The sequence below is a fragment of the Corylus avellana genome, chromosome 2 (genome assembly GCF_965113065.1).
Source record: "Corylus avellana chromosome 2, dhCorAvel1.hap1.2, whole genome shotgun sequence".
In the NCBI taxonomy this organism is placed as follows: Eukaryota; Viridiplantae; Streptophyta; class Magnoliopsida; order Fagales; family Betulaceae; genus Corylus; species Corylus avellana.
This window is the reverse complement of record NC_142491.1, coordinates 41,886,706-41,958,794: the sequence shown is the minus strand read 5'-3', so window position 1 is coordinate 41,958,794 and position 72,089 is coordinate 41,886,706. Positions and strand designations below refer to the sequence as shown.

The following is a 72,089-nucleotide window of genomic DNA, read 5'->3' as shown; positions in this document are numbered from 1 at the left end:
AGCTCCTCCATTGTGAATGCTCTAATGCGCTTTGCTATAGTAAAAACTACAAATTCAGAATTATTGTTGATAAAATAGATATCATATTATAAACTTGATATGCATAAGATCTCCAGCAGCCTTAATTATTTTAGTTCATCAAAAAGCACAATTTTTTTTATTTTACTTAACATTTTTTCAATACAAATTTTGACAAAATTTCTATTACATTTTCTACGTTTTTTAAATATTATTTTTCATTGTTTTCATTTTTATTGTTTCCTTAACACCATCATGATCTCTATACGAAATTTGAAAAGATCTTTTTAAGAGGAGAACCGTTGCTTCTACTCGTTTCGATACTGATCCAGAGCTCGACCAATCTATGGTCTCTTCATGCAAACACAGTTTTCTTTGGCATTGGACCCTAACCTTAACAAAAGCTTTTCCATTTTAGCTAGCCATCTCTCTCTCTCTCTCTCTACACTCTGCAATGGTGCACAATTAAATGTTAAATTAATAATTATGTGATTAAATTTACCTCTTCTTATCAGCTTAAGTTATTGGGACAACTGATAATTTAACTTGGTATCAGTGCATGTTAAACTATCAGTTATCCCAAAAACTTAAGCTGATAGGAAAATGTAAATTTAATCTCTTAATCATTAGTTTAACACCCAACACTCTGCAATGATGCTTCTAGAATTTACATTAATGGTCTTTCTTTTTGAAGAGAATGAATAAAATATCCATCTAGTATACTACATGGAGTAATTTTTTCGAAAATTCATTGTACTCATTTTTTTTTCTTCTTTAAAATTGATGTGGCTTTCTAAATTACAATTAGATTAAAATTTAATCATGATATATCACAAATTCAATGATAATTTTAAAAATCACATCAATTTTGAGGGATACAAAAAAGACATAAGGTGATCATATATAGCTTTACTCTATGAGAAAATAGTGTTATTTTTTTATCAATGTATTGATAAATCATCAACGCCATATAAAATATGTTATAGACTTGCACTGTACGCATCACTTATACAGTGATTATGCGCACTTACATAAAAAAATAAATAAATAAAAGTAATTATATATGCGTAATGGCCCTAATGGGTGAGTAGTTGGTGTGTTGTTATATATCAAGGGTTAGTGGGTTTTAATTAACGAAAAAAAAGGGTTAGTGGTTTTTTTTTAAAAGAAGGGTTAGTGGGGTACTTGATGCTTTTTAGAGTAGCTGGTGTGGAAAAGTTAGTGTACGTGTAAAAATTACTTGTGAGTACAACGGATTTTTATGCAATAGCACAAAATCACAAAATTCAAAAATATAAAATATAAAATCTATATGATGGCCTAGTGTAAAAAACCTGACTAGGAAAAAGGTTTTAGCTAAAAAAAAATTATTTTTTATTCTTATTATCCCTTTTTTATCTACTCATTCCCACTATCTTATTTAAGAAAAAAAAAATCTTTTCTAAAGCACCTACGTCTTAAAATTATGTGTAGAGTTATTTTTTAGCTCAACAATTTTTAGGCTAAAGTAGCTAGCAAGGGTACGAAAATGAATTGATGAAGATTCACAATGGAGGAATACATCACTTGTACAAGAAATCTTTAATCCAGATGAGGCAGCAAAAATATGTAGCATGGTTTTGAGTCCTAATGTACAAATTGATAGCTTGATATTTATGGATTGGAACCTCACATGGACTATTCTCGGTGAGGAGTGGAGAAGGCAAGAGCATTGAGCATGAAAGGAAAATGTTCTAAGGCATTCCATCTCAGTGGGATATGAAAGCAACTTTGGAGAATGAGAGTCCCCGAGGTACTTGTAAAATAATTTCTATGGCGAATTTGCAACAACTTATTACCATCAAAGAAATGTTAGAAGATAAAATCTAATCAAGTCAAGTATATCCAAGCAAGGCAACAATCCCATGATTTACTCCTCTATGTTTCATGGGATTGCATATTACTCTCCATCACAACCCATGATTCATGCCATGATATATGGGACGTGTGCCCTTTATATGCCTATATATTGTTCTCTCTTGTAACATTTAAATCACTGAATAAAGATATAGTCCTTTGTGTTCTCTTCCTCTTCTCTTTACAAACTTTCTTCTGTTAGGGTGTGTTTGGGAGTGTGTTTTTAAAGAAATAATCTGCAATTTTAAACCAAATTGCAATTTTAGAGTGTTTGGGATTACAATTTTAAAAACGCAAATTTAAAATCGAGAAAAAATCTGCGATTTTCATAAGCTGTTTAGAGGGTACTTATTCGAGAAAAAAAAAATGCGAATCTAAACCAAAATCACGATTTTTATTAAAAAGATATTTGGCGCAATATTTACCTATTTTTGAGCATGAATGAAAAAAATACCAAGAATACTCACCTAAACCCTTCTTTTCCCTTCTTTTTCTTCATCCACTCTCTGCCTCTTCATCCTTTCTCTGTCCCTTTGCTCTTTCTCGTGTCTGTTGTCCATCCTCTCTCCGCCCCTCTACCAGGTAAGAATCTTACCTTAATATTTTCTTTCTCCATATAACTCTTTTTTATATGCGTTTATGTTCTTCGACTTTCAAAATTTTATTTAGATTGCCCTGCACAGTAACCATTTGTGATGGATTTTTATTTTAGTTTTTAATGGATAGTGCACCGTAACAATTTATGCTGTTTTTTTTTTTTCATATATTTTTTATTATATGTCTGTTTGGAATATGTTTCAAGAAAAAAAAAAAAACACAAAAAAAAAAAAAGCATATAGAAACAAGTAATATAGCAATATATAATTTCGTAAGTAGAAAACTCAAAGTTAATGTCAAATTATAAGTCATACTTTTGTTTGTAGAAGTGTTAAAAATGGAGGCTTATAAACAATATTAGTTATTTTACTGTTATAAAGAAATGTCCTTATTGGTAATTTGGCCATAAAATGCAATTATATGTTAATATTATCCAAACACTCAATTGATAAAAAAAAAAAAAAAATACTTTTTAATATGTTTTACCAAACGCCTACGTGATTTTAAAAAGTAGCGATCTTAAAAGCTCAATTTTTAAAATCGCACTTATTGAAATCGTACTCCCAAACGGACCCTTAGTGTATATTTTCACAAGAAAATCCATGCCGGAAGAGGATTGTTGACGACCCCATGTGCCCCATTTGCAGTCTCTGGCCAGTTAATAGGTCATATATATCCTATGGAGTTGCTGCTCGGCTACAGCAGTGTGGATGGAATGTAATAGAAAAATTCAGAAGCTTTCCATTTCAGAGAATGACTTCTCGATCGTGTCACCCAGAACACTGCACAGTGCGGCACATGAATCTCTGGAGGCTTTCCAACATGCTACGATGGATTCTAAACGTCAGGAACGGCAGTCCACGAATCCTAAGAGTTAGAAATGGAAGAAGCCTCCACAAGGAGTGGACAAAGTCAATTAGGATGCAGACATTGATGCGCGAAACAAGAAGACGGGGGTGGGAGTGATTGTATATATGGGATGCGGAAGGTTTTGCATGTTTTGGCCTCAATGTGCATCATGGTGCCTTTTAGTACCAATCCAACAATAGCGGAAACCGTGGCTGCCTGGACGGCTGTAGTCTTTTGCAAAAACCTAGGTCCCAACAGGATTTTTTGGAGGGCAATGCGCCTAAAATTGTGAACATTTTGCGTCAAGAAGGATCTTGCTAGAGTTGGTATGGACAATTATTGAAGATATCCAAGTCATCCCAAACAGCCTACATATTGGAAAGTCGGGCATGTTGGGCAGGAGGCAAATAAAGCGGCTCATTGCCTCGCGAAACTCGCTCTTGGCTAGTCTTTAGACCATGTATGAATAGAGGATAGCCCCATGTGTATTCAGAATATTGTACTTATTGACACCACTAACCCTTTTTGGTCTAAAGACTTGCGGGTTGAACTTTTTATATAAGAAAGTCTCATTAAAAATAAAATAAAATAAAAATTTGCTAGCCGGATAAGCTTTGACTAATCGATGTAAATGCTTTGACAAGAATGTCTTAACCTTGTCATGATCTCTTCTCATAAATCTAATTCCTGACAAGAACGTCCCGATCTTCAAAAAATGGGGGTATTTTTTAGTCAAATACCCTAACAAGCCCCTCCCTTTTTAAAAAAATTAAAAATTTCTGGTGAGCCAAAGGGAGCCGTGAGTAATCTGGTGAGTCTAGTTTAGGTTTTTTTTTTTTTTTTTTTTTTTTTTGGTTCTTTTAAAACTTTCATAATTAAATGTAAATTTGTTTTTTTATAAATTTTAGAATGGGTATGTTAAAGACATTTAGTCTGTTTGCCATTTGAGTTAATTAAGGCAAAACCCTAACAATAGGGGTGAAATTAAAAAAAGTTGAAAAATAAAGGGAAATTACACTTTATCTTCCTAAAGTTTTGGGCGATTTTTAATTCGACCTCCAATGTTTTAATTTTTGCAATGCACCCCCTCAAACTTGCAAATTTTTTTCAATTCGACCAATATTATTCTAAAGTTCTCCTAATGGTGGAGGAGGGATGTGGGTAGCAGCACGAGGAGGACAGCACATATGACTTTTGAAATTTTTGTTATGCCTTCAATAATTTTCTCATGTTTAACTAGCTCATAAATATAACCTCAAAAACATATTTCCAGCTAGCCTTTATAAATGTCGAAGGAAAAACATTTCATTTCAGTGAACCTTTTTGGTGAGATTATTATTATTATTGAAAGAAAATTGCAAAGCCCTCCTACATGAAGTGTATAAAATAGAGTAGTAAACACGAATGACTACTACAATGTAAAAAGCAAATCAAATCTATCAGATTTGTTGAGACAAAATTAGGAACATTTACAATAACTCAATCCAAAAGAGATCTAAAATCGACTGATATTTTAATTATGCATGTGTGTTTTAATAAGAATTGGGTTTTCTCTTTTTCATTAGGATTATGTTTTCCCCTTTCTATTAGGATTAGGTATTTTTTTTCCAATTAGGATTTGTTTTCATTTTCCTTGTAAATTAGAAGGTGCCTAACCTATATTAAAGTTAGGCATCTAGTTTTTGTTATTTTTCAATTCAATTTTCAAGTATTAATTAAATTTAAGTATTTCAGAATTATTTCTCTGTTTGCTTTATTTGGGACAATTAGGGTCTTTCTCTTCCCTATTTGTTATTTTCTCTCTTCTTGAATTTCCTTTTCAATCTTCAATCCTTGGGTATGTACTTCCAATAATAACCCTAAACCTCAATGCAAAAGACAATAGTTTGGGAATAATATGTCTCATCTCCTTCTATTCAAACTCAACATCTTTAACGAAAAAAAAAAAACACACACACACACAAGATAAATAAAGATAGAATTCAACTTCTCCTAAACAAACCTAAAGTTATCTTCTAAGATACCTTAAGGCTTTTAACCCTAATGAAAGATAAAGCACTAAACAATAGAGAAATAAGATAACTCTAAACACACTTTCGCTAAGGTTGAGTCTCTAGAGGAACCGGATGAATGAATAATGATAATATGCGCTTCTTAGTTTCACGGTCTACAACACCATGTCCATCCCCGTACTGGTACATGCATTGAGCCATCCTCCCAAGGTTCATTGCGATCTCAATAAATGTTCGAGAGAAGGGAGAACTCGCAGATCCAGCTTCTTCATTCATCTTCTTCCACGTGGTGCTAATTAAAGACCTTATGTACTCACGGGCATCTTCTTCAGTTGCACCAGTTTCATTCATGTAACACTGGATTGATTTTGGAACATCTCCTCTCTCTAACTCATCCTGTGTTTTAAAACACAAACACACACATATTAATACGAGGATGTTAGGCAATCTTCTTGTAAAGTAATTCAAAAACATTCTTGATGAAACTCTTAGGTATATACTTTGGTTTGCATACCTTAGATGTTCCAAGATCATCTGCGAGTCGTAAAATCATTGATGACCAACGAATTATGTTGGGGTACTCTTCCAAGCAATCCAAAGCTTCCTTTGTTACAGGATTTGTGACAAAAAAATAAGCATGCCCTAATATAACTGGTCCAGATATGGAAATACATGCATTTTGAATGTATTCTTCAAAGCTTGGTGTATATCTGATGTGGTACCACTTTGCCTCCAACAAATAAGATTTACATAAATCTGCCCACTGAAACATTTATAGTGGAACAATGAATTTGTGGAATTATATATAACCCATCACATATTTATGAAAGAAAAAAAATGTTAAAGATAAATAAGGATGATTTTAAGTCCAGTCCATGCCATTTTTCTAAGGTACCGAATGATGTGGAATCCTTGTTCCTTAAGGGTGTCAAATGCCATTTCATTAATTGAATTGTGGAGAGCAAAGAAACATATCTTCATATAATCTGGGAGCTGATCCATTGCATTGGTATCCCATCTGGAATAACAAAGAATTAATAAGTTTCTTTATCTTAAATAGCGATATATGAAGCATTTGAGGTGTACTGCTATTAATACGAACCTCTCAACAGCATCGGTGAAGAGCTCGAGTTCATCCAAAGTGCCATATACATCATAAACATCATCTATTGTTGTTATTAGTGCATTGGCCTTTGTTAACATTTTCCTGCAATATCCAAACCGAGTTTGAAATATAACTCCCACTGTCCATAAGAAATTCTCCACCAGCCTATCCCTCGCAAAGCTCAACTTTTCGCCAAGGCCAGTGCTCCTCCACCACCTTCATGTGAAACAATTTAAAAGGTGATGTTCCAAAACAATTTTTTTTAAAGAAAAAAAAAAAATGAGAGAAAAAACTAAAAACCAAAGAGGATGCTGAGAGATGAATATTTAAGAATACTTAGTAGTATTAGAAAAAAAAAAAAATTAGAAAAAAAAAAAGAATACTTAGTAGCATTTCTTTATTTACAACTACACAAATTGGACTACATAATATTTTATTTTTGACTATGTATTTATGATTACTTAATCTTTTTTTTTTTTTGGCTAAATTATGAAGATTAAAAATTTGCTTAAAATAGTATTCCAATAAAGGGTTTAAAATCGTGAAGTGTCGTACCTAAAAGAAAAAAGAGTACCAAAAAAAAAAAAAAAAAAAAAAAAGAAAGAAAGAAACTCACATTGTCAAAGAAAATGTCTTGATATATATATCGAAAAGGCTCAAACGTATTCGTGCCAAATAAAGGATTGTGTCTTTGTCACACTTCCAATTGCTAAGGTGCTAAAGTTTCAAATTTTTGCAATGTTCCACTACTATTAGGATTTTTCGTTAAATATTGTCAAAATACCACTATATAAATATATATTGCAAAGATTCAAGCGTAGGTATTTTTGTAAATTTCATTAAATCCTTACCAACATCCCTAAATCTTTGCAAATTTTTATTTTATTTTTTAATTTTGTAATAAAAAAAATATGGATATTTTGAAAATTTTGACAAGATTTAACGAAAAAGTAATGGAGGGGGACATTGCAATAGTGTCCAAACGCATGAAAGTTTAAAGGGATTTTGTGAAGTTTCTCATTACCTTTTTTGCACTAACACCTTCAAACTTTAAAAAGTGACATCAAAGCCTCCCATACTACCATTGCATGTCAAATTATACACTTTTACATTTTTCTTCCCAAAATACCTTTAAAGTTATTCAAAAAAAAATCATTTGACAAAAATTAAAATTATTAAAAAAAAAAAAAAAAACTAAAAACATAAAAAAATAAATAAATAAATAAATAAATTGGTGCCATTTCCATGTTAGCCCCTTAAATTTATATATATATATATATATTTTTTTTTTTTCAAATGGTTGTTTTTATATATTTTTAATTTTATTTTTGTTAGTAAAATCAAGGGTATTTTGCAAAGAAAAATACAAAAGTATCGAATTTGACACACAATGATAGTACGTGGGGTCTTAATCACTTTTTAAAGTTTGGAGGGCTAAATTATACTTTTTCCTTTTGTTAAGATATTATTTTTTTTAATGCAGATATGAGATAAAAGAATCGGAATGTGCAAATCAACTGCAAATCAACTCATAAAGGTAGGAACATATTTTCTTTGGTTTAAATTTAATTTAATTTTTATAATATGAAAGTATAATTGTTTTTTCCCATTTATAATATGTTTTAAGATGTAATTTTGTGCGCAGTGTACATGTATTTGATTTCGCGGCTTTGGCAACTTAAGATTTCTTATGAAGAATTTAAGATAAAAACTCACCCATGTATAGTGCAAGCTATAGCTAGGCTAGTTAAGAATAAGAATAAACATGCATTCTACCTTGACACTTCTTTTAGATCTTCTTGGTGGGCTGCTTGGACAATGTTGAAATCCAATTTTGCAAGATCAAGCAAGATAGGGTTCATGTCTTGTCTCCTTCTGTATGCATCAATGAACCACAACGCTTCCAACCTTAACATCCTCCAATGAAGAGGAAGCTCCAGGGCATGGTTCACTACAGCAGTAAGATTTTGATCTTTGTTTTGCTTGACGTACTCTAAGAGTTGCTTGGTAGCAAAATCTCTTGCTTCCTCTAATATACTTTCGCCTTCTACCGAATGGAATGAGGCTTCATACAAGCATAGCATTCCCTTGATATCAGCACATAGGCATGCCTTGAAGCTCCCCATTTCATTCTTGAAACTATTAAAAATCTCTGCAATCAACAAAGCCCGCCAGTCAATAACTAAAAGTAATATATGGGTTAAATATTAAGCCTCCTCAGAAATGGATTACTATAATTATGTTGTTTACCTTGAGGCACACTATATCCATGCTGTCTTAGCAATCTAAATTCAAGAGATGTGGCGTATATATTATCCTTGTTGCACATTTTGCCACCATAGTTAGCATTGTATATACCTTCCAAGGTCCTCCGTATTTCGACATCAAAGTGGTAAGATATTCCAAGTCTTTGCAATATATCAATAAGCTCAAGATTTTCTAAAGGATCCACGACTTTATGAAACATCATCCTCACTTCTCCCTTCAGCTTATCAACTTGTCCGGTGAATGACTCCCCCTGCCAATTCAATTTTCTCATTAGTTGGGAACTACTAACTAAGACTAAATATAAAAAAATAAAAAACTTAAAAAAATAAATAAATAAAAAGATATATATATATATATATATATATATATATATATATATATATATATATATATATATATATATATTAGAATGCTTTGATAGCATGTTGGAATAATGGAGAGATATAGAAGAGCGGAAGCACACAATGGATTGTATTGTATTGATATTGATATGATAATGAATACAGATGCCTCTATTTATAGAGAGGCAAGTAACCTAATAGACTAAGAAAATGTAAACCTAGTAGACTAATAATATCTAAGGAAGTAAATAACAAGTAAATAATCCTAACATAATATTCTTAACATCCCCCCTCAAACTTAATATGTAAATTTGAGTTTGGGTAAAAGAAAAGGGAAAGAAAAATGAATTCGCCGAAAAAGCTGCTTGTGCCGACAGAGTTGCCGGAGTAACGCCATAAAAGTTACTAGTTCAATAGTGGATTTTGCACTGAATTGAGCCATGCATTTAAGCTAGAGCTTGTTTCACTTGATTATAATTTGACTTGAAAACTATATACTAGTAATGAAATAGTTGGCCTCGTCTGGTCGAGCAGAGAGAAAACAGAGCCAATTAAAAGGGGCTTGTTTGGCCCGTAACCCTTGGACCATCTCGCCTGGTCGGCTGAGTTAAAGTCTGACCCAAAAATTCTAACTAGTAAACCGTCTTGCCTGATCGGCTGAGATAAGCATGGCCGGTTGAAGAGGCTAATCATGTCTAAAACCCTTGGACTGTCTCGCCTAGTCGGCAAAGCTAAAGTCTGACAAAAAAAAAAAACTTCTAACTAGTAGACCGTCTTAGTATCAGATTCTTAGGCGAGTCTTGCAAGCGCGTAAACTACTCTTGGGACACGCATGGAGGCATGTTTACTAACGGACAGAACCTTTTGGTGGCGCGTGTGAGCACCACCACTGAAGCCTGGACGCTTCAGATCTCTTTGGATCTGTACTTGGTGGTGTTTGAACTGTCGTCAGTGGCAGAAGAGTGTAGCTCCTGCAAGGGCAGCGATGGCGCAGGCAAAAAGGGCTTCGGATCTATAGGCTGTCACAATTTTGAGACTATGGGCAACAGAAATTTTGGCGGCGCTTGATGTAGGGCAATGAGACTAAAATTCATTAAAAGGAAAATATCAGAAAAAACGTTTATTGAAGGCCACATAAAAGTGGCTATAATACCATGTTAGAATGCTTTGATAGCATGTTGGAATAATGGAGAGATATAGAAAAGCGGAAACACACAATGGATTACATTGTATTGATATTCATAAGATAATGAATACAGAGGCCTCTACTTATATAGAGGCAAGTAACCTAATAGACTAAGGAAAGGTAAACCTAGTCGACTAAGGAAAGGGAAACCTAGTAGACTAATAATACTTAAGGAAGTAAATAACTCTAACATAATATTCTCAACAATATATATATATACAACTTACATAAACACTTGTGAGTGACTGGATGTAATCATAGTGCCAAATGGGAGGTTGGTAATTTGCTGATCGCCGAACAATATTGGAAGGAGTTGAGATTTGGGTGGAGGCCCTGCATTGGAAAGAAGGAGGAACACTTGTGGATTTGACGAATGATGAGATGGGAGTCTTAGATGGGAGCAGTAGTGAAGTGAAGTTGGCATTGCCGAGTGAAGCAAGACAGTAAAGATCCATTGATGGAAGGATTTCAGTGATGAAGATTGCTGAGGTTTTTGGATTGAATGGATGGATACTTGGGAAAAATATGCTACCAATGAATACCTTTATATAATACCCAAAGCATACCACGTTTTACATGCATGCATGCATGTATATCATCGGTACATGCGGGCTAAAACGATCGTTCATAAAATATTCAATATTGTACGTGGAGCTACCATATCCTTAATCCTTGTGTCATTGTGGTCCTCAAATGTAATTTGTAGGCTTAATTTGTCGTGATATGAGAATTTAGGAAGATCTCAGACTTTAGCGGACAAAAGCATATTTTTTTCATGGTTTAGAATAAAAACTCACCTGCTTTATTTATCTTCTCAGCTCCCTTCTTATTGATGGTCGATCTTTGTGGGTAATCAACATGGTTTTAAATAATTGATGAATTATGTCACATGGGATTCCGGACAAGAAAGTCGTGTTTGATTCCATTCCACAATGATAGAGTCATCACCAATTGCAGGCTGATATTATTCTGACATGTGAGATGAAGTTGGGAAAGGTCGTTATATACAGAGACGGAGGGAGGGGGACCGGCTGAGGCTATGGTCCCCTCCACTTCCTTATAAAAGATATTACCGATATTCAAATTGCTATATAGTTAGCTTCCAAAAAGTCTTTATAATTAATACATGACGTTGCTTACACACAGACGGAGGGAGGGGGGACCGGTTGGGGCCATGGTCCCCCCCACTTCCTTAAAAAAGACGTTACCGATTATTCACATTACTATAACTAGCTTCCAAAAAGTCTCTATAATTAGTACACGACGTTGCTTACACACAGAGATGGATGGAGGGGGGACCAGCCGGTCCCCCCTCCCCACCCCCCCCCCCCCCCCCCCTTCCTCAAAAAAATTATTTTAAGGAGTAAAAAAAAATTCTACGAGTTCCCCAAAATAAATTGAGTCCCGGTCCCCTCAAATCTCTTCCACCGGTTGATCTTGGGGTTTTCTTCTTACTTCTTAGGTTAATCATAGGGTTTTCTTTTGGTTAATTTTTCTATTGTTTGGCTTGAAAATTTGGTTAAGAACCTGAAAAGTTGATTTTTTTTTCTTTTTTTTCTTTTTTTTTTTTTAACCTTCATAGATTGGCTGTAGGCTTGGAAACTTGGAAATTTTTCTGTTTTTTGTTGTTGTTATTCTCTTTATGTATGTATGTAAATCTTTGATCTTTTCTTTGTGAGGATTTATGGTTCTTGATTTGGTATAGCCGTATGAGAATTTTTGATTGGTTTGATTTTGATGGGTTTTTATAACTAATGCCATTGAGAAATCTCTAGTTTCTCTTTGAGTTTTTGTTCCACCCATTGAATTTCAAGTTTGAAATCATAATGATTTAGGGAATTTTTGATTAGGTCCGAATTTGGGGGAATTTTAGTAAGAAGCTAAATTCCTAAAATTAGATAGGGGCTTTTGTGTGTAGTGGATTTCTATGCATGATTTAAGATCCGGGGTGTTAGATTAATGGGTTTAAAGCTTTAATTTCACTATTGTTTATAATATGGACATAAACCATAATTTGTATAGTATGAATTAAATTAGGGCTTTTGGTATGTGAACACTAGGATTGCTAATTGGATGTGTTAATTACATTCAAAGCGTTAATTAACTCTAGACTTTCATGAGTTCAATGGAAATTGATGCTCATAGGGTTTAGGTTCTAATATGTCATATTATAATCATATTGATTATTGTGTGTGAATATGAGTATTATAAATTTAGGGTAAGTTAATTGCTAGATCAATGGAATAGGAAGAGAATAATAATTATAGGGTTAAAGTGTAATGTTTAACTTAGAATCTATGTGATGATTATGTTATTCATGTGAGTTTGTTCATTGTTAACCTACACATATTTTTTCTTTATTTTCTAAAGACTCAAAATGATCATGTAAATTTATTTCTACATGATGAGAAAGTCAAATACAATACTTGACTATTTCGAAAGAAAACATCCACAAAGTTTATTGGAGTTTGATCCTAGATTGTGTGTCACTTATGAGAATATCATCTTAATCAACAAGGTGCAAAATAACTCAACGCAGGTCGCACTCTTTGAGGTTAGTGCCCTAAGCTCAATTTCTAATCTAAGTGGTCTTGTAATTTAGATATTATAGTTATTAAATATTGAGAATATTGTTTGTTAGAATTTAAACATTTAATTAATTGCAGAGTATGACCCAATTCTAAGCTCAATTCCTCATTGTATTTAAGTACCAGTGATTAGAAAAAGAAGAAAAAAAAATGGAAAAAAGTATCAGTTCATTACACGCTGTGAAAAAAAAAAAATTAAAAAATAAAAAATCTTGATAACCAAAAAAAAAAAAAAATTGCTTTGGTCCCCTCCCATAAAACCTCCAGGCTCCGTCCCTGGGAGGAACACTTGTGGATTTGACGAATGATGAGATGGAAGTCTTAGATGGGAGCAGTAGTGGAGTGAAGTTGGCATTGCCGAGTGAAGCAATTAAGACGGTAAAGATCCATTGATGAAAGGATTTCAGTGGTGAAGCTTGATGAAGCTTTTGGATTGAATGGATGGATACTTGGGAAAAATATGCTTCCAATGAATACCTTTATATAATACCCAAAGCATACCACGTGTTACATGCATGCATGCATCATGCATGTATATCATCGGTACATACGGGCTAAAACGATCGTTCATAAAATATTCAATATTGTTCGTACGTGGAGCTACCATATCCTTAATCCTTGTGTCATTGTGTCATTGTGGTCCTCAAATGTAATTTGTAGGCTTAATTTGTCGTGATATGAGAATTTAGGAAGATCTCAGACTTTAGCGGACAAAAGCATATTTTTTTCATGGTTTAGAATAAAAACTCAACTGCTTTATTTATCTTCTCAGCTCCCTTCTTATTGATGGACGATCTTTGTGGGTAATCAACATGGTTTTAAATAATTGATGAATTATGTCACATGGGATTCCAGACAAGAAAGTCGTGTTTGATTCCATTCCACAATGATAGAGTCATCACCAATTGCATGTTGATATTATTCTGACATGTGAGATGAAGTTGGGAAAGTTGATTTTTTTTTTTTTTTTTTTTTTCCTTCATAGATTGGCTGCCGGCTTGGAAACTTGGAAATTCCTATTGCTACTTGAAAATTTTGTGTTTTTTTTTTTGGTTGTTAATTTCTTTATGTATGTATGTAAATCTTTGAATTTTTTTCTCTATGAAGATTTATGGTTCTTGATTTGGTATAGCCGTATGAGAATTTTTGATGGGTTTTATTTTGATGGGTTTTTATAACTTATGCCATTGAGAAATCTCTTGTTCTCTTTGAGCTTTTGTTCTGCCCATTGAACTTCAAGTTTGAAATCATAAAGAATTAGGGAATTTTTGATTAGGTCCGAATTTGGGAAAATTTTAGTAAGAAGCTAAATTCCTAAAATTAACTATGGGCTTTTGTGTGTAGTGGATTTCTATGCATGATTTAAGATTCGGGTTGTTAGATTAATGGGTTTAAAGCTTTAATTTCACTATTGTTTATAGTATGGACATAAACCCTAATTTGTATTGTATAAATTAAATTAAGGCTTTTGGTATGTGAACACTAGGATTGCTAATTGGATGTGTTAATTACATTTAAAGCGTTAATTAACCCTAGACTTTTATGAGTTCAATGAAAATTGTTGCTCATGGGGTTTAGGTTCTAATATGTCATATTATAATCATATTGATCATTGTATGTGAATATGAGTATTATAAATTTGGGGTAAGTTGCTAGATCAATGGAATAGGAAGAGAATAATAATTATAGGGTTAAAGTGTAATGTTTAACTTAGAGTCTATGTGATAATTATGTTATTCGTGTGAGTTTGTTCATTGTTAATCTACACATATTTTTTATCTTTACTTTCTAAAGACTCAAAATAATCATGTAAATTTATTTGTAGATAATGAGAAAGTCAAATACAATACTTGACTATTTCAAAAGAAAAAAATGCGCAAAATTTATTGGAGTTTGATCCTGAATTGTGTGTCACTTATAAGAATATCATGTTAATCAACGAGGTGCAAAATAACTCAACGCATGTCACACTTTTTGAGGTTAGTACTCTAAGTTCAATTCTTAATCTAAGTAGTCTTGTAATTTAGATATTATGGTTATTAAATGTTGAGAATATTGTTTGTTAGAATTTAAACATTTAATTGGAGAGTATGACACAATTCTAAGCTCAATTCCTCATTGTATTTAAATACCAGTGATTAGAAAAAGAAGAAAAAAAAATTGAAAAAAGTACTAGTTCATTACACGCTGCAAAAAAAATAAAATAAAATAAAATTTGCTTTGATCCCCTCTCATAAAACTCCCTAGTTCCGTCCTTCGTTATATATAAGGGTATTTGGACATTTACTTGTTGTCTTTAATACAAATCACGTGTGGCAATATCTAGCAAGGAATTTCCCCACGAGGAAGCTAAACTTTTGTCTCCATTTTTAGTTACCAACTCTATAAAAAAAAAAAATACTTGTGGAAAGTAGGAGGAACACTTGTGGATTTGACGAATGATGAGATGGGAGTCTTAGATGGGAGCAGTAGTGGAGTGAAGTTGGCATTGCCGAGTGAAGCAAGACAGTAAAGATCCATTGATGGAAGGCTTTCAGTGATGAAGCTTAATTGGATTAAATGGATACTTGGGAAAATATGCTTCAAATGAATTCCTTTATATAGTATATATGTGACCCTTGGGAGTTGGGAGGTTGTTAACACACAGGATGGCAGGTCCTCAACAGGTAGCTCAATCGGTTGGGATTATACTTAATAAAGTGAAGGTCACTAGTTTGAATCTCCCTTCCCCCTTTTGTGCGGACATGTAAAAAAAAAAAAAAAAAAAAAAAACAGGATGACAGGATCTATAGGTCTATGAGAATCAACATTAATATTGTTTTAAATAATTGATAAATTATGTCACATGGGATTCCACACAAGAAAATCGTGTGCCTCCAATGACGATAGTTTACCCTGAACCGGATGCTATTGCTCTATTGCTTTTTCTCACAATCATTTTCTCATCAAATGTCAGTACTCTTCCTGGCTCGAGCATCTCCCATCCCGGCCCGGTCAATTTACCAAATTCCGATGGCAAGAAACGCTGCAAAATTTCCTTAGGTTTATCAAATAACAATTGACAATAATACCCCTGCATCAAAAAAAAATTATTAAAAAAAAAAAGGAAGAAGAGCTCGATCTATCTTTTGTTCGAATAATTTTTAAATCTAATGGCATAATTATATTTTCACACAAATAATATGGATATGAATATGATGGACATGATTTTGATCAATTTGTCTTAGGTTTAACAAAACGATCCTAACGACTAGTTATAGTTTGGGGCCAGTTGCAATTATTTAAAATTTTGAAATTATTAAAAATTAGGTCATAGTTGAAAAGGGTAGGCATACCTTCTTTTATTTTATTTTTATAAACAAAAAACTGGGTTTTTAAGAGTTATGGCGAAACCGCTCTCATAATCGTGTAATGCTAGAAGTCACTCTTGTGTCATTTTCGTATTCCTTCAAAAATTATGTGTCTCTTAAAATTACTATTATGCTTGTGATTGATCATTATTAGATTTTGATAAATTTGTGATATTAAATCCACCTCATTTTTTGAGAGACACAAGAGTGACATAAGAGGCTGGACTTCTAGAATTACTCCTCATAATCACACTTTGACAACAATTTCTCCTTTTTTTTTTCTTTTTTTTTTTTTAGAATTTAACAAAAAAAATCCTAACGATTAGGTAATTAGGGGCAAGTTTTAACTTTTTCAAGTTTGAAAAATATTAAAAATTGAGTGTTACTTAGAAAGGATAAGTGTAATTGTTTTTTTTATATGAACACGAAAATAGTTTCTCACATTTAATGGCCATACCGCTCTCAAAATCACACTTTGGCACCTCCAAAAATTTTCAAACCTTTTTCCTCTCTTGACAACCTAGTATCCCTTAATTTGAAATTTGAGACCCATTATTGAACCACTGTACAAATCATGTTAATTTGAAAAAAAAAAAAAAAAAAAAAAAAAAAAAACAAAAAAAGAAGATGACGTGTGTTACACATGCTAGAACTTTTGGAAACCAAAACCCCCCACACTATAACTATCATTATTCAATGTCGACCGCCGACAACTTTAAAGTTTAAAAAACAAAAAATCCACGCCAATGGCCAGCGACAAAAAACCCATCAACATCTACACAAAACCCCCATACTACAACTATCATTAACCAATGTCGATTGCTGGCAACCCCGTAGTTCACAAACTCAAAATCCACGCTAATGGCTAACGATAAAAACCCATCAACACCTACACAAAACCTCTACACTACAATTATCATTATCTAATGTCTGACTGCACAACCCCATTGTTCACAATCTCAAAATTCACGCGAATGGCCAGCATAAAATCCCACCAACTCCAACAAAGAGAGCATTTAGCCTCACAATTTGGCAATTTAAAAGTACGTTTTTAAATAAAATTATAGAAAGTGTTCAGTTTGAAAATGAGTTTGAAAGCAGCAAATAGTCAACATACCCATTAATGTATGTAGCCAACGAAAGGTTTAGAGGCTGTGGTTGTGAGTGGGGATTGAGGTTGGTGAACTAGTAGGTGGGGAAGCCTAGGTTTGGGGATTTCTTGAGGAGAGAGAAGAGCTATTTGCTCTCTGAATGAGGTCAAAACTTAAGGTTAATTACTTTTTTAGTACTAGGTTTTTACTTTTTTTATTTTTTTCCACTTAAGTTTCAAGTCATATGACAGATAGTACCTAACTTATGAGAAAATACCAACTTAGGACCTCCATCACATTCCGTCAGCCCAAAATAACATATTGCCACGTGTCATCACAGAACAATGCCACATGTCTTAAAAAAATTAAAAAAACTAAACCTTAAAAAAAAAAAAATCATAAAATTTTGGGGTGGCACGGCCACCTCATTTTGGCCAATGGGGGTGGCCAGCCACCCCCAATTTGGCCATTGGGGGTGGCTAAGCCACCCCCCAAGGCCGGTCTAAGGGTGATTTCTGTCACCCTCTTTTTGGCCTTAAAAGGGTGGCCGAAACCACCCCATGGCTTTTAAGAGTGGCTTGACCAGCCGTCTAGGGGTGGCCAAAACCACCCTCATGGCCGAACCACCCCCAATAACCCCCAAGGCCTATTTGGAGGTGGCCAAACCATCCCCAAGGGCTTGCCACCCTCATAGCCTCTAGGGGTTGCCCAAGGGCTTTAAGGGTAGGGTGGTTTCAGCCACTCCCATGGCCTCTAGGGGTGGCCGAGCCATCCCAAACGGTCTTTTTTAGGGTTTGCTTTTAAAATTTGTAATTATTATATTCATTGTTTGTCTATACTTTCCATTCAAATTATTATATTTCATTCTCAATCTTCTTTCCAAATTTTTTTTTTCTTTCCAAATTTTAAATCGTGACAAGTATCCCTCAATTTGAAATTTGAGATTATTGTTAAACCACTGTACAAATCATCTTAATTTGGACAAAAAATAAAATAAAATATATGAAATGTGTTACACGTGCTAGAACTTTTGGAGACCAAAACCCCCCACATCCTATAACTATCATTATTTAATGTCGACCGCCGACAACTCTAAAGTTAAAAAACTCAAAATCCACGCCAATGGCCAGTGATAAAAAACCCATCAACATCTACACAAAACCCCCATACTACAACTATCATTAACCAATGTTGATTGCCGACAACCTCATAGTTCACAAACTCAAAATCCACGCCAATGGTTAACGATAAAAACCCATCAACACCTACACAAAACCCCTACACTACAACTATCATTATCTAATGTGGACTACCGACAACCCCATTGTTCACAATCTCAAAATTCACGCCAATGGCCTGCAATAAAAACCCACCAACTCCAGCAAAGAGAGCATTTAGCCTCATAATTTGGCAATTTAAAAGTACGTTTTTAAATAAAATTATAGAAAGTGTTCTATTTGAAAATGAGTTTGAAAGCAGCAAATAGTCAACATACCCATTAATCTAGGTAGCCAACGAAAGGTTTAGAGGTTGTGGTTGTGAGTGGAGATTGAGGTTGGTGATCTAGTAGGTGGGGAAGCATAGGCTTGGGGATTTCTTGAGGAGAGAGAAGAGAGCTATTTGCTCTCTGAATGAGGTCAAAACTTAAGGTTAATTACCTTTTTAGGATCTAGGTTTTTACTTTTTTATTTTTTTCCATTTAGGTTTTAAGTCATATGACAGATGATACCTGACTTATGAGAAAAGAGCAACTTAGCACCTCTATCACATTCCGTCAGCCCAAAATAACATATTGTCACGTGTCGTCACATAACAATGTCACATGTCTTAAAAAAAAAATTAAAAAAAAAACTAAACCTTTAAAAAAAATTTTAAAATTTTGGGGTGGCTCGGCCACCTCATTTTGGCCAATGGGGATGGCCGGCGCCCCCAATTTGGCCATTGAGCCACCCCCCAAGGCTGGTCTAGGAGTGATTTTGACCACCCTGTTTTGACCATTAAGGGTGGCCGAAACCACCCCATGGCCTCTAAGGGTGGCTCGACCAGCCATCTGGGGGTGGCCGAAACCACCCTCATGGCCTCTAGGGGTGGTTTAACCACCCCCAAGAACCCGCAAGGCCGATTTGGGGGTGGCCGAACCACCCCCAAGAGCTTGTCACCCCCATAGCCTCTAGGGGTTGCCCAAGGGCTTTAGGGATAGTTTCAGCCACCCTTTTTTCGGCCACTCCCATGACCTCTCGGCCACCCCCAACGGGCTTTTTTAGGATTTAGTTTTTTAAATTTTTAATTATTATATGCATTGTTTGTCTATACTTTCCACTCAAATTGTTATATTTCATTCTCAATTTTCTTTCCAAATTTTAAATTGTGGCAAGTATCCCTCAATTTGAAATTTGAGATCCATTGTTAAACCAATGTACGAATCATGTTAATTTGGACAAAAAATAAAATAAAATAAAATAAAATAGATGACGTTTGTTACACGCGCTATAACTTTTGGAAACCAAAACCCCACAATATAACTATCATTATCCAATGTCGACTGCCTACAAGTTTACAACTCCAAAGTTCAAAAACTCAAAATCCATGCCAATGGCCAGCGATGAAAACTCATCAACACTTGCATAAACCCCCCACACTACAACTACCATTATCTAATGAGAATCCATTGTAGGTGACTCCTTCAATGTGGAAATCTAATATTTTTCCTTTGATTGAGTTGTTGGCAAGAATATAATAAAAGAAAATAATGAGAATGATATTTAAAAGTAAATAAAGAAGATAATAGAGAATTTGTTAGCTAGAGAGGATATAGAAAAAACAGTAGCTAAAATAGAGACAAAAGCAAAAGCAAATTTTTCAGTAACTTTACTAAATAAACAGCCTCTAATCTCTATGAATTAAAGCAAAAGCAATTTGATTTTCGGTATGGAAAATCTTCTATAAAAAAACCAAATATCCAAGCAGTACAATAATTGAAGTGAACAAGGATTTTATTTCCTTTACTGCTTTAGAATATATGGTATATGTACACTAAAAAATCAAGGACCTATAGAGAGCCAATTTTAAAAACAAAAAATATAAAAAATTAGCACCCCCCCCCCCCCCCCCCCCCGGTACTTACCGCAGCCTCGAATATTCTGATGCATACAATAAAATGGGGATAATATATTTCTTTTTCCTCTATTATTTACACTGATGGACTCTACACAGTTATTTATATTCTAACTTCTACCACATCACCATCTTTGAGCTCTGTACAGGGTAATACCAGGTGGCCATTCACCAAAATCAGCTTTCCCTCGAATCCTACTTTTCTAGCAGCATCTGCGGCTGTGCTACCAGTATTCAGCCTCATTATCTCACCACGCGGCCAACAAACAATCACCACTTCCCCAAGGACAACAGAGCCCGGACTAACATGAAAATTTCCACCATGTTTTGGCTGTCCAAGACTTGCTTCAGAGCGTAGTTGCTCTTCCCACTGAAGCATTGTCCTCAGTAGACGCACCTGGAATTCAAAACTTAGTTTAGACAACATTCATTCAAATGAAGAGTCAATTTATATCTACCCAAGTAAACTTGTGTGTATACGTGTGCCTGCATGTGAGCAATATAGTACGTTGTGGTGTTCTAGACAATTATATTAATTCAAATCTTCTTTTTCTTTTTTTCTTGTTCTTAATAAAATAAAGATTAATGTGCAACGGCTTTCGCACTAGCGCAGTTCAATACCTTGCTTGCTTATCATTGAAAAAACAAAATATTTAAAGAATGGGCAAGAAGCCCCCAACAATCACCCCAAAATAATCAATATAGTGCTAGAAAAGAACATAAAATAATAGGAAATCGGCGAGAAAAAAAAATGGCCTAGTCCAATAGTTTCTTGGTCCACCAGCTAAGAAAGAGTCATTAGAAACGGCAATTTTTGAACCATCCCAAAGTTCTTGTGGTCTCTCCATAAGCAAAATGAGGCATCTATTATGGAGAGGCCTAGCAGGAGGGGGAGGGAAATGAACAAGTAAGCCTTTGATGCGCAGAGGTGACAGCACGCATTGGGGGGGGAGGGGGGGGGGGGGTATATTCTAAGAACTGAAGCATTTACTGAGTCATGCGTGACTAGCAAGCATGAAACAAATAAAATTAGAGAATTTAAGCAAATATTCAGTTACTAGTAATAAAGACAATTGACTTTCAGCATGGTAAGGTGATTGTAGACAAACCTTGTTGTTAATGCTAGTTTCCAAGGAAGTTGAATTAATTGATACAAAGCTTGGCCTATATGTTACAGAATCAACCTGCCTGCCATCAAAAACAGCAGATACAACAGCCCAATATTCAGTTTCTTCTTGCTCTGTCAAGTTAAAGACCTGGATGAAGGTTGGCAGTAAGCGCTCAAATTGGTCTTGCTGCATGGACAAAACAGTTCAATAACTCATATGTCTGATGCAAGTTTGATCATAGGATCATTTACTAACAAAGGGTTAACAAAATCACTTAATGATTAGTAAGTTAAGACCCTATTTCAATCCTAGATGCCAATAGAAGTAAAAGCAAGAGATTTATCCTATAATGAAAGGAAGTTTGGTTTCCGTTGAATATTTTGGCATAATTATATCCATTTACCTTTTACAGATAGGTATAACCCTTAAATTTTTGTTCTGCCTTCAATAATTTTCTCAAGTTTAACTAATTCATAAATATAACGTCAAAAACATATTTATAGCCTTTATAAATGTCGAAGGAAAAATATTTCATTTCAGTGAACCATTTCGGTGAGATTGGAAACAGAAACATCATGGAAACACAGAATAATTTTTTGAAATTTCATTAAAATACTGTAATCGTATAACAAAATCTATTTATATCTAAGGAACATGTATCTAACAATTAATTCAGTATGTTTGCGGCCAACACATCCCAGTTAGGTTACACTAATTAAAAATGAGATAATGACACTGAACAGGAACTAGCTAGCTATAAGCCAAACAGTTATATTTAATATATGATTCAAAATCAATCACAGAGAGAGAGAGAGAGAGAGAGATATGTAAGACTAGTAAGAGCTTGGTGTGTCAAAACACGCATAATATCTTGACAGAAACACATTAATGTTACTTTAACGTACAAAAGTGTATTAAAAGACACTGCTTGCACAAAAACTCTTAAAGACTTCAATGTTCCTTAACTCTTTGTGTTGATATCCAATGAAAAGTGACTTTTGCTTGAAACAAAAGGGAAATTTTGTTCCTTGACAATTTCATAGAATAATATATGCAATGATATATTTTCCAAATGTAATAGTGATGGGGACACGGGGCAGTGATTACACGTGTTTGGATCCTGATATGTTATGATATCTTATTTTTCAGACTTTGGGTTATGTTAATTTAGTTGGGCTTTATGTTATTTTGGTGTGTCACGAGGGTTAGGGATAGGGTTTAATCCATAGTCTATTTAAGCATAATTTTGTATTGTAGTAAGGGGCTTTAGATGAACTAAAATTGGGTAGACTGTTCTTTAATAACATGTGCTTCTAACGTTTATAAAATAATGTTTACAGAGTACAAAATGACAATTCAGATTGAAAAGTCACTAAGATGTTGAAGTTCGTACAAAAATTATATTTTCTTAAGAAGTGCATGTCAAACATACCTTGTGGTACATACCATCTCGACAGAGTGTATACTTCTCTAGGCAAGTACACCAATCCCCATGTCCTGGTTCACACCACCACTCATCAGACACCTGGAATGCCAAGTCCACAGCAGTAAAACAAAAAGATAATTCAAATCACTATATGTAAATGCAACTTATTCAAAATACAACTGAATATGAACAACTTTGAGCATTAATAGAACTCACAAAACGATGATCAATCAAAATGGTATTTACATTGCTTGATTAGCACTTTTAGGAGATTTCTTCAGCATTTTACCATAGTAGTGCTGTTATGTTAAAGGCATGTGATTAAGTGCCTAAATAGTCAGGTTGTGATGATACTCAGTGACTAACAGGCAACCCTAAGTGGAAAAGTATCATGGCACTTAAGATGCCTAAATAAGAAATACATTTCAAGTGAAAATAAAAATTTGTAGGAAGCCCAGAGTTGCCTTATGTTCCCATTACCAAAAATAAACTAGGGGAAAAATGTTGACCGTTGCAGTAGAAAAATGATTGATAAAATAATGTCATGTCTAAAGTGAAATTTTTAGCAAAAATTTAATTTAGAACTTTGTTAAATCACCACTCATTCCAAAAGCTTAAGCCAATAGGAAATGATAGACTTAATTATTTAAATTATATTCTAACCCTTCCCATCATGTGTAGTCTCAAACCTAACAGGTAAAATTTTTAACTGAAATGAAGGGTGAATGACAAAGATAAGGTTCGAACTCAGGATCTTTGTTCTGATTCCATACTAAATCATCATTTATTTTAAAAGCTTAAGTTGATTGGAAATGTAACACTTAATTATTTAAATTATATTCTAATAAACTTTCCATGCACATTAGTTATCTTCATACATAATAATAGTTCTAAGTCTCTTTCACCCAATAGTCAGAAAGAAGAAATGTTGATCATTATAAAACTATTATAACTAATCTTCTTGGATTCAATAAAATATTGAACACAGATCAGATCTTCAATCTTTTCCTCTATGGATTCAATTCAATCAAATATGTCAATCCAAGTTATTCCAGCCCATCAAGTGAGATACTGATTCACTCATAATTATGACAGCAGGATATACATGCCCCAACTTGGTCAGAAGTAGTTCACCCCAAATCTAGCCTCACCAATCAATATACTATTATTCGTTAATAGGACCTATATTTTAAGCTTGTATCAGAACATTACCGTTCACATACATCAATCCAAACCTAATGCAGCAATAGAGATTCCTTTATAGTTCATTTCAGATTCTTATCATACCCATACAGCTTTAGCTTTTCCAGTGAATAAGTTGAGACTTAGATTAATATAGTAAACAAATTTAAGTAAAGCAAATCCCAACCTGTTTGTATAACCTTGCATAAGCTTCCCATCGCTTTATTTGAAAAGAAGATCTTCTGTCAGCTACTGCTTCAGAAGCTGCTAGTCCAAAGCTGACAGCAACAAGCAGTTCTCTTCCACCATTATCCACTCTGCAAACGCAATTTTGATGCAGAAGTAGAAGGTATATGATGAAAAGTAAACATATAAACGTGAAGTAACTATATACCTGATAATAACAGCAGCAAGTAACTGACTTCCTTCCACTCTAAGAACTGGGTGTCCAACTTTGAGGGAACTATATTTCTGAAACAAGCCATCTACATTGGGACTTTGGTCGTCCATGTCTTCAGAGAAATAGGTGGATGCTTCTATTTCAGAGTCATCCATGCTGCTAATGGAAGACAGCTTGTTTCCGGTTTCCTTATAGAGCCAATGTGCAGCAAGTCCATGTTCAGCATACTCATGCATCCTCTGAAAATGTGAAAATTAATATTTCTATCAACTAAATCAAATGCAATGATAAGTAACTTCTACCTCCAAAAAAATTGGAAGAAGATTGGTACCAGTGTTCTTATCTGAACTTCCAAAGGTGAGCTGTCAGGACCCTGAACAGCAGTGTGCAGAGACTGCAATTTAAAAAAATAAAAATAAATAAATAAAGCTATGGTTTCAAGAGTGGGCTAAGATAATGGCTGCACCGTAGACATATTAGACAAAGGTCAAACAACTCTTAACACTTGCACAACCACCCCATAGTGAATCAGTTCTTGGATGCTCCTAGAATTCCACATTGAGATGTTGTCACTCGTAATATTTGTTATTTGAAGCAAGCTCCTGGTTCGATATATTGTATAGGAAAAATGGGCACCTTAGAGTGGAAGGTTTTACTGATGCAGATTGGAAAAATTCTCCTTCAAATAAAAGATATACTACAAAATATTGTACATTCTTAGATGGTAATTTGGTTATGTGGAAGAGTAAAAACAGGCAATGGTAGCGCGATTTAGTGTAGAACCTAAGTATAGAGCAATGGTACATACTGTTAGTGAGCTAACATTGTTATAACATTTTCTTCAAGAAATTGGTTTTCCAGCTTATACTCGCATCCCATTATTTTGCAATGGTTGGGATCATCCAAAGGAAATGCGTTGGAGATCTGAAAAGGGGGATAAGAGTCCTTAGAGGAGAGCATTGTAGCATAATACGGTGACATTTGGCAATGGTTGGGATCATCCAAAGGAAATGCACCTCATGGATGTGAGCTTTAGTGAGGGATAGCATGACAGTATGAAACCAACATTGAAACTAGGTGACCAATGTAACATCCATCAAGCTTTATTCTCATGGACCTTATGTAAGACAGCCATGAGTCCATGCATTCTAACCTTACTAAGATTTTGGACGCAAACACAATAAGGTTGCCAGCCAATCAAAAGCTCAATTCAAGCAGATTTGACCTGCTATGATGGTTCTATTAAGCTAAATTGTAGAACCTTGAATGAAATTATGATGTGTGGCCATAAGGTTGTGTTTGGATGAAATATTCAAAAGAAAAAAAATAGAATGTTCAATATCACAGAACTTAATTGATAGATTTCAATCATTTTAATTTAGATTTATGTTGTTTAAAGTATATTTAAAAAATTGACCTCAAGGGATTGGCTCAAGTGGTAAGAGCCTTGGTCTATGTGGCATTTCCATCGGATCTAAGGTTTGAATCCCTTTAAGTGCAAATAATTCTTTGGGGCAAATAATTCTTTGGGGCCAGCCTACCCATTCCGTGTGAATAGGGCACTTTATACGGATCCGAGGTTTACCCAACAAGGGTGGGTACATGAAGCAGCCTGCCTTGGAGGAGTTTCAAAAAAAAAAAAAAAGTATATTTAAAAAATTTAAAAATTTTAGTATTGTATTAGTTACACAATGATAATGGTAACCGTTATAACAATGACTTAGTGATGATGGTAGTATGGTGTAAGGTTGTTGGTGGTAGTGGTGGCAATGGAAACTGCAACTAGTGGTGGTGGCAGTAATGATGATGGTGAATATGCCGGTGGTTGTACTAGTGCCAGCGGTAGCAGCAGTAGCGATGTTGGTGGCAATGATGAAGGTGGTAATAATGGTGGCAATAGTAAACAAAGGACTAAAGGACTTAATAGTAACAACAACAAGACTTCATGAATTTATCATTTCATATTGAGCAGAGAAATATAACCTGATAACCACTAGGCTTTGGATTAACAATGTAATCATCAAATTCACCATCAATAGGGGTCCAAAGCCTGTAATGCCAAGAAAGAATTAGAAAAAGGTCCATTATCTAGTCACAATCTTATGCAATTCTATTAATCAGAAAAATTATAAATATTTTAAACTCGAGACTACAAATACACTACTGATAGGGGTGGAACTAGGATTCTAGAATTGGGGGGGACAAATTAGAGGATAACTTATTTGTAACTTAAAACTATAGGATCATATACGTAATATATATTATTTTTCGCGCGGGGGGCATCTATGTGTCTTACTAAAAATTGTCTTTATTCCAGTAGTACCACCCCTGACTGAGGCACCAAAGAAACCCATCTATCTGCCCAAGATAGGAGAGCAAAAATTGCTGCTAAAATAAATTAGGTTATAGTGTCAAAACAACAATGGAAAACTGAAGAACAGAAATTTCAATTGATTTACTTGTGCACAATGTTGAGAAGACTGTAGCAACACTGAACAGCAGGTCCATGCAGAGTTCCATTCTTGTCTCCGACAACTACCCTTAATGCACGAGCATCATATACTTTATTGATGCTGACATCTTTCCGTTTCATCTAAGGAAGGTAAAAATACATTTATAAATTTTCATAATCACGTCAAAATGAATTCTATTTAAAGATTTTTTCCAACAATCTAAGACCAATGAAGATAAAATGACTTCTGCAAATATAACATAATTGTCAACAAAAGCATTAAAGATAGGTAGTAACCAATAGAAGCTAGATTATGATGCAGACTCCAAACTTTGACATCCAGCGTCTGTTGCTCAACCATCACGTTTGTAACACCTTTTCTCCAATTTTAATGAGTTTCATGAATGGAAAGAAATTTCCAAAGTCTAAGTAAAATGTGTGCTAAAGATAAAAGGGGGACAAGGCCTAAACATCCAAGGTATGAGCCTACAAAAGTTCCTTCGTAAAAGAGAGAGAGTGAGAGAAAGAGATTAATCAAACACATGATGTCTTCCTCCACCAAATCTAGAGAATACAGAAAGTTGAAAATTTCAGGGCCCACCCAACTTACCAAGAAAAAAAAAAAAAAAAAAGCATGGAGGGAGAAGAGATTGACTTCTTTGGATTAGATAATGGTTTGTTGACAAAGTTCTCAGGCTTATCCAAACAGATGAAGATTAACAACCACCATAAACTCAACTCCATAATACACTTCAAGAAAGAGTTCTAGAACAGATCATTAGAGATATCTGAAAAACTGAGCCACCTGTCCCAAATATCTATGGCAAATTTTCTAACAATCCTGATTACTAAGTCAGAATAGTTTGCATTACTTCTGTCAATGAGCTCTAGCCTGTCATCTCCTCCCCTCTAAGAACAGGGCGGAGGGTAAAGTCAGGAGTTATAGGGTGCTATGCAACTTATCAATCATTTAAAAAGAGAGGGGGAGAGAGAGAAAGAGAGATTGCAGCTGAAAAAAGATTTCAGATGAATTCCAGCACAGTATCCAAGGAAACTTCTCCGCCAATACAAAAGGCAATTTCAGCACTTCATGCCAATTTGTTATAATATTATAATATTTTCAGTATTTCAATGGTTTTATTAGTTTGATGTAGCAGCTGAAAAAACAGAAGTTTTTTCTTCACTTTTGAGCACCACATGCTTCTTTTCTAAAGTACATTATATGAATAAGGCATTTAATGGCAAAGTTCACATCATTTCTCATATTTGTATCGCAGAATAGAGAGCTTCAAGTTTATAAATAGGGTTAAATACCTTTGACCCCCTATGGTTTAACAACTTTATTTTTTGCCCCCTCGGTTTCATTTTGTATTATAAATGGTACCTCGATAATAGCTAAAAACCGAGATGGTACCTCCGTCTAACTTCCGTCCAAAAATTTACGAAAATCCACGTCAGCACTTTTAAAAAATCGACACGTGTTCATATACCAAATTAAAAATAATAATAATAATAAAACTAAAATTATTAAAAAAATTAGTATATGTTGGAAAAGGGGTGGCTCACAAAAATGGGGGTGGCCAACCATCCCATGGGGTTGGCTGGAACCACCCCCTTATCACTTTATTTCGTTAAATTCCATTCAAAAATTTAGTCTGGGAAACATAGAGAAAATGGGGGGTTGTCAAACCTGATGCTTTTGAAATATATAAAGTATCGAGAGAGAACATTGGATGTTCTGCAACAAGAAAAATAGTTGGCGAGAAATTCAGATCAAAAGAACATTTGCTGTTAAAAAATCAGATCAAAAGGAAAGTGTTAAAAAATTCAAAGAACAAGAGAGAATCTAAGGAAAAGTTAAAAACCCATCAACAAAAAACAAATAAAAACAAGACAAAAAAAAAAAAAAAAAAGTGTGGGAAGTTACAGGTTTCCACATATTTTTGTGTTCATGATTTTCTTTGGAAAGATTTTTGTGGTCCTCAGTCATCAGTGGGTGAGAAGTATTAACCGGACAAAAAATGGGGAGAGGAGGAGGAGGAGAAGAAGAAGAGTGTAGGTAAAAGGAAAAGAAAGAAAGTGAGAAAAAATAAAAAGAAAGCGGCTTTTTTTTTAATATTTTATATAATTTTAGTTTGAAAATTTTTATTTTTTATTTTTAATTAGGAATATGGACATGTGTCGATTTTATAAAGGTGCTGACGTAGATTTCCGTCAATTTTTAGATGGAAGTGCGTAGGTAAAAGGAAAAGAAAGAAAGTGAGGAAAAAAAAAAGCGTTTTTTTTTTTTAATTATATATTTTTAATAATTTTAGTTTTAAAATTTTTATTCTTTATATTTAATTAGAAATATGGACATGTGTCGATTTTATAAAGGTGCTGACGTAGATTTCCGTCAATTTTTAGATGGAAGTTAAATGGAAGTACCATCTCGGTTTTTAGTCATTATGGAGGTACCATTTGTGATACAAAATGAAACCGATGAGGCAAAAAAGTAAAGTTGTTAAACCACAAGGGGCAAAAAAGTATTTAACCCTATAAACATAAGAGAGTTCCGCAATTTAGATCTTCCTCCTATAAGAAAGTTTCTCTCCACAGACATCTCATAACAACTTCTAGAAATCCAGCACAAGTGTGCTATGATGCATAATAATAGATATCATAGCGACCCCACAAACAAGCATACTCTTAAATACTATATGCGGTCAACGTTATAAAGAAACCAGAAGTCAATATCTTTACAACATACTATAACAGTTAAAAGGAAAAAACGAAGACACGGTCTTACAGGTTTTCATACTTTGATAATTACGTACTGAGATCATTCTTTACATAGAGTAGGTTTTGAACTATGCTGAAACAAAGGCATTTCATGTACAGAAGTGATGAACATACTTAACTCTTAGAATAATATGCAATATCTCATTTGATTATGGTATGCAAAACTTATGCACACATGCCTAACTCTAGTTGTTTGAAAGTAAATTCATTCGTACCTTGCTGAAAATACTATACAAGCTTTTTAGTCGGCTTGATAAAGTTACTTCCATCCCTGGAACATAACTGCAAAAGAAATAATTAAAAATAAAAATTAACACCTTTTAGCCGTAGACAAACTAAAAAATATTGGCCCTATGTCACTGAATGAGACATGCATAAATAAACTAAAAAATTTAATAACATCTTTAGATTATATTTAGCAAGCACAGGAGCAAATGATAACGAGAGAAGCAGAACATACGAATTTGATATAATTAACTCCCGCTCAAGTGCTTCCTCACAAACTACCAGAGATGCTAAAGCAATTCCAGCATCGTGCAAAACCTTGGGTTTCATGTTTGTCTCCAGAGTACTTGTGAGACTACTGAGAAATTTAGTCCGTTTTCTCCGATCTAACAAGATATCAAAAGGAACTACAGCCTCCAAAAGATCCTGAAATTAAAGAATAATCAACTGGAATGACTAACAACGGAAATTTATCAACTACCATTAAATTCCAATTTCCCATTCTTTCAGAGTATTACAACCCTCTCCAACATGCTTTGCTTCAGAGACCATTGTGTCTAAAAGTAACCTAAGCATGCCAGCTGTTAGGAACAAAAGTCTTTTGTCAATGTAGATGAACATCCTAGACTGCCTCTTTAAACCTATTTCTAATGCCACATATATGAAATGACTGAGAGTGTCATTTCTGCCACCACCTTTTTTTTTTAATGAATAATTCTAATATCATTGAAAGAAAATGGCAAATCCCTCGTACATGAAGAGTATACAAGAGAGCCATAAACCCTAAAGTCTACTACAATGTAAAAAGCAAATCAAATCTACCAGATTTGCTGAGACAAAATTAGGAACATTTACAATAACCCAATCCAAAAGAGATCTCAAAAAGGAGGATTTTAGAATAAGCACATTGGACTCGCTATCCTCGAAGAGGTTCCGGTTCCTTTCTCTCCAAATGCTCCACATTAAGAGAGCATGAATAACTTTCCAGATTACCTCTTTGAGGTGTCCCCTCCCTTGAAATTTTCGGCAATGAAGTAGCTCTAAGATGTTAATAAGCATCATCCAAAAAACTCCAAATATGTTAATGACAAAAGGAAACACGGTGCTTCATTTTGCACCACAGTGATTGTAATTTGTATTGCATATTATAAATTTGAAATAAATCTACAAAAGGTTGTCTCAGAAGTTACAATCTGAAATTAAAAAATATCAAGATAATTTAAAAAAGAAGAAAAAAGGACACTGCCTAGTGAATTTCCTATGCACTTGGGTTGCGCCCCTTGCACTTTTAATGAATTTATTTTACTTATTTGATGTCCGGGAACCTCTCCAAGGCAAGGCCCTTCAGACCCACCCTTGCAGAGTAAATCCCAGTCCCGTGCAACGCACCCTCGGAAGTTTTCCTACACGGAACTGGTTAAATCGCTGGCTTTTCACCAGGGGGTGTGACTCCATGAAATTGTTTGCACTCATGAGGTGTTGAACCTTGGACCTTGAAGGGAGCAAACCTTAAGACCAAGGCCTCCACCACTTGGGCCAACCCCTTGGGGTTTAAAAAAAAAAAAAAAAGACTACAGGTGCTTAAATAATCTAATGTATCTCATGCATTGACTGCTAACCAGAGAATATTTTTCATTATTTCTAGGAAAATTTCTTTTTTAATATATAAGTAATAGAAATATCAATAAAAGTGTAAGGTACCCCCAGATACACAGGAAGTATATAAGAGAAACACCTAGCTAGGAGCAAAAATAAATTACTTCTTGGAAACTTCATAGCCGTAAAGCAAACAATTATCTATAATAGAAAAAATCAGGTGAAGAGCTCATTCACTCAGCATGATAAATTCCTGCAAAAATATACATCTAAGCCCTCACTATCAGTGGTATTCATACCATCTCCGTCAAAAAGCATTAATAAAGCAATGACAAAAAAAAAGTTTCTCAATCAGGCTCAGTTTATCTCTAACGATATAATAAATATATAAAAGAAAATTTGCTTACCTTCATGCTTGTGATGTCTTCATCAATTGCCAAGGACCTTTCATATTCGGAAGTTGAGTTCCTTTCATCCATTGGTGACAAGCCCACTCGCGCAGATAATCGTCTAGGATTTCCTGCTCTGCTGCTAGGGCTCCACATGGATGCAAGATCAGCTCGCATCTTCTGAAACATTTGAGGCTGGACATACATGTACAGGAAAAATGAGACATGTAATTAAAGAATCAAATTACATATCTGAAAAGAACATGATACAGTTGAGCAACATGGATGTCATTATGATCCGTGATAGAAAAAAATATTATATCAGACCTGAAGAACAGCAAAGCACAGATCTTCCAGTTCAGCTTTTAATGCCCACAGACCCAATCTGGAAGCAAGTGAGCACCATATAACTAAGGTCTCCTCTGCAACAGCTTGAGCCTTCAGCAACGGCAGCACGTAACTGTAAAATAACTCATCATCCAGAAGTTTGATTCATATGGTAATAACATAAGCCTAAATTTTGGTTAGGTCAGCCATAAAATTCATGATTGATCCAGAGATTGTGGATATTCATAAATTATTCAAACCTGCAAAATTACTCTTAAAGAAAGCAGAAAGATTTACAATTAAAAATAAGGGTTAGTTGTAACATCCATCCTAAACTATGGGGTTATTTGCAATGCTCTTCCCACAGTATAATTTTTTTCAATCAACACTATAATTTGAGATTACCTAATAATGTCTACTCCATCGTCCAAACTGTGTCAACATTAATAGATTAGCAAAAAGAAGTGGGATGCACTGTGTTAAATCACTAGTTGTCACAAAAGTCTAAGCTGATAGGAAGAGGTAAATTTAATCACTTAATCAACACTTTAACACTCCTCCTCATGTATGAGCTCAAACTCTCTTTTAATATGTGAGGCCCAACACGTGGAATATTTAATTTAAATGGGGGATGATTTGACAAAGTCAAGGTTCGATCTCAGGGCCTTTGGCTCTGATACCATGTTAAATTACCAGTTATCCCAAAAGTTTAAGCTGATAGGAAGAGATAAATTTAATCACTTAATCTATACTTTAACACACGAATATGTTAGAATTAACACATTAGTCATTAGTTTGCAATGTCCACCCAACACACCTCACCACTCAGTTAATTTTGACACGGATTTGGATGATTGAGTGGACAACGCAAATTAATCTTCAATTAGAGTGTTGACTGCAAAAATTTGTAATTTATGAGTATTAATTAACTAAATGATTAAATTTATCATTTCCTATGAGCTTAAATTTTTGGGATAAGTGGTGATTTAATACGGTATTAGAGGCATGGGTCCTGAGTTACCCTCACTCCACAATCTACCCCATGTTTCAATTAAATATCTCACGCGTTAGGCCTCACTTGTTGAGGGCGATTTTGAGCTGACACGTGAAAATGAGTATTGAAGTATTAATTAAATGATTAAATTTATCATTTCCAATGAGCTTTTAAGCTTTTATGATAAATGGTGATTTGACAATAAGAAACATTGCAAAGGACCCAATTTGAATGGATAGCTACAATTAACCCCGGAAATAGAAATAAAAAATGAAAGGAAAAAAGTGATTGTAATCATTTAGGAATTAATTCAAAACATAAATGAACACAAAATAGTCACCCTTAAACAGGCAAAATTTACTAATAGAAGTAGAGAGTCAATACATGGTTCTCATGTTGTGAAGTCGATCTGCAAGCTTGATGAGCACTACACGTGGATCATCAACCATGCCCAAGAGCATAACTCGTAAATTATTAGCCTAATAGATGAACAGTTAAAGTATGAGAATCATAAAAAACTATTGCAGCTAAGGTATGTTGCTTATCTCAGAAAAAGAACTGATAAAGTTACTTACAAAGCTTCAATTAATTTACTCAATACAAATAAAAATCATCCCATCCTTTCTTGCATATAAGTTTCCTTTTCACTAAGCAGCGTTTAACACACAGTAATGATGTCTTAGGACTTTTCGTGTAAGCAAGCTTTGCCTTTCTTTTTAATAAATTATTATTCATAAAAAAAAAAATGATGTCTTAGGGCTTTATTAGATGTTGCATTATGCAAAGGAAAACATAATCATAGAGCAAGTAAGATGCACCAATGCACACCGGTGAGTGTCACCACAAGTTTCTAGAAGTAATGGTCCTAAGCTCATACATTAGAATCAGAACCAAATAAGGATATGAAAAAATCTCCAATCTATATTTAGATCAACATAATTTGTTCTTATACATTACATTTAAGGTCACTTGTGACTCAACTGTGTAATAAAATTTCTTTATTAACTTCCATAGAATGGCTAATTGCAATCACAATCTAGCAATTGAGTTTTATACCTCTTCAGGACCAAGGGTACCCAGGTTCAAATTTATCCTGCGGTGTCTCCGTAACAGCTGCAAAACAAAATACATGACAACATGAAGAACACCACAAGAAAGGGGAAAAAGAAATGAAAGAATCTCACAGAAAAAAAATCTCACGGAAGCCAAAATCAAGGGACTGCAAGTATATGATGGAATGGAACACAATATGAGGAAACTAACAGAATTCTCATATATATTTGCAATGTGACCTAAAGAACAGTAATAAAGACTCTGTAACATGACCTCAAGGTAGCAAGACAACAAAATGAGCAAAGTGGATTAGGTCATGTATGTCAACAACTTCTCCTTTAAATAGAATCTGCAATATTTTTCCCATTCTACTTCCATGTGGCATTTATTCACCTTGTACTCGCCACATATTCAACATGAAATGAAAAAAAATTTCCACAGTTGAAAATGGAAAATATAAAACTGAAGTGGAAATAACCTAGGCAAAGAAAATTAGAAACTATGGCAAAGAAAATTAGAAACTATCTTCCAATAAAATCTCTGAATAAAAAATTGTTTCCCAAAAATGACAACTTTATTTCCAGCTGCTCAGTGACAGTTATTTCTTGCATTTTATTCCTGGCTGCTCAACAAGGCAAGAAAACTGAAAAGGCATGATTAGACTAGTTTTTCATTGTTTCCAATTTCATAAATGAAAACCATTTTTCAAAAGTGTCATAAAGCTTCTGAAACTTACTAAATTCAACACATAAAGGCCTAATTGAATCTTGATACAGGAGAATCACAGACTTGAATTGTTAAATACTGAATTAATGACGTGAGAATATCTTGACAGAGAAAATCGGTCGAATCAGGCATAATTGGGGCAATATTGCACATTAGGCTTTTAGGCAGTAAATTGGGTATAACTTTTCGTACGAGTATTACAATTGCGCATTTGATCCCAATTTGAAAAGCTCTTTTCGGGTGCACGTCATGGACACCCAACTACCTTAGTGAGCACCCTTTTTTGGCCCAAAATCCACTATGTTTCCTTCCAAATCACTATTTAAGTTACTTTTTGCCATTTTAGGACATATTTATTTTCTCATATTAGAAGTGATTTTATTACTAGATTTGGCCAAATTTTTTGGCAGAATCTTTATTTTATTTCGCAATTTGATTTTATGAAATATTAGACTTTTGTCTTTTTTGGCAAAAAGTTGGTTTGCTTCAACTATATAAGCGTGGCTTGTGGGCTTAGTTCTTCATTCAGAATTGAATAATATTCTAGTACTATTAGAGTTATTCTTAGTTTTCTTTGAGCAGTTAGGGTCCTTTATTAACCCAAATCGTTATTTTCTCTCTTTCTAAATAACCCTTACAGCCTCCAATACTTGGCTTTTGTTTACTATCATACGTTATCAGAACAATTCTAATTCTACTCAACGTCAAATATTTTCATTTGGAACCAAAAGATATGGGTTTATAGTCATAACCAGTTAATAATACCTGATTTATATAACTTAACCTGGAAACACCAGCTACCAACTTAGCTACATCATCACCAAACTCTTCTTCTATCTTGTGCAAACTTTCACATGTATCATCAATTACGTCATGGAGAACCCCGGCCACAACTGTATCAACAGCCTGCAGGAGAATTTACGATCTTAATGAAGGGATAAATGGAAAATGTGCTTTTAAACAGTGAAAGTGTTTTTCAATTTCTACAATTAAGTGACATACTGCTACTTAAATATGCAACAATATAATACACAAACAGTGAATCCATATTTCCAGTTGAGTCATATTGCTTTATTGCATATTATTCATTAATTTCATGATCTAATAACAAATAATTAAAAATTAGTAGCAATACATATTTTTGCCATAAAAATTGGATAGCAAAACTATCAACACAGGCATAAAAAAGGATAAATAACCACTGATTTAGGAGGGTAAATAATCAAAGAAAAAGGATAAAAATAAAAAGGAAAAGGGAAAAAAGAAAGAGCATTGGGAACTCTAAATTTCAAAAAGATAATTTTCTAGCACCAACGTACATGAAAATGAGAACAAAGTTTTATTTTATTGCATATGGTACTAGAGTTCCATTGATTGATAGGGCATGTTAAGGGCATATACTGTTGATTCAAAATGATAGGCAATGAATATTCTGTCCTTTGCTGTTTATTTTCTTTTTATGCATATTTTGTCTGCATAAGCAATAAATAAGACACATGTTTACTTAAGCAGCTTGGCCTTGGAGGGTCTGTTACCCAAAACTAGAACTAACCTTTTTCAAATTAATTCAAAACAACAAAGAATGGCTATGATTATGGTCTACTAGTCACTAACCCTATGTACCGTATTGGGGAGGTTCCCACCATCACTGTCCAGACTACTAGTAGAATATTTTTTCCATTGATATGGTCATTTTCATGCATCCCTTCAGCTACATATGAGGAAAATAGGAAACTTAAAAAACTGCATGTCCCTTACACAACAAGCACATGCAAAAAATAAGCATGTTAACTCATGCATGGATCATAATGGTGAAGACTAAGATTTGTCAAGTCTGGATTTATGTGTTTCTTGAGTTTAATTTTCTTTCCTTAATTCATCTTTCTTCTTTCACTTTTTGTTTAAGGAGGTTCTCCATTGTATAAGTCTTGCATACCGGGCTTGCACTTCACGCCTTTCTAATGCAGTTTACTTAATAAAAAAAAAAAGCAGACGAGAATATCTTTTTTATAAGTAAAAAAATAAAAAATAAAAAATAAAAAATAAAAAAAAAAGATGAGAATAATATTAATAAGTTAATACATGTCTTCCACAATATAGAACATTCGGTATAAGAAGAAAGTTCTCTTATTACAGTTCTGAAAAAGATAGTAAAAAATGGTGAATATTGTAGGAATAAATTAACACAAACATTTTCGTAGCCAAAAACTTAAACCATATTAAATAGAAACAGGATTGCATACTCGTTTGCCACTTGATGGAACCAACATTGCTAAGATCCTTCCCGTATGAATACAATGAGTTAGATAAGGGTCTCCTGTTTTCCGAAATTGGCCACAGTGAGCTTTTTTCGCAAATGCAATTGACTTTTGTACCTGCCTTCACAGATAGAGTGTTTTAGTAGCAGCAAATGACTATAAGCAAGTTGGGATTCAAGTATAGATGGTAAACCTTTGGATCACTAAATATAGGATACCCAGTTACATCTACTCCCTCCAGTATAAAAGAACCTGCAACACAATATGATATTAATATTTAATTTAATAAAATAGAGAAGAAAATGGATCCACAATTGGAAAATTCATATATTAAACATTTTCAAGAGAACCAGTACCAGTGAGAGACGTGAATTGAGGAAAAAAAGTGGGGGATGCTGTGCCAAGAATAATTTTATAAACCTGCCCTAAATCATCATAATGTAGACAATGCAATAAGGAAAAGAAGGGTTATCAAGCCAAGACCATCTCAATTTGGAACAGCAGCAGAAATGAAGCTCGGAGAGATAAAAATATTTTCTTAAGAAATTAAACATACTGATATTTAGTATAAACAGTTCAATATTTAAACTCAAATTTGTTTAGTTCAAAAGAAAAGGCACAAAAGAATCACAAAATACACTGCTGAGCCTGAGAGGGTTGAATGATGTGTAGTTTCGTTGCAATTTTCCTCTCATCTAGGACCAAAGCAAACATACAAACTCACACCAAGACGCACCTGGCTGCTCCTCCCTCTTGGGCCACAAGAAATCGACCTTGGTGGATAGACAAGCCCCCGACGCGATGGCCACGGCGGTGACGGCCACGTGCGTGATGGCCGACGTCACGGCCCCGTGTAGCGAGGAGCCCGAGCCTGCCGCGGCGGCGATCGCGTTTCCGGAGGCAAAGACGGAGCCGAGGGAGGACGAGACGGAGAGCCCCGGCGCAACTCGGCAGAACATGTTGTTGCGGCGGAGATTCCGAGAGTTGGCGAGGCGGTGGAGTGTGTGGAGGAATGGCGGCGTCTTGTGGGCTGAGAGGAACATGGTGGGTGGGTGGTGGTTACGGTAGTTTGGTTTGGCGCATAAAAGAGGAATAATAATGAGAGGGACATTTTTTTTTTTTTTTTTTTTTTTGGTTTGAAGAGAGTGAGTGTGAATGTGTGGCTGGGAAATGAGTGGAAGGGAATCCTAATGATTTTTGTATCTCTCAAATCTCTGTGCTTTTTGGGATTTGGAAGCAGGAGCGAGCGAGCGAGAGAGAGAGAGAGAATATTTACGGTAACACTGTAACAGTAATTTGTACTAATATCCGTTGGTGCCTCGATTGGCTTCTTTGTATGAATAGTAGTCAAGTTGACGACAAAACTCTTTTGGCTTTTTTTTTTTTTTTTTTTTTGCCTGCAAAACTGTTTGGCTAAATTCTTACAAAATAAAGTAAAATAAATAAGGAAAAATGTATGATAAATCATTGAGTCAGTCTCTCAAAATTTTAATATCCTTTTAAGTTTTTTTTTTGAAAAATTTAGTCATTTGGTCAATTGAAATGACAATAAAATCTCTATCGTTAAAAGGGATGACTGCAGGGGGTCGGTTCCTACAAAAAAATTTGTTTTTTTTTTTTAAGATTTAATTTTTTTAATTAAATTAATAAAAAATTAATATTTTAATGGAGTAAAACGGTGCGTTTTGAGTTTTCCTAACATCTGTTAAAAAAGTTTAACGGCAGGGATTTTATTGTCATTTCAATTGACCCAGGAACTAAGTTTTCAAAAAAAAAAACTTAAGGATATTAAAATTTTGAAGGGCTAACTCAAGGATTTATCATACATTTTTCCAATAAATAAATAAATGGTGTTCAGCCTTCCTTATGGACCACCTTTAAACTGACATTTAATAGTAGCTTTAAGCTAGTAAGAATGATCAACTAAACTCAAATTATCTTTTAAAGTTGAGTGAACAATTTCCAAAAGTAAGTGATTCAGCCACTATTAAAAGTGGCCGAACCACCCCAAATGTTAAATTTGGAGGTAGATGACCACCCAACAACCCCTTCTTCTTTGTTTTTTCCTTTTATTTCGCTTTTTTGTAGTTCTTTATTTGAATGTAGAATTGTAATTTTGTAGGGCTCCAGAATAAAAGTGGACAAATTTGTATGGAATAACCGATTTAATGAGTGCATACCGCAAGAATCTTTAAAATACTTTTTTTATACCCATCCATATGATACAAATCCAAATGTTAAGGATGATCGAATTCAATAATTTACCCCAAAACTCTAGAGTTTATTATATAGTTGCATCATTTCTTAAAAAAAATATATGTTTGAACGATTCCAAGGAGACCAGAATAAGAGATTTGAATAGAAAATTTCGTTTCATAAGAAGCTGCCCAGAAAAAGTGATGCGAAGAGAATTGATCTTTAGAGTGCTGGGATGTTATCTGCGCGAAGATTTAATTGTAGATTTAACTAAACAGTCTTATTAGTCACAATCTTATCAATACATTGATGGTGAAAATCATGTAAGAGTAGACTAATGCCAGCACTAAAATAATCTTTAAAAAAAAAAAAAAATTAATTAATTAAAAAAATAAATAAAAATCAAAGGTCTTTCCTGAGTTTCTCCTTGGGCATAATCACCAAGAAACACATCCTGAATTGCTGAGGGCAACCCTGGCAGCTTGAACCCCCTTAACCCTCAACAAATGAGCTTTTGCTCGACTACTTGAGACACCCAATTCAATTTCACTAGGGATACCTCCCATATATCATTCTGTATATATGTATAAAATCCTTTCCAAGACTTGACAAGTCTTTGGTATTTACATTAAAGAATCAAGCACATAGCACAAAGCATTCATGGATGAATTCACGAGTGAGAGAGAGAGAGAGAGAGAGAGAGAGAGAGAGAGAGAGAGAAAGAACCGCCATCGGTTTTCTATATAGTATTAAGAATATATGCAAACAGTATTCTAGGGGCATTCAAAGCATACATAGATTCCCAGATTCCAATTATATTTATCAATGGCAGGACCTGCATCTGCAATTCACATTGGTAGAAAACACATGTTTTAAGTGTCAATGCCAGAAGTAAGCACCTACTAAACTTCGTTTGCTTTAGAACTGCCCAAAACTTTTGATACATGTCAGGATTTTTTTCCAACGTCCAACTCCCGTACTCCTTAGCTTTATCAATTGACAGGACCAAGGCCACATAAAACCCTGCTGAAAAAAGTGAATGAGAACAAAATGAAATTTATGGCTTGCTTCTTTTGATCAAGTAGGTAGATGGTTTCAACCTGGACTATTAGAAAGATGAGGTGCCAACTGAAGAGTATCCGGCAGCTTTCATTTCCTTCAGAGTTCCAGCCAACCAGTCCAAGCCCTCATAAAGGCCATCTCCCCTAAGCGCACAAGTCCCTTGTATGTGCCATTTTCTGTTTTTGAGATCAAAGAGACCTAGTCCTTCACATACTTCCATTGGCGTCATTGCTCCTTTCTGAACAGGAGGAGAAAGCATAAAATCATCAAGTAAATATAATGTTGCATAGGACTACTCAGTGAAATATGTTTTTCTTCTTTAATTTATTTATTTGTCTGTACAAGGAAGTCTGTATGCCATAAAAATCATTAATTCTGCAAGTAAGGTTATGAGGAGAAAATCTCCAGCTAGGGAAGTCTGTGAACAAACTTCCAAAGATATTTTAGTGTCCTCCACTAATATTACGTATGCAATGGCAAAGCCTCAATGAAGTATAAAACAACCACCAAATTGTCCTTGAGATTATTCAAAAGTTAAAAATGTTTGGCCAGCTCTGAGAATCACATGAAAAAATGTCATTAAATCTTTCTCTATTTTTTTCCTAGGTGGGGATTTGTGTGTTGGGGGGGGAGGGGGGCGTGGGGTGAAACAAGTACTTGAGTTCAAAGTTTTAGCAGACACATACCAATAAAACAAACTTTTAGTTGTTAAATATGTCAATATAGCATATATTTCCATATACATTCCCTTTCTAATATTATGGTGATCCAAGCCAATCATGAAAACCAATTATAAGATGTGCCAAGCTGCATAATTTGTTGCTGTCACAAAAGGCCTTTTAAAAAATTTGCTCCTTATTTTGCTTTTTCTCTAAAATTTAATGCAATCAATTCATTAACCATGCTTAGTATATTTCTTAATTATATTCCAAAAGAAAAGTTTGGGAAGTTGAAAGGGTGTTAACAATGTTATATAATCCAAACCAGACAGGCCAATCTAACTGATAGAACATTGACTTGGTCCAAGGGCCAAGTGCCAGTCCAGGAGTACCAATCATTTATTTATTTATTTATTATTTTTTTATTTTTGACAAGGAATGAAGTTTATATTATTAAAAAGCATAAGGCGCCCCTAAGTACACAGGAGTACCAATCATTTCTATAATATATTTTCTCTATGATACCATGCTTTTTTCTGACTTCTGTATAAACTTCCTATTTTATCAGTGTGAAGGGTGATATATAAGAATTCCAAACTAGCATAGTGAAGACTAGAATCTCCTATGTATCGATCACTGTAGAACATGTATCAAACGCTTTGTACTGCAAGGCACTGATTAGGAGATGTGCATAACTAATGGATCCAACACAAACCCATGCAAGCGTGTATTCTCATATCATTCAGATGCAAGAAAGAATATCAGATATTACTGATGAAACATACCATGTCTTGTTTATTGGCAAATACCAAGATAACACTGTTGAGCATAAATGGATCTTTGATGATGGCCTGAAAGAAAATTAGTAGGTCAACTGAGAAGCTATTAGCCACAAAGTTGTATTTAAGTTATTAAATCTTTAAGAATAAACAACCTGAAATTCTGCTTTTGCTTTTCCAATTCTCTCTCTGTCTAAGGAATCAACGACATAGATCTGCACCAAGACATATTTTTACAGATACATGAATTCTTTCCGCATTGCAAGTGTAGATATGTAAGGATCAATAACAACAATTTCTTATTTCTCTAAGGAAGTACTAATTCCTTAAAAATACTATTTCTTTTATCGAGACCACAAAGAAAATTGCAACACTTTTTTTGCCGCTAGATGCAAAAAGAGGGGGGGCAGGGGTGTAGGGGGGTGGGGGGCGGCGATGCCTCCATAAACTAATAATACTATGGGAAAAGACCATAGAAATTAATCATTACCAGCCCATCGGTATTGTTGAAGTAATGCCTCCAGAGTGGCCTCAACTTTTCTTGACCACCAACATCCCAAACTGTGAATATCACATTCTTATACTGAACCTTTTCCACATTGAAACCTGCAATGAACCAGGAAATCAAATTGTACTTCAACCTTCACATAATGGTGATCACTGGAGATTTTAAATGCAAAAACTACTGAAATGTTTGACAAATTACATTTTTTTTAAAAAAAAAAACACAACAATTTCCAAGATGAAAAACCCATAACAAAATCACATGGGCCATGTCATGCTGTTAGCTTTTTGCAGACAGCAATTCAGCATGAGGATGCTTTAAAGAGGGGTGATAGGGCACACAGGTGATTATCCAATAGATAATAAGCACACTTTATCATAAGTCCTGGCGCTTGATATGATTTTTTTAGCAACACTGCTATTTGTATTGGAAATGGCTCCAACATGCACATTTTGGCGAGTCTTGACATCATAAAAATTCCTTTGGTGATATTCCTCGAATAATGGAGTCCCTACTAAAGTTTGTGTAGAGAGCATAAGCCACTGAATGACAGCCTCCCTCCATTGGTTAGAGCATCTCTAGCAGTAAGAGGTATACTACCTAATCAAAAAGCACAATTCTCTATTTTTGCTACTCATTTTTTAATACTAACTCCAACAGATTCTTTATTTCATTCTATACTTTTTTAAAATATTATTTTTTAATCTTTCTTTGTTCTTTTCTTTTTCTAGCCTCTGTTCATCATCTAAAGCAATTCCCAATTCTCAGCTCCTATATGAACCCCTTCCTCCTCTCCTCGGTATGATTTCTATTACCAGCCATGCCCTTTAGGGTCATGCTGAGAAGGGAATAGCAAAGCAGTCGAGAAATCCATGCCCCCTTGGGTCATGCTCTCTTGGCCTGAAATCCACTCGTGGCAGCAAGAACGGCATCAAAACAATAACAATGGCAATAATTTTGAGAAATGAGAATTGCAATATGGGAACCAATAAATATTGCCTACGTCTCAACAAAAACAGAGTGTAGATGAACTTTCTTGTTGGAGAAAGTGAGTCTCCAAAGGACTAAGGAAGGCTGAAGCGAACCAAGCCGTTGAGGGAGGGAGTGAAGAGAGAGAAACATTGGGGGAGTGAGAGGAGAGAGAAAAAATATATATATATTAAAAAATTTGAACATTGTGCTACAGTGAATAGCAAGAAGTTGTTATTCACTGTAGTAAAATATGTAGTTTACCTACTCTGGAGCTAATCTGTTGAAGACGAAAAAGTGCTCATAATAGCTAAATATAGCTATTATGAGCCCTTTAGCTAATCTGCTGGAGTTGTTCTTACAACTTATAACAACACTCGGCGTCGGAAAAAAAAAAGTCAAAATTTTAAAGATGGTATACAATATGAATACATATGCATAAAAGCAGAATCAGAGGACAGGAATCTACAACTTAAAGCATAGGGAGACATTCTATCCCACCAAAATATCTGACAGAACAACATGTCTTACCGTCACAAGATACTTAGATTACAACCAAGAATGATGGTACTAATACAATGATGGCAACACCAAAACAGGTCTAAACCTCCCTAGATTGTCTTCCCAAGTAATCTAAGCTTCGGATAACTATTAACAAAGTCATCAAATTATATAATTCAATTGCAGTGCTAACTGAAAAGAATAAAATAGATTATTAGCCTAACCGCCTTACAAACAGAATGGAAAAACCTAGTATCATCCCTGCACGATTATCTGAGACGTTTAAATATTTGTTTACCTCCACAGATAACCATGCAGGATGAGTATCAGAAATACCAAGCGAGGACAAGAAAAGTGTACCCTATACTACAACATTCTTGTGTAGAGCTCCAAATACTATTTTCAACGGCAATAATATACTATGACACCTTGCACATCTGAAATATGCTTGAATTTGTGATTGCTCAGAATATAATCACTAAAATTCTAGTTCAGCTACTTTGTTTTTTAATGAATACACTTGTCATGATTCTTTTTTCCATGCATAGACTTCTAATAACATCGATTCTTTTTATTTAACCAGCTAACCTTTAAAAAACTACTAATGCATAATGAAAACTATATTCTTCAATATTTTGTGAGAATTGCCCTACATACATTTATGAGGATTAATTTGTAAACATTTAGGGCAAAAATTAGGGGAAAACTTTATGATTTTTTTTTTTCTTTTTTTTTTCTTTTTCTTGCACTTCATAGTACAAAAGAAATAGAGAAAAAAAAATATTATATTAACCTTGACTGGATCACTAAATCTCGAGTATTCACTACCTCAAACTAATGTGGAAGAAAATAGATTTGTAGTGTTCTTTTCATCTTACTAAGCAACCAATAATTTTTTTTTTTTTTTTTTTTTTGAGAAGTAATAGAACCTCATTGAAAAACGCAGAACAAAAAGTATACAAGAGAACCCCCTATTCAGGAGAAAAAGAAGAACAGTTCAAAAAATCAGAAAAACTAGAAAATAGTAAATTATTATGTGCTGCTATCCAAGATCCCATGGTTCTACTTAGATGATAAGAATGATCCAATTTCATCAGTTCAAACAAGCACACTTTTTCTTTTTTCTTTTTTTATGTTCTTTTTGTCATCTATTTCTTCCCACCACTCCTGCATGTTTTCCCTTGAATCTATATTAGGAAAAAGGGAAGCTTTTGTCAATATTTTCACATAAGTTCTTCTACCAAGTTCCAATTGTTTCATTTATGATAGCTTCATATCGTTTTGGCAAACTTGGGAAAGGAACAAAACGACCTAAACTTCCCATCAACCAAAACATAAGAACAGAAACTATACAGCAAAATAAGAGGAACAAAACAACCTAAACTTCCCATCAACCAAAACATAAGAACAGAAACTAAACAGCAAAATAAGAGGAACAAAACAACCTAAACTTCCCATCAACCAAAACATAAGATCAGAAACTAAATAGCAAAATAAGACATCATTAGACTGCTCACAAAAGGGAAAGAAAAACTTCACTAGCTGTTGAACGTATAGATGACATGATCAAATCATAAGCCTTATTTAACAGTCAAAAAATCATGTTTCATGAGCAATGTGACTTACCAATAGTAGGAACAGTTGACAAAACTTCCCCAATGTGCAGCTTATACAGTATAGTTGTTTTTCCAGCTGCATCCAGGCCAAGCATCACAACCTAACCCAGCTCAAATAAGAATTACAAATAAGAAGAGAGGCAGGACATATGCTAAATAATAAACTCTGTGCATATCATGGCATAACCACAAAGTAAACAAGTAAGAAGTTAGGCATATAGAAAAGAGATGCTTAAAATAAATTGTCCATAACAAACGGGCCTACCAAGAAAGAAAAAAAACAAAACAAAACAAAACAAAAAAAAAAAAAACAAACAAACAAACAAAAAACAGCATAATGTGTTTGGGATGCGGTATAAAAAGGAGAGAAAGATTACTCCACGAGTAAGTATTCGTAAAATGTACACACACACACACACACAGAGATATATATGGTGCACTGAAATCAGAAGAACCAAAAACAAAAATGTGTGTGAGAGAGAGAGAGAGAGAGAGAGAGAGAGAGAAGTGTGAGTTTAATATGCTGCTGAAGGAAAATGTGCATGGAAAGGCAAAAGGAAACACGGAAAAGAAAGAAAAAGGTAAAACATAGATACAGAATTAGAATGGGACATAAAAATCAACTCCCCCCCACCATGTTTTAACCCAAAAAAAAAAATTTAATTGTAACCCTATAAACGAAAACCAATGATATGGGCAACATCAACAAGGTCAGCAGTAAATTGTAAAGATTGACAATCAATTTAATTATCATCGTTACCACTATTACAAATAATATGTTTCCAAAGGTGTTATAATCAAAACTTATAACAAGGAGAGTTCCAGGAAGAATGACAAGTTCAACAAGCACATCTAGTCATACTGTGCAACACAAGAAATTTTTCTGCTTGTTGGTAACCTTCAGTTATTTGGAATATTAGACAAATAATTTCACAAAGGTAAGCTTAAAAAGTTACAAACCAAAATATTCAAGTTTCAGAACAATGGAATCTAAATAGGAGCAGACAACCTTCCAATGGTATGTGATTCAGTAACAAATAGCTGTCTCACTCTGATCTAGGGTATACAACAAAAACCTGTCTAGATTCACAGTTGTCACTACCCTCAAATAAACAAACACTCCTAGCAGAAGTTGAACCTCTTTTAGAGCCAATGAACGCTGACCTAAGACATAATTCTTAAGCTCATAAGGCCACAGAAAAAATGAAACCATTGGCAGTGAAAACAGCCACTTTATATATGACCATGGAAGAACTAGAAACAATGATCCAAAGGCTCAAAAAAGGACCCTTTCACTCCACATTCATTATCATAATTCCCTCCATGGTACCATCCAATATTCTGCAAACAAATATATTTCTGTCCTATTAAACAAGTCATAAGACACTAATTCAACTACGTATATGCAAACTGTTGTCCTATAACTTCTCCGGTTTACCAAGTTATATATTGGCTAGTAAGTTGAAAGCCATGAAGGCAAATCTGAAAAAAAAAAAAAAAAAAAAAAAAAAAAGAAATGAAGAGGTATTGGGTGCCATCGGAAAGAAAAAGAAGGAGCTTTTGGAGGGTATTCGGAATCTTGATGAAATTGCAGAGGGTCGTGGTCTAGCAGAGGAGGAAAGGATGAGGAAGGAAGATATGTCGAAGGAATTGGAGACATAGAGCAGCATTTTTCACCAATTCTCCAGCACCTTTCACCTTGATTAGTTCCTTATTTGAAGTATGTTATAAATTTATAATGCTCAATGTCTAATCTCTATTAGCAGTCGTGTTCTCAAGGCCTGCTGCTAATATTCTGCTAACAAAATTTGCATTCTACTAGCGTTCTTTGACTAAGGAATACCAATCAATATCCCCCCAACCGGTTATTGTCATTACATAGGTGTGTAACCACTACTGAGTATGTGTAACTCCTATCATTTTTTCTTTGTGGGGGGAAGAGGTAGCTTTTATCAGTTAAAGAAGAAAGAATCTGTGTTACACCTGCCCTCTTCCTTCTCCATCGGTAGTACGATTCTCTGCCTGTCAAGATTTTCAGAGAATTCAAGGCTTTGCTCTACAACACATTGATGTAAATCTTGCATTAAACGCTTTCATTAATTTTCACCGATGCTTATCTTTTCACCTTTCAACCATGAGCTACTGTATTCGTGTTATTACTGTATTGGTACTTATCAGAAAGCAAAAAAAAATTACTGTATTGCATATGCCTTCGCAAAGCACATGCATACTTGTAGTCTAAAATTATTGTGCAGTGAGCTATAATTTTAGATATAAAACAGTAAGAGTAGTATTTTAGATTCGCTGTAACTGCACTTTCCCCAAAAACAATCGGCAAAAACAATAAAAGCTTGTAATACGTGCTAATAACAATCACATAGAATCAACCCAAAAAAAAAAACCCAACAACAACAACAATAACAACCCTAGGCATAACCCAAAAAAGAAAAAATTGAGCTGTAATAATCTAATCCATCCACACCCCAGTATGTAAAATCATCAAGCACATATCTTTTGAGAAAAAATAAAAATGGAAGAGAGAGTGAGTGAGTGTGTGTACCCGCATCTCGGTGTTGCCGAAGAAGGAATCGAAGAGCTTCCGAAACGCTTGACCCATTTGGAATTTCAATCCGTCTTCTGCCTCTCTCTCTCTCTCTCTCTCTCTCTATCTATCTGGGTTGTGCGAAAACTTAAAAGCTCATCGATCACAACAAGGAGATGTTTCTAATTTGATTCGATTGGAGAATGGTAGCGTTTGCTTTTTCCCCTCTTTCTCACTTTTCCTTCCTTGCAGCTTCTTTCTGTTAAAAATCTACCGGGAAAAATAAAAGAAAGAAGGAAGAAATTCAACAAAACAAAATAGAATATTCTCTTCTTCTTTTTTTTTTTTTTTTTTTTTCATTTTCTTTTTTCTTTTGTGCCTAATACCGAGTCAGACTCAGAACTCACAAGGTAGTGAAGGTACTTATGCCTTGTTATCCTTCTTTTCTTTCTTTTTTTTGTCAATAGCTTCTTTTTTTTTTCTTTTTTTCTTTTTTTCTTTTCATTTGTTTTCTATGGTGTGTGTTGTCAGAGGTTCACAGGACGTCATCTCCCTCTGTAACAAGTGATGCCTTTCCTCTTTTGCTCAGAGAAAAAAAAAAAAAAAAAAAAAATCGATATATATAGTTATCGACTTAATAAGGATATACTGGAATAACCATGGAATTTGCACAAAGGTGACTCTAGATTTCAACAAACTCAAAATATTCCTACTGATTTTGGGATAAAGTCCTTTAAAATTGTGTTGGAGAAAATTTCTTCAACTTACTTTATTAAATTAATGTGTTCATAATTACATACATGCATTCTCATTCATTTTTTAATTTTCATACGTATTTAAAAAAAATAAAAAATAAAAAATAAAAACTAACCTAAATTTAAAAATAAAAATAAAAACAAAACAAAACTAAAAACAAACACTTGGTCCTTAAATTTGTGCGTAGCTATATAATTCTTATTTTCTGTACAAGCACTAGTAAAATTGGCTTTGCTAACTGAATTAACTGATATTCTATTCAATTAGGGTTTCCTAACGTTCTGGTTTTGCCACCCTAATTGTGACTGAACCGACCCAGACGCGCACAGTAGCCAGACTATATATAACCATTGATATTTGGGATAGTCCATCAATGTGCCATGCTGCTCGAATTTCTGGGATTGCACTTAACAGGAGTCACTGATTCAATAGAATAATTAAATAGATTTCTGTAGGTAATTCAGACAAATATAACCAACACAAGGTAGGGTGAACCCAAATAGTACGATAACAAAAAATGAATAGAAACAATAGTATGATAAAAATGAAAAACAGAAGACTCGTTGAATTTTTCACTAAAAGCTGAAGGGGTGGGGAAAAAACACAGCCCTTAACCAAACACCAAAACATATCACATTCTATGAACCGAAGGAATTTCTGCACAGGCCTCCACGGTTAGTATACGATACACTTAAGATGAATCATCAATACTTGACGATGAGCCATTTAAATAGTCTGCATCTCAGTCCTTGCCGCAAATACAATATATCAAGCTGGATCCAGCAAAAACCCTACAATGACTCAATTTGTCCCTACATTAGCAACTAAATAATCTACACCCAGCCAATAGACAAATAGGCAGTATCGCCAGCAGCCAAACCTTTCCGCCCAGGCACCTTATAGATATTTGCACCAGTTTCAACAAGAAAATTCTGGGGAACAGGAGGGACACATTAGGGAAAATTGCTTGCTCTTTTTTCTGTTCACATCTACAGAATCTGGTAAAATCAATCGAGGTGCCCATTGCGCATCTGACTTATAGAAGTCCAAGAGATTAGATTCCACACCGTTGTTAGCCATCTATGAGTCCAACATCTCATCTTGTATCTCATTGGGGGCAATAAGTCCAGGAATAGAGAGCATCCTTTGTCGCTCTCTTTCTCTCTGAGCAGCAGCCTCCTCAGCATAAAGGTCTTTGTTGTCCTGTAGGATATTTTGACCAATCACAGTACAAACTTCAATATAGTTTTTTAAGAAAATGTTAAAAAGACAAAAATGTTTGTACACAACATAACTTGCCTAGCCATGCATGCAAACACCATGTAAACAAAACAAAGAATGACCCTAAGAAAAAAAACCCAGAAGACCCTTCTAATGGAGTGTTCCATGTTACTCTGATTCTGATAGGATGTTTTGACCATCCATTTGGCAAGTTAAAAAGTTGGTGAAACTTTGATTGAATGTGAAATCATGAAAACCCTAACATATCTGTACCAACAAACAGACAAGGCAGTTCCTCATCACACAACATTGCATACTCCACACCAAATTCACACAAGTAAGATTGCATAGCACATGTAACATAACAATTCAGCAACCACATACTTTAGTAAAAAGAAATACAGCAAGATTTGTAGTAAATATACTAAAAAAACAACACAACTGAAAATGCAAACCTCAAGTTTCTTATTGGTCTTTTTTTTTATGGAAAAAAATTTAAAAAAAAATGAGACAGCTAGGTGAAATAAGTTTTCGACCATGTGCTCTAAATTAAATATATAAACTTACTATTGGACCCAAAGTTCCAAATAATCTCAAGTGAATAAGACTTGCCTACAAATAATGAAACTTCACTAAAGCACCACAAGATTAAATACTTGCATAAAAAAGAGATGGTAATTCAATCTCTAAGACTAAGAGGACAAATAAGACAGGAAGAAGAATATGTGCATTTTCCAAACTGCTAGGCATGTTACACAATCTTTAGAGCATTACCTGAGCTGAAAATTCTTTCGACTGCACAAGAAAGTCTCTTATGTGGTTTTTAAAAGTCGAAAGCTCATTTCTCGACTCAAATAATCCATTCACAAATTGAGTGACCTGAAAAATCCCTTCAAATTAGTAATATGGAGCCAAGTGCATGTGTGAGAGAGAGAGAGAGAAAGAGGTGAAATTTTTTTAATAAACCTCTGCTGCAGTCATGTTAGGGAACGATGTGCTCAGAAGTTTTATGGTGTATTCACGCACAAACATTGTGTTATTTGGATATTGGAAAGGCACTGTAGCCGCATCCCACAAAGGCTCCGTCAATGCACCAGACTCGACCTGAAGAAAGAAAAAGGAAAGGTCAATCAATATGAACACTGTTCCCCGATCAGCAAAGTTCCCTGATCAGTAAAGGCATTATAAGATACATTACCAGGCAAAACAAATGCTGTAGCACTAAGACATGCAACTTGAACCCAGGTTTATGAAAGGTGTCCGTCAAGACAGCAAATATTTCTTGCTCAATTGACAAAAAGTACGTCCGGTAGAATTGATTACAGAACTCGGAGTTCTGTCAATTTATCAAAAATACTGTTAGCATCCGACAGTTTATAACCTTAACAATGCAACAAAATAAATAAATTACACCTGAAAGTTTTTCAGCATCTCCAATAAAAGGTTCAACCCAGTTTCAGCAATATTTCTTTCTGTGTGCCGAAACGCCCATATAATGGAATCCATGACAAGCTTAAGTTGCTGTTGAGAGAGAGAGAGAGCCAAGAATAAGTTGGTAAGCCCACTGGAATAACTGAAAACAATATAATAACGTGAAGCATCAAACAAAATCCTACAAAATTATGCTCCGGTCTTCTCAAAGACAATATGAGAAGACTGCTCTAAAGACGGGGAAAATTTTAACACAAACCTGACTTGATAAACGAATCAATGCAGGAAAACAATGTGTAGCAATCGCACGAAGTAAAGAAAAAAACTTGAGGCGATGCTCTGGGTAATCTTCAAAATTTTTTGTAATCATCTGCAGGGCAAAGCAACTAAACATGTTAGCCGAACAATTGAAGCAAAACTTACATAGTTTAAAGTTAGATGTAACCTCTCGAAACACATAATGGTTCCCAACATTTGAATTATAACATAAATCACCATCACATATAAGATGCAAGCCTCCTTCCACTATGCATCATATCATGTAGTAAGGGCAAACATCAAGGGATTTTTGAGACAATGTTAATACATACCACCCACCACATAACCTAGTTTGTGCAAAACATGCAATGAAGTAACATCCTGTACTGTTGGTACATCATTGGTATTAGGGTTGCAAAAAATCAAAAATAAATAAATGACTACAGATTATTGAACTTTATGGATAGAACATTTCATAACAAGGGGACAACATATTATTGAACCTCAAACTATTCGACGGACTATCAAACTACAGAATGCTGTTCAATTTAGCTCATATCAAATGCGGAAAATAATGTATTCGGTATTAGGAATATCTCATAGATGCTACATTACTTCTGATTTTTTTTATAAGTTATCGAAATATCAGGCGCACCAGGTACACAAGAACCCATTTTCTAACAACCCATTTTCTCAATGTTACTTCTGACAAACATCTTGGCCACTATTAGGAAGTGTTGTCAACAGTGATCTTTACAAGGACCCTAAAAATGTATAAAATCAAAAAAAAAAAAAAAAAAAACTAAAACTCTCACCTCCAATGTGCATTGGAAAACTGCTTCAAATATGCGAGGCACGTCATCTATCATTGTAGCTTTGTACCTGAATGTGTAAGACGGGAAAAACGAACCATTAAAAAAGAGACGCTTGGTGAATAATATATTTATTTAGAATCAAGACATTGAGTAGAAAGAATGTCCACTGCCTAGTTAGGCAACAAGGGATTAGTATAAAGTGACATGGTTCCAAGGGTGAGGGCCTTTTACTTTATCAAAGTAACAAGCACACAATATTTTTAAGGAAAAAAAAAACATAAACAAAGGACAATAACAAGAGGAAAAAGGAATTTAAATGTACAACAGCATTAAGTGTTACAGCATTCCCAAAAATGTTATTCAATTATATTACCTCGTTCTTTTAGAAAGGGAAGGAAAAAATGTGGGGGAGGGGGATAAATTCATCTAGTGTTGTTTTTCTCACTTGAAACAAAAAAATGGATAATGGCATCACATGCTGCACGTCTAATACAGTAATACATTTCCATTTGCAGCCACAAAAAATTGCTTCTCCCTTATATAAAAAAAATTAAAAAATAAAAAATAAAATAAGAAACAAGTGCAAAACAACAAATGAGAAAATAATGGCATACTTATTTATAATTGTTGCAAAGAGTGACAGAACTTCTGATTCTCTAGCATCGGGCAAATTCCTAGCATAGTCACCAAGAACCGGATCCATCATCGGGGGCACAAATTGCTTTCCAATTTGTGGTTGATCTTCGGCCTTGTCCAAGAATGTCTCAATGAGCTTAAGAGTCTCCCTTTTAACTGACCTGATTCATGGAGCAAATTGAAGATGGGACATATAATATCATAAATATATATCATAATGAAGGATAATCTACATATTATTGACATTTACCGTAAAAGTTTCACATAGGATGTTTTAGATGCAAACGGTCCTCCTTCTGCAATGCTACTTGATATAAGCTCACTGTACATTCTGTTACAAAAAGACAAGGACCCGGGACATTGAATTTCATTAAAAAGTGCTAAGGCACAACCCGTGGGATAACTCATACTAGCTGAGAACAAATGCAACAGAACTAAACATAAACTTATGTGTAGGGAACAATACCTGTACACATTAAGCATGTCCAAGAAGATCAGAGATATTTGAGATAAGAAATGTGTTCCAAGTGAAGTGGCAACGCTGGTATTTGTCTACAATGTAACAATTATTTTTTCGATAAGTAATCGCAATTTTATTGGAAAGTGCAAAGGCACAACCCAAGTAAAGAGTAAATATACAAAAGAGACACCTAACAAGTGGTAGAAATAAGATCTAAAAAGATACGAAAGTTCGTAGTATTAGAATCAAGCGCTGCAGCCCAATGAAAAATGGTCTTAACAAATGAATCCTTTAATTCTACCAAAGTCCTCTCAAGGTCCTCAAAGCTTTGATCGTTTCTTTATCTTCGAAGACACCACATAAGGTAAGATGAAATCATCTTCCAAATTGCATCAAGCTGAAGCCTACCACCCGACTAGGCATAACCCAAGCCAACCCCACACTGCTGAAGACAGTATTCTTCTTACACATGCAACATCATTCAACACAATGACATGTCATTTCTTTAGGGTGTCCATGGTGAGGATCTTCCCTAATGCTGCCATCGAAGCAAAGAACGTCACTCTCAAGGGAACCTCATTCCTCCAAATACCCTTCCAAGGAAAAGGAGTACTATCATGAGGAATGAGAACATTATAGTATGATTTGACATCAAACTCTCTAAGAAAGGGTACCCAACAAAGCTTGTCTTCACCACCCCCTTTCACTCTAAAGGAATATAACAAGGTGAAAAAAATAAATAAATAAAAAACAGGTCTAGCTAACCAAGTGAAATTTTAATTCTTCACCCATGCCACCTCAAAAAAAATCTCGCTGCAACTTCTCAAAGTGATTGGCAACACCAACCGAGAGGGGATAAAGAGACATTAAGAAGGTAGGCAAATTAAATAAAGTGCTTTTAATTCAGGGTAACTCTCCCACTCTTTGACAAGTACATCATTTTCCACAGCCAAATGGCACTCTAACTTATCAATGATGTCATCCCAATTGAACCAAAATACAAGCAATAGAATGTGTGTGACAGTATGAACAAAATATAAACACAACCAAGGGAAATAGTATAATTAGGGTGGGGCCGAGCTGGTAGCCATTAAAACTGCCCCCATTCCAAAACCAAGACTCACAGTAAAACAGGTGGAATTGCCATTAATAGATTATAACTGAATCACCACTAAGCCTCATAAAGCCAGTAAAGGAATTCAGACATTAGTCTATACGTATATGCAATTGATTAGAAAGAATACCTGCAAAATATTAAGCACCGTGCGGATTACTTCTTGATCCTTCAGGTAATCAACGCTTTGGCGTGCCTGCCCAATGATCTCACCCCATTTCTACACCAAACAAGGATGGCAATACCATAAGCCACAAGCTATGAAGACAACTAGTACAAAATGTGTATGTATCAGTGCTTGCATGTGTAAAATAGAGTGGGTGAGTGAGATACAGATTGTTACTGAACAAGATAATTCCAATTCCAAAAAAAAAAAAAACCTGATTTGGAAGCTCCATTAACCTCTGTAGGTATTCATCCCGTTTCTGGGGATCGGATTCCGCTTGTATCATGTGAGCAACCTGAAATAAGAAACAAAAATGGTTAAGAGCTAGAATAAATTCACTGTAGAGTTAGGAGGGGCATGTAAAATACATACAGATTCATAAAACGTATGATACTGGTGCGGCTCAAGATCAGCAATGGTTGTCGCAAGGCCTGTTAAAAGCTCAGATACAAATGGTTCATTCTCTCCCACCTGAGAATAAGAGAAGCACACCATCAATGTGCAGATAACATGGAAATATATCTACTCCCCTCCTCCTCTTCACCCGGGGGAGGGGAAGCATAAACCCTCATTAAAATAAATTAATCATTATACAAAAACAATGCAAAATTCTTTGTGGTAAGTGAAATATGGAAACTTATGAATCAAAAGAGTACCTGCACAATAACAAATTTACGCTTGCACTTCTGAACAATTTTCAAGAATGTGTCACAGGCCATATCCTGAAACAAATTAAATATCTAGGTTCAAATAAAACATAACCATGCAAAATTGAACACATAATAAAATAAAGTATATATGACTTAATAAAACAGAATACATATTGGACACACCTTTGACATGTCCTATTTTGTACTTGTGTAAAATAAATTCATCGTTAATATCAAAGTGTTATCTTATAGACACTTCAGGGGGGACGGCCTGGACAGAGTAGCAGACATCGAAATTAAGCATAATTTTTTTATTTAGAAAGCAGTGCCTTTATTGGTATATTGTAAAGGTTAAGGGTAACTATATAATACATATCAAACTACTTTCCAACAGGAATTCAACAATCATGTTCTATGCTGATGAATAAATCAGAAATCGGACATATGAATTTATTATTACTCACGTCTTGATTCAAAACGGAATCCAAACTACATCAGAACTGTCAGAAGGAATAAACTCGAGCAGATCCAAGGTTATGTGATACTTTCCATCTTTACTTTAATTAAATCCAGCTCCTACTCCTCCTTATCCTTTAGGATAGGACTCTCAAACAACGCATATCTCCTTCCACGACTATAAGTCAAATCAAGGGTATAGTGCTTTCCCCCAACAAGTAATAAGAAAACTCTTCTTTCCCTACTAGAAGTAGAATGAAGGTTTTGCAAAATATGATCATGCACAAAGACATTACACCTTATCTACAACATTTACACAGATGCATCAGGGACAACAATAAAACACATATATATATGCCCACACAGTCTAACTGCAGTACGTACTGGAGATGAGCATTTTCCATGACAATATGAACTTCTTTACTTTTAGACTGGACTTGACCATCATTCAAGTTTTTTGTTTAACAAATAACAAATCAGACATGCTAATAAATCATAACATACCTTGACAGCCACAAAATTTCCTAATACTATGATTTTAACACACAGCACAACTTTTGAGGAACTCAGCAAGTACATAACTTTCAAAGAATATTAAACTAAAGTTGCAGAATGGATTAAATATTAAACCAAAATTTCTGCTTAAAACTAAAGATAAAACAAAAGAATTCTTTTGAGACATTTGAGCTGGATATAATACAACTCTCGTCCTATTAGGCGCAATAACATCTAGATGCTGCATAAAAATACATAAAAGCAAAACGAACCTGAACTCCTGGATGTGTCTCATGCATGAACTCAAACAATTTATTAACAACAGTTTTCAAGAATTTCCAATGGGCCCTTAAGAACCGAGGGTATTGTCCAACAACATACCTGCCAACAAAACCAACAAATACAAAATTGAAAATTAGGAACTTCATATACCAAGCAAGTCCCATGGTTTCCAATTGAGGCATACCATGTCATTGCACACAGATACTGCAACATTGCTCTAATGAAAAGACAAGTACTTAAGAAATTCTATTATCTAAAACATTCTACTGAAACAATGAAAGTGCCAAAATGTGGTATGCCTGGTTGGTAACTATAGGAATGGGCGAGAGCCGGTTGCAGATGCCCAATAACTTACATAATATTACTAGCAATAACAGCTTTATTATCTTTCCCTTTTGTGATTTCACATAAGTTCAGTAAATCGCGAATCACCATCACCAAGAATCTGTTTTCCTGCCAGAAAGTGAAGGTAAGGAATTTAAGACAAATATTTATAGAACCAATAAAAAATAGAAGATGTGAATGACCATATTTGGTGAATTAATGAATCTTCAAAAATGGATACAGCTGAGCCTAAAAAACATAAGCGTTTGCATGCATTTTTTTTTTTGGTAAATAAGTAATTCATTGAAAAGCGCAAAGTACACAGGAAAATTTGAAACATAAATGATATTATAACAAGCTTATTTGCTATATGTTGTCAAGCAAAAGTTAAACTATATGTTTACTCATGCCACACTCATCAAAAGTCGACTTGACCAGATACAAGTAGATATCCCTGCCATAAAATGTTATCCCAGTACCTAATACCTTTTAAGAAAATAAAAATATGCGATTATGGTTTGAAAAATTACCTGAAACTTATCAATGACAAACCCAATGCATAACGGGTATGAATACAACTAATCTAATTGTGGTGCTGACAAATCAAAGGTCGCATAGAAAGGTAATGGGCAGGGTTACTACAATACATTACCACCCAAAAGAACCAAGCAAAGGATCATATATATATATATATATATGGTAATACTTAAACTTTTATCAAGTCTTTTAGCAACATTGGGCAATAATTATGACACTTTAGACTTTTTTTTGATAAGTGATTTGCAACTTTGACTTGAAGACAAACTTACCATATTTATACTTCTAACCAAACAATATATGCATGTGTTTCCATGTGTATGATGAACATGTTTATATATGAATTTTTCTATTCTATGCAAGTCTACCACATTCAGTGTGAGTGACACATCATGTACAACCATAATGATCAATGTTTTAGGCAACTTAGGTACTACGGCATATATCTATTTGAAGCTCTATACCATTTGAAATTTGATACAACATCAAAGATGCAACACACACATTCATATAATTAGGAAGGAGAGAAGAGTTTGTTTCAGACAGACAATTCTCATAAATCACAACAAACACAGAGTTAATCTCCCCTTTTTTAGGAAGATGAAGTATACCTGTTCTTCCATCATGGAGCCAGATATAGATCCTATTGCCCAGCATAATGTGTTCAGGTTGTTCCAAGTCCAATCCTCACCACTCAGTTGTTTACTTAATTTCTTCAACATCTGCTTATACAACAAAACATAAAGAAGAACAAATATTTTTTTGATAAGTAAATCAATTTCATTAGAAACGGAAAAGGGGTGCAACCCCAAGTACATATTAAGTATACAAGAGAGACCCCCAGTTAAGAAAAACAAAGACACTAGTCTAGATAGTCCACAAAGCTAGAAAGTGAGGGCTATTGTACACCGCCATCCAAGCATAAAGAAATTTAACTCTAACACCAATCTCTCACAATCTTCAAAGCTCCTCATATTCCGCTCTCTTCAAATGCACCACATTAAACATTAAACATAGGAGCTACGAAACTTCTAAGAGCATTCCCAGCAGCTACCCAACCATTTTCCCTATATTTAAGGATCCAAATTACTTTTTGCTTCCTTATCTACAAAAACTCCACAATAGCTTCCCTTTATCATTCCCTTATATTATTAAAATATTATTTTCATTTTCAATAAAATAATATTTTCTTTTATTCTAAAAAAATTTTTCTTTTTCTTTTCATTTCTCTCTCATCTCCGTCTTCTTTCTCTCCGTCTTCTTCACTCTGTTTACTTCTTTTCTTTCCCCCAAGCCACACCTCTCTCCCTTTCTCTATCTCACTCTCTGCCTCACTTTCCCCCAGCAGGTTCTCGCTCACGAAGACAGATAGGGAGAGAACAGGAGAGAGAGAGAGAGTGATGCAGAGAGAGTTGGGAGAGGGATGGAGAGAGATGGTGAGAGAGAGAAAGCTCAGTAGATGGCCACGGCGAAGCCGTGAGTGGCTGGACAGCGGCTTATGGGCTCAGAATCATTCCTTGGGTAAAATTCTCCTTCTTTTAGTTATGGGTATTTGATTGTGATGGGGTTGATTCTCTGGGTATGCGATTTGGGTAATCAATTGTGTTGTTGAGGATTTTTGATTGTCTTGAGTGGCTGGTTGGGTGTTGAGTTTCGGTTCTAATTGAGGTGTTCTTAGAATCTGTTTTGAGATGGTTTGGCCGAATGGATCTAGAGTTTCTTGAGTTTTGGTTGAGTTGCTGAGTTCTGGAACGATTTAAGTTCTTTGGGGAAGATTGATTTTGTGGGTTTTATTTGTTGTTTAATTTTGGGTGTAAATCCTTTGAGTGGCCATGAGAGTGAAGATGGAGTATTGAAGATGAAGTGCAGAAGAAGAGGGCGGAGAAAATGGCTTGCTGAAGAAGAAGTGGGCGGCTTGCCGAAGAAGAAGAGGGCGAAGAAAATGGCTTGCAGAAGAAGAAGAGGGTGGAGAAGAACGGAGAAAAATAATGGGCGTGAAAAGATGTGAGAGGAGAGAGTTTTTTTTATGATTATAATAAGGCAATGGATCGCTACAGTTGAACCTCAAATATTGGGTTCAACTGTAGCAGCTGATGGTTTAAGGAACCATATAGGGAATCTGTTGTAAGATGTTTTTTGCGATTTTTTAGACATATTCCCTAAATTTAGGGAACAGACTCCCTTATAGGGAGTCTGCTGAGAATGCTCTAACCGCCCAATTGACCTCTCTAGCTAACCAACAACTCCACCACCCTTCAAGGCATGACTCACTCTACACCAAGCCAAAAGATCAAGTCAACCAACAAATCTCTAACCACTTCACCGTGGAGGAGAAGGCGATTAATGGTCTCCCCACACCTCTTACATGTCGGATTCCTTTATTGGAAGTGGGTCTTTCGGGGGGGGGGGGGGGGTGGGGCCAATAATTTCTGCCTGGTTCAGCAAGAGAAATAAGAAACATTCTATAGAACGTTCTACTCCCATTTTTTTCAAATACAATATACATTCAGTTTCTTGTCAATGCAATTTTTTTTCTCAGACAGATTGCAAACAAAGACCTATCCCAAAAAAAAAAAAAAAAAAAAAAAAAAAAAAAAAAAAAAGAAAGGAGAAGCTTGAACATTGTTCGTACTTATCATTGTGCCACAAAATGATAATAATCACAACTATTTGAGCACACAGAGCTGTTGGTACCACAAAAATATAGATATGTGTCAAAAAGTATCTAAAGAGGGCACATCATGATAGTATTTGCTTATTATGATTCCGAGAAACATAAAAAGTACCAATTGCCATTAAATACTTTACCTGCTTTTCAGTGTCCTCATGATCAAGATGTGACAAATAGATAAGTGTTTCCCTCATGATCTGCACCAGTGAACTTTGATTAACCATAGAAACTGGTAAAAAGAAAGACACTTTAAAATGCATAGTGATTACTCCAATGCAGAACCCGCTATAACTTTAAAATGTCAAATAAAATAAAAATTCTATTCAACAATTAATATTCTCATGTTGAACAGATTTAATATCAATCCCTTGACCCCTGAAAAAGCCAACAAATAAGACATGGTGATACCCCATATGATTGGATATAGTTCCAAGTCCTAGAACTTATGTTTAGCTCATATCAAGAGATATCTTAAGATGCAATACGCTTCTTTTTTTCATAAATAAGATGCAAAACACTTTTTTGTGGCTAGCTAATAAAAACTATACTCTATATTCTGCTAAATGGACTTTGCATAAGAAATATAGTTTCTTTTTTTTCTTTTTTCTTTTTTGAACACAGCAATGGGGGAGGAGAGGACCAGCATGTAAGCTCTATGAGGCATGAAATTCACATGAAAGAAAATACTCATCCATATTCAAGAATTTAGAGACTATATTCAGATATCAGCAAAAACAAGTCAATTACCTTATATTGAACAAGAACGTCATTGTCCTTCATGGTTTCACGAACAATATTCCCATTTTCATCTTCAACTATGAGAACCTCTTCAGGCTTAGCCATTCTACAGATCATAAGCATTCTCAATTTTGACATTGGACTAGAATATAGCTGCCGCCTCTGCAGAAGTTGCGAACCAAGGCCATCAACCATACCAGGAAGCAATGGCAACTGCTTGATTTATTACAGCAACAAATGCCAACATAAGTAACAATTCGATAATACTGACAAAGGGAAAATAAAGGAATAACGAGCAAAAAGAGGTCCAACAAAAAAGCAAGTGCACAGCATATACAACATAGAAATAGTATGATAGAAACTGCAAACGTGAATGTAGTTAATACCAAAAAAAAAGGGCCAACTACAATTATCCCCCTCTAACTACCATTTTTTTACCCAATGTTTCAATTTTTGCAACATCCCTCCCAACCTACCATTGGGGTTGCAATGCCCACCTTCCAGACAAAAATACCTTCCTTACAATAGGGAAACATTGCAACCCCAATGATAGATTGGGAGGGACACTACAAATTTTGAAACATTGGGGGATCATTGAAAAAGAATGTAGTTTTTTTTTTTTTATAGGTAAAAAAGAATTGGTAGCTTTCACAACCCAAAATGACAAAAATACCTTCCTTACAATAGGGAAACATTGCAACCCCAATGATAGATTGGGAGGGACACTACAAAATTTGAAACATTGGGGATCATTGAAAAAGAATATGTAGTTTTTTTTTTTATATAGGTAAAAAAGAATTGGTAGCTAGAGGGGGGTAAATGTAGTTTCCCCAAAAAAAAATTAAAACAAAAGAATTTCGAATGCTTCATGGTATTCAAAAATACTTATTTTTGGTTCTCTAAACTTTTTCCAATTCAAGAATTCTTTTCTAGCCCCATAAAAACTAAGAAATTCAAACTCTTTTGGATCAGCAGCAGCTACTCGGCCTATTAAATTCATCCTACAGCTAAGAGTGACATATGATAATGAAATTAAACTCATTTATCCCATTTCTAGCCATATAACTTTTGAGTGTGCACATACTATGCCAACAATTCTTTGCATGAACGTTTACACAGAAAAAAGACCACGGAACCTCTTACAGGCAACAAAACCAGGAACACACTTCTCCTAACCCAATTCAGGCCATCAAAATTTAATTAGGCATAACGTATACACAATGTACAACAAATCAGCGTGTAATTTTGCCATAAAAAAACAAAAAAGATACACAATTCTTTGCATCACGTCCAAGAACAAAAAGATTTCTAAGATACTAAAACAGTATTTCTTTGAACAAATCTTCTTGAGAACAGAAATAGGTCACAGTATATCTTCAACATAACACACCACATGGACCCATGATTTCTCATTTAAAATCTAAAAGAAAGGCTGGGAATCAAACAAAACAAGGGCTCCATAATAGAAAATAGGAGATCTGCTCATGAAAAATCGGTAAACACGCTACAAGTATTATAAGAGAAACTAAGATGGAACTTCAAGAAAGTAGTTCTTCCTATGCCAAAGGGACAAAAAAGTCGTCTGAACATATATTTGATACCTGCAGACCCATCAAATTTGCAGTTGCTACTGCAGGATTTTCAAGATTATGGTGTGCCTCAAACAGCTCCAAAACTAAGGAATTCCAGTAGTCCAAGCAAACCTGTTCAATCATGCAGCAAAGTAGAAGTAATATCATAGCTTTGGAAACTCTGTTTGTGTGTGTGTGTGTGTGTGGCAATGAGTGAGAGAGAGAGAGAGAGAGAGAGAGAGAGAGACCTTAAAGACCTCTGTGTCATCCACATATGAGATGTTAAGAAGATACTCAAGACCCATTAGCAAGGTAGCTATATTCTCTTGAGTGGCTTCCAGCACTCGAATATGAAACTGCACAAAATGAGGTCATCAGAAACATAGTTATCAAAGACAACAGAGCTCTTCAGCAACATAATATCAAAAGCTCAAGTGCAATTGGGGTAGTGGAAGATACACGGAATATCCTATGCAACAAGCCTATGTATTCAAGTCAATCTAAGAACTAGAAAATTTCAGCAATTCAATAATTAGAACATAGTTATCAAAGACAAAGGCGCTCTTCAGCAATATAATATCAAAGGCTCAAGGTGCAATTGGGGTAAAGGAAGATTCAAGGCACATCCTATGCACTATGATTATGTATTCAAGTCAATCTAACAACTATAAAATTTCAGCAATTCAATAATCAGAACAATTTTTTTTATAAGCTCAATTCAATAATCAGAACGGAAAGATGATGCACTCATTACACAGTTCAAGTCAACTAAGAGATACATATGGATAAATGTAATACCAGAACAACAGTATTAAAGAGGGAGAGAAAGAGAGAATAAAGAAACACAAAAGACATGCTCCATATAAAATTAATTGACACTAGCATTCACACGCACAAACACATATATTTGTGTGTGTGCAAGCACACAATTTTACGTACATACGTCCACACACACGTGTGAGTATAAATATATAACCATATCTTTATGTACTTAACTTCCATACTTCCTGGAAAAGCACCTTTAACTTTTTTCCTGACTCGATGTACAGTTGAAAATAATTATGAATATCATAAGTATTTATTTTTCATGCATAAAGGTCGTCTTGTGTGTGGCCCTCTACCTCTCCAAATTACATAAAACTTACTCTGCCCCACCATAAGGTAAGAACATCCAAGTTCCGACCCAAAACAAACCTTATCCATTATCACCACCATTTTTTCATATCAACGAAGCTCATATCTATCTGGCTTAAAATTTATTGTATAGTATTGCTCCATGTGACTAGGAAAAAGAAACTTGCCTTGTAAAATGAGGTGAAAAACAGTGCCAAGTTCTGAATAAATACCTGAAGTAAAAACAAAAGAGCAAACTTAGTTAAGAGCACAGAGAAACAATAGGCTTCAAGTCCTAATGAGCATTAGAAACACTCACTTGTTCCTCACTAGATCCATGTGCATACGCCTCGGGGATGTTTGTAGTAGGGGGGAGAATGGCCTATATAATTTTTTTTTTTAAATCCCAAGAAAATAAAACTTCAATTAAAGGAAATTAAAAATGATTAGGAATAATCTCAAGAATATATCTACAAAACTCAACAGTCAAAAATTCAATTGCAGCTAAAATTTGAAAAGTAATTATATTCTGACACACCTGTAACTGCACCATAAATATGTTATACATCTTAACATATTGCACATTGTAAAAGTCCCCAAAATTTAGGGCTGCAACCTGCAAAAACCAAAATAAACAGTGACCATTGAACAATTAAAGATTAAAAACTAGAATTACTCAAGAACAATGGAAGACCGATGTACCTCTGTCAAACATTGAAGGATAAGATTCCGATATGATGGAACAGGAAAAAGTTTTAGGAGTGTCTCAAGCTAAGACAAAGATGATATTGGATGTTAGTAAATATAATTTCTAACATAGGACAAAACTCAACTATGCACGATCTTGTACATACCAATGGGGACTCAAAAATATAACCCAAGGGAATCCATGAAAGGAAAGCATGCAATGTAGACAACGTAGCACGTATAAGCTCAGCCCTTTGAGATGCTGATAGTACATATAAGCATAACTCATGAATGAGTTGAAACTCGCTGCAAGTAACCAAAACACATTTGTCAGAAAAAGATTGATAGCCAAGTATGGTGAGTTGCAGATCTAAAGGTTATATATCAACTATAAATATGGGCACAAAAAAATCTAAAAATTCACATGTCAACAACAAGGAACAATAACATCAGTGGATACACATAAAGAACACTTCAATTAAAAATCATCTTTTTTTTATAAGTAATGTATTTTATTAAAAAGCGTAAGGCACCCCTAAGTAGTATACACGAGGCTCCAAACGAGCAAGAAACCCAAGCCCTCACAACTCAAACCCCGACAAGCCCTCAAACACAAAACCTACAAATACAACAAATCCCAAAACCACCCGAGGCACTAAACGCTGATTTTACTTGATATTAATTTGATTTGAAAAGAAAGGAAAATAATCTGCAAACACGTGAATATGTCAGACAGGCAAAGAATTCAAGATGTTCTCAATTGTATCTTCAAAATAAAAGATAACATTTGGCGTCACATTTGAATAACTTTTAGGAACTTCAGGAGATCATTTAGTTCACATTTGTGAGTTCAGCATCAACAAATGTGTAATAGATTTGCTTCATGCCACAATTCTGTTCAAATGACCAATGGAACAGTGTTGGGCCTTCTTAATAACCTTGTAGCACATGCGTCAAAATAATATTTCTGCTTTGAAACAATCTTCACAGTTAAGTTTCAGAAGATTGCTTTATGATGCAACTGAGTACTATGCTCAAGCATGAGCTGCAGGAGAAAAGGATGCTAAAAGGTTTGGTATCTTGCCCGCATAGCATAATAAAAGAAAAAACTAATCTTCCAAAACACCCTCACCGTTGAATTTCAGAAACATCACTTCATGATGCAACTGAGCCGTAGTGCATCCTGCACTCAACCCTGAGGTGCAGGGAGAAAAGGATGCTAAAAGTTTGGTTTTCTGCTCATATAACAGATAAAGAAGATACAGATCCTACATCTTTTACTGACATAATTTTTTTATTTTCTGGCAGCTCAAATAGAGGCATTCAAACATTCAGAACAGGTTCAGCAAAAAAGCTGAGCGACAAAAAAATATTTTTATACTTGAGTAACTCCCAATGTAAAACCCGTAATGCTCCCAAGGTAAAACCAGTCCAAGTAGATGCAGCCCAAGCAAAACCCAGTGAACAACAACCTAGAGTAGCAGTTAACGAAACATTATCCCTACTGATCCAAAAGCCATCCAGCAATTACCTGTTCAATGACTGTTTGAGATCTTTGATCTTCTGTTGAGTCATCTCTCCCCTTGAGAAATCAAAAACCTCTTCACTTAGAAGCTGAAAGACAACATATTACGTTACACGCATATTCCACAACCAAATTAAATGAACAGGGATACAATGATAAACTTACTTTCAATATAGCCATGCAATTCTCACAAATTGTTTCACTAGTTTTAGCTGCTGCTACAAGATCAGGAATAAAGCTTCGCCATCTGACTGGCCACTCATGCTTCAATATCTGTATATTGAGTACTGATTATGATTAGAACATAACTAAAGCCAACATGTATCCAAATAAAATAAAACTAGAACTAGAGGCAAGAAGGTCACAACATCTACAACTCAATTAGAAGAATAACTGCAAAGGAGCCACTGTTACTATTTTTCAGCCACAGCTACAAACATGCAAAAGATAAAACCCATCCAACAAAAAAATAAAAACAAAAAGCATCCCCTGGAGATCATAATCCTCATGCACACTACAAGAGATTAGGAATTACCAAAGTGTAGTAATCAACTCCTTTCGACAATAATTTGGGAAGATAGACCAGAATATACCTGAACTAATATAACATTGAGTTTGTTGACATACAGCCTTTCCACTCGAAAAGAGGCCTCGTTACTTGAGAGCTATGCAAAAATAAAAGAGGTATCAAGACAGTTTTGAAAGCATGCAATGCCAACCAAAAAGAGGTGACACAAGCCAAATTCATCTCCTAAAAAATTTACTACATAAGTTATACCTGCACAATAACTTCAGAAATGTAATTTTTCATTCCGTCTCGCTGTTCAACAGGCAATGCATTCCACCGATACTTAATGACACCCTCTAGAACCTATAATGGAAGCACAGAAAGCACATGCTGATCAGCATTCACAATTATGATTTGAAATGTCAATAAAAAACTCCTTTTTTTAGGAATAATAATAATAATATTGAAGAAAAAAAAAAGAGGCAAATCCCTTGTACACGAAGAGTATACAAGAGAGCCAAATTAGCAAAAAAGAAAAACCTCCATTTTTCAGAAACATAAATATACACATTAATTAGCCAGTTGAATGCATATGTAACAAATTAAAAACATTAACAAAACTGTGGCAGGAGTCCCTAATTGATAACCTTAATATGAAAAGACTATTGCTCCTAAAGTAATCAACATGAACTACTATGCCTGTATAGGCTCTACAGAGGAATTTCTACAATATCTTTTTGCAACAGGTAGGCCCGCAAGACTAATCTGGACAATGTGTCAAGAAGAATCATCTTGCAATCCCGGGGAAGCAATGTGAAAATCTAAAATGCCTGTTAAGATTCACGCACAAGGTCTCTTATTCATGCAAGAATTTGAGTCATTTCATTTTAGCTACATACACTACATCTGAAATTCACAAGCATAGAATTGAAACATAATAGTAATTTCTTTCCAGCAAAAACTGTCATGCCAGTAAAATTGGCAGGCATCAATTATTTTGCAACTAATCCATCAAATGAATACTCTTATTTTATTTTTAGGACATAAGATAATGAAAGTTTATGGATGATCCATGATCTCATCTTCACACCCTTAATTGAGAAGTGAGATGCCATGTGGTCCAAGGATGATTGGCCCCATCACATAAAAGTTAGTGTAGGCCATAAAGTCCAATTCATAGTAAACTTGGAAGACAAAGTTATAGAGAAAAAAAAAATGTCAACAATACTACCAATCAGATCCAAGAAAAACATTACAAACCACACTCCATTATATGCGATTGTATGCCATTGATGGGGAAAGCTTGAACCCAATTCCAATCTTGAGCAATAGAAGCACGTACACATTGAGAAATTAGTTTGACTGTCTATTTTTTTTATAAGATATTGTTAAGGCATTTTATGGTAGTACAAATAAAAGCAATCGGCTGTCCAACTCAAGCCTCCGTGACATAACAAATCAATAAAAAATACATATGAAGTATACAAGAAAAAACACCGAACTATAAGAAGAAAAAATAACAAGAAAATTATGATAACTAATCACTAAAGGAGAAGCAAAAGCAGCTATCGAAAAAGATAAAGAGTAATGAAGAATAAAAACTTAATCTCTACCAATGTCCATTCATGGTCCTCAAAACTTATGTCATTCATTTCCCTCTATAGACACCACAAAAAACACAAAGACGCTATTTCACACAACAGCATTCTAAGGCCATTACATTTCCATGCATTATCTTTCACCGACAAAAAGAAACCACAAAACTTCTGTCATTCATCGCCATGCATTCAATATCGATATTATATCCATTACTAGTGCATTCATCATGCTTAAAATCTCTAGCTCAAAAAACAACAATAAATAAGGGCATTATATTTCCAGAAAGGACCCACACCCAAGTTCCACTTTGGGTCCACTATACCGATTGTGATTTTCCTATCCAACAAGGAAGATGCTCTTCCCTATTTGGCTGGTTCAAACAAAATAAAAATAAGAATGAAATAAAAATAAAAAGCAGAATCATTCTTCTGTGAAACTAAAATTAGGCAAAAAAAGGCAAACTATGTTTACAAAAAACGTAAGAAATTAAAGTATCTTCGCCCTCTAATGAACCAATCCCTTCCCATCGGGCAAATTAAAAAATCAATAGAAAAAAATAAAAAAATAAAAAATCAACTGAAAGGGTCTCACAGCACCCCCCATCTTTGCACAAATTCAAGTATAACATAGCACCAAGCAGCAGGCCAACAAGATTTGAACAATAGCATGTTAGTCAAAAAAGACAAATTGTGTTTACAAAAAACGCAAGAAATAAAAGCATCTTGACCATCTCACATGAGCCAATCCCTTCCCATCACATATCCAACATCAAAGTCTAAAAAGAATGCATCTTTCCTGGTTCATCTAAATTTTGGCCTTCATCAAAGACAAGAAGAAGATTGTTCATCTTAAATTAAAAATAAGAAGATTGTTCCTGACCAACAATTTGCAAAATCCAATGGTCAACAGCAATTCATAAAATTTTCTAGAAGCCAACATTACAACATCCAAGCTTTCCATTCAATAAATCTAAAATTTTGAGATGATGACATTAAACAAAGCCGGGGGACTTAACGAATTACTACTAAAGTTCCTTTGGTGGTGGTAGCCAGGTTGTGAATACTGCCACCATTCTTGTAAATTATCCTGGAGCCACATGGTTATCTTTCTAACAGTAACAAGAATAGTTCCACCAATAAATACTCTTAGTTGCACTAAGATAGCTCTACAAGTCCAACAAAGTTCGCATCCTGCCATCATTTTCGGAACAATGAGGCTAACATACGACACTAAAGATTTGACAATTTTTGCTATGATCTCAGCAGGACAATCAAAAAGGAGCTAGAGTACTATCCAAAGACCACACAAACCCAAAGAAAAAAATATATATAACAAATGACATGTAAATTAACCAAAGGACTCATTTCATCTAAGATTAAGGCTAGAAGTGTAACATAGCACATACGTAAGAGACACTCACGGCTAATCAATCATTATTATCCCAGAGCATCCAATACTTCGAGTGCATTTGGCACTACCATTTTGTAGACCAAAAATGTGATTTTAAACCAAATCACAAAAAATGTATTGTTTGGAAATGCGTTTTAAAAATATTGCGATAGGCGGGAGTGCTTTTAAAAAACACACAATTTTAAAGATTAAACTGCAATTTTAAAGGCCAAACTACAATTTTAATAACTCTTAAACTAAGTTTTCAAAATCGTTTTTTCAAATCACACATTTTTAAATCGATATTTTAAAATCACACTTTTTGAAATCGCAAATCCAAACAGGCCCTTCCTAACTCCTAAGTCACATATATTACAAAAGAGTAATGCTATTAGTAGACAATTATACAACTGTCATACAACTTGAATGATATAATAGTAAAATCACCCTTTGATTTTTTTTATAAGTTCTTATCCAAGAGCTGATTTTCACCGTCATATCCTCAAGATTTATGGCAATCGTATAACAGCCTACTAAATAGCATTACTCATTATAAAAACATGATCAATTGTTTCTACAAGGCAGACAGTCATACCAGCAAACTATGTTGGTAGATATATCAAACTTAATCTCACCCACAACCATGTGGCATCCTTTAGAAGGCCCTTAACAAACAATGATACTGCTGGTGATTGAAAATATTCAAATTTTAGGGAGACAGATAATTTTTTTACCTTCATGACAGGTGAATTAAAAGCACTTTCTTATATCAGTAAGGTGCTAAAAACATAATTGACACACTAGTATAGTGTTTCATGAAAAAAGACAACTAACCTGCAAGGCAAAGAACTTGGTGTTTAGGTTCTTTGTATTTTGTAGAATGTGCATAACTTGGAGCCACATATCTGGATTGTTTTGCAAATCCCGCAAAATCTGGTCTGCGGCTGTCCTCTGAGTCACCGGCATACAGTGCAAACAGGAAAAAAAACATATTGAGACAAATAGATATGCAATTGACCAAAACAGTACAGATACCAAAATTAAGCCTGCATTTTACTGATGTATCCACTTATCAAAAAACAAAGCACCCAAATTAAAGACCTATATACTAGGAGAAATAATAGTCAAGATTGACTTAAATGATGGTTCTACAACAATTGCCACTTGAGAAATCATGCTCCCAAATGGTAACTTTATTTAGAAGGAAAATATAAAAAAATATTAAAAGAATAATATAAGTTATCAAGGTATCACATCATTTATCAAAAACAGGATGCCAAAATCACGTGCTCATGAGTCACAACATGTCCCACCAAAGGTAACTTTCAGTCAAAAAATAATTCTTCTATTTCGTTTCTAAGAAATCTGTGAATATCTGCCTACTAAAATAGGGATTCTCAACAATCAAAACCATTATAACAAAGCCCAACATTATACATATTAGTTATCATTTGTTATGTTGAAGCCTGTTTGGTTGTCAAAAAAGAACTATAATCCAAAGATTAATTTTCACTGCCACATCATCAATTTAGTCTACTAAATAGCATTACTCAATTTAAAAAGTAAGAACTCTTCATATGCAGGCACAAATATTAAAACTGCACCAGATGAAAGGCTCTACTCTAGTCAATGTTTATCAATTTGTAAACCAAAACAACGAAACAAGTATCTGTAGAAAATGAACATGAAAACCCAGATCGAATGCCGACTCCAACCTAAAACCCTGATTTGTTTACTGAGAAAACATGCGTAACATAAACACGTATAAGCCACGACCAAAGGCTTATAAGTACTAAACCCTAAAAAATTGAAAAGTGTCAATTTCCCTCCATTTTTCCTCACTCTAAGGAGCCATACAGAAAGTAGAGAACAAGATAGAGAGAGTACATAAAGGTAAGTAGTCAAATAGCACCTTACAAGTAAACTCTAACATGGTTTAAACCCTAGGACTCTAGAGCTTCAACTTCCCCCCAAATTTCCCCGCACTTTCTCGAGAACCAAACGGAAACGAGAGCGAGAAAAGAGGAACAATCTCTCACCTCTTCCTTAGATCCGGTGCCATAGAAGGCCGCCACGGTGGCATCGAGCAAGGCCACGTCGATCGGCTGGCTCAAATCCCTGAGCTTCTCGGCCGCCATCGCCACACAACACACACACCCCCACTGATAAACCCTAGCGAGCCGTACGCACCGCACTGAGCCAAACACCCGAACCGAAAACCCTAAGAGAGAGAAAGGTTCTAGAAAGAGACGGAGAGGAGGAGCGAGAGATGTTCTAGAGGATTTACTTAAAGAGAGAGAAAAAAGAGAGGCCGGGGTTTTATATATAAAAGATAGCTTGAAAATGAAGCAGAGTTTTAGGGAGAGGGGATTCAATTGGAAATGCGATTTTTGTTTTTTTTTTTTTTTTTGATCGTTCGCCTTCCCTCCTGTTTTTATAGGTGGGGGAGTGTGAGTATTCACTATAATCAGTGATGACTTGAGGTTTTGCCGTTTTGGAGAGAGCGGGTTTCGGGCCCCCTAGAA

General features: G+C 34.8%; 3 protein-coding genes and 1 pseudogene across 9 annotated transcripts; all 4 read right to left on the bottom strand.

The window, feature by feature from the left end:
- Positions 1 to 5,314: 5,314 nt before the first annotated feature.
- Positions 5,315 to 10,727, bottom strand: LOC132167099 (myrcene synthase, chloroplastic-like; annotated as a pseudogene). The gene is made up of 7 exons (XR_015911471.1): positions 10,500 to 10,727; positions 8,728 to 8,995; positions 8,254 to 8,629; positions 6,475 to 6,693; positions 6,252 to 6,390; positions 5,887 to 6,135; positions 5,315 to 5,768 (listed from the first exon to the last, which is right to left on the bottom strand). The product of XR_015911471.1 is annotated as a myrcene synthase, chloroplastic-like (transcript).
- Positions 10,728 to 20,423: 9,696 nt separating this feature from the next.
- LOC132179167 (uncharacterized) lies at positions 20,424 to 38,529 on the bottom strand. Of its 5 annotated transcripts, none has more exons than XM_059591822.2 (18): positions 38,070 to 38,465; positions 37,527 to 37,585; positions 37,319 to 37,450; positions 35,841 to 35,981; positions 34,353 to 34,409; positions 33,681 to 33,775; positions 32,303 to 32,435; positions 31,994 to 32,170; positions 30,226 to 30,416; positions 29,981 to 30,047; positions 26,992 to 27,125; positions 26,516 to 26,582; positions 24,864 to 24,926; positions 24,527 to 24,771; positions 24,320 to 24,449; positions 22,957 to 23,049; positions 21,525 to 21,710; positions 20,424 to 20,812 (listed from the first exon to the last, which is right to left on the bottom strand). In XM_059591822.2, the coding sequence occupies exons 1-18, from the start codon at positions 38,374 to 38,376 to the stop codon at positions 20,519 to 20,521; spliced, it is 2,571 nt and encodes an 856-aa protein (XP_059447805.2). In that variant the 5' UTR covers positions 38,377 to 38,465; the 3' UTR covers positions 20,424 to 20,518. The 5 variants fall into 5 exon arrangements, with proteins under 5 accessions (XP_059447805.2, XP_059447814.2, XP_059447823.2 ...); XM_059591831.2 differs by having other exon boundaries at positions 37,972 to 38,156; XM_059591840.2 differs by having other exon boundaries at positions 37,319 to 37,454; positions 38,070 to 38,086.
- Positions 38,530 to 40,245: 1,716 nt separating this feature from the next.
- LOC132192072 (uncharacterized) lies at positions 40,246 to 48,482 on the bottom strand. Its single transcript, XM_059607277.2, has 7 exons — positions 48,181 to 48,482; positions 45,631 to 45,721; positions 42,520 to 42,635; positions 42,185 to 42,244; positions 42,036 to 42,101; positions 40,630 to 40,829; positions 40,246 to 40,552 (listed from the first exon to the last, which is right to left on the bottom strand). Exons 1-6 carry the CDS (start codon positions 48,235 to 48,237, stop codon positions 40,638 to 40,640), a joined length of 582 nt encoding a protein of 193 aa, XP_059463260.1. The 5' UTR covers positions 48,238 to 48,482; the 3' UTR covers positions 40,246 to 40,552; positions 40,630 to 40,637.
- Positions 48,483 to 49,403: 921 nt separating this feature from the next.
- Positions 49,404 to 71,787, bottom strand: LOC132174079 (protein EXPORTIN 1A). Of its 2 annotated transcripts, XM_059585788.2 has the most exons (32): positions 71,604 to 71,787; positions 70,399 to 70,515; positions 66,847 to 66,939; positions 66,662 to 66,733; positions 66,234 to 66,341; positions 66,075 to 66,157; positions 64,711 to 64,849; positions 64,559 to 64,627; positions 64,395 to 64,472; positions 64,176 to 64,238; positions 64,045 to 64,089; positions 62,992 to 63,099; positions 62,774 to 62,875; positions 61,182 to 61,385; positions 60,572 to 60,631; positions 58,375 to 58,485; positions 57,258 to 57,355; positions 56,893 to 57,001; positions 55,676 to 55,741; positions 55,392 to 55,490; positions 55,234 to 55,314; positions 54,984 to 55,073; positions 53,746 to 53,831; positions 53,530 to 53,610; positions 53,258 to 53,440; positions 52,644 to 52,710; positions 51,830 to 51,940; positions 51,553 to 51,660; positions 51,338 to 51,475; positions 51,106 to 51,243; positions 50,914 to 51,018; positions 49,404 to 50,121 (listed from the first exon to the last, which is right to left on the bottom strand). In XM_059585788.2, the coding sequence occupies exons 1-32, from the start codon at positions 71,700 to 71,702 to the stop codon at positions 49,999 to 50,001; spliced, it is 3,234 nt and encodes a 1,077-aa protein (XP_059441771.1). In that variant the 5' UTR covers positions 71,703 to 71,787; the 3' UTR covers positions 49,404 to 49,998. The 2 variants fall into 2 exon arrangements, with proteins under 2 accessions (XP_059441771.1, XP_059441777.2); XM_059585794.2 differs by lacking the exons at positions 49,404 to 50,121; positions 50,914 to 51,018; positions 51,106 to 51,243; positions 51,338 to 51,475 and having other exon boundaries at positions 51,576 to 51,712.
- Positions 71,788 to 72,089: the final 302 nt, after the last annotated feature.

Excerpts from the sequence above, each read along its gene's own strand:
- LOC132192072 (XM_059607277.2), bottom strand. The coding sequence starts at position 48,237 with ATGGGTCAAGCGTTTCGGAAGCTCTTCGATTCCTTCTTCGGCAACACC. Across the intron at positions 42,245-42,519 it reads TCAACAATACCGATGGGCTG|ATCTATGTCGTTGATTCCTT; the intron begins GTAATGATTAAT and ends GTCTTGGTGCAG. Across the intron at positions 40,830-42,035 it reads TTGCCAATAAACAAGACATG|AAAGGAGCAATGACGCCAAT; the intron begins GTATGTTTCATC and ends CCTCCTGTTCAG.
- LOC132179167 (XM_059591822.2), bottom strand. The coding sequence starts at position 38,376 with ATGTTCCTCTCAGCCCACAAGACGCCGCCATTCCTCCACACACTCCAC. Across the intron at positions 33,776-34,352 it reads GTACCCTTGGTCCTGAAGAG|GCTAATAATTTACGAGTTAT; the intron begins GTATAAAACTCA and ends TTCATCTATTAG. Across the intron at positions 32,171-32,302 it reads TGTGCTTTGCTGTTCTTCAG|CCTCAAATGTTTCAGAAGAT; the intron begins GTCTGATATAAT and ends ATGTATGTCCAG.
- LOC132174079 (XM_059585788.2), bottom strand. The coding sequence starts at position 71,702 with ATGGCGGCCGAGAAGCTCAGGGATTTGAGCCAGCCGATCGACGTGGCC. Across the intron at positions 57,002-57,257 it reads GTTATTGCTAGTAATATTAT|GTATGTTGTTGGACAATACC; the intron begins GTAAGTTATTGG and ends TTTTGTTGGCAG. Across the intron at positions 51,019-51,105 it reads CTAACATGACTGCAGCAGAG|GTCACTCAATTTGTGAATGG; the intron begins GTTTATTAAAAA and ends GGGATTTTTCAG.